Here is a 72,089-nt window from a genome sequence, read left to right as displayed (position 1 = left end):
CAAACCCCTAGGAGTGAAGTCCTGAGGGACTCTGCAGTGTTAAAAAGCTTCCTAGGTAATTCTGAAGCATATTAAAGTCTGGGAATTACCAATATGGAGAGAAAGTTTTCAAAATGTAAATGGGAGCCATGTCTGGATAGCAGGCTTTTAGGTGAATTTAGAATTTTATTCTCCGGTTTGAATTTTTGGAACACACAAGAATAATTTATAAAGCAGTTTTTAAATTTGTAAAGGCAGAATCAGACAAAACACTCATACTTTGATCAAAGTAAAATAAAAGAAAGAATGGATAAATATATGGGTGACATGTATAAGGAACGAGAATAAAACTCTATAGTAGTAATGCCAAATTCCAGAAACTGATGGCATGCAGTGAAAAAGTGATGGCACAAGAGAAACAATTTTTACATAAATAACTGCACTCAGGCTGTGTGAAGACAGGCTATGGACTTTGAATGATATGGCCTAGGAAAGAGAAGATTAAAAAGTGAAAAAGTTATTTAATAATATTTATGAATATTAAACATGCTGCATATTCTTATGACACATTATCTTTTGCCAAATAACTGCTCACTTCTTATTCTACTATTACAGCATACAAATTATCCTGTATTTACAGCATACAACTCCATGTGGGGATAAGGCAGGTGCGTTTCATTTGATTGTGAATATGAAAAAAAAAATACATGAAAAACAAACCCTCAGAATATTAGAGGTTTTAGCTGTTTCTCACATTGTCAGTTAGAAACAAAGTTTTATCTAGAAAACTGGTGACTTGTCTCCTTCCTTCCACTGTGATCGCATAACTGCTTTACTCTAAATTCAGTGGCACCCAGATGTAAAAGGGCATTCAACACAGTGATAGATGCAACTTGGAAACCCTGTCTTCTTGGCAATTTGTGTCACCTTCTTTCTCTCCTTTTTCTCCCACTGCCTCCTTTACAGCTCTCAGCCACAGTTCTCATAGCACATCATTACAATAATTTGTTTGTACAGTTGTCTCCTCTACCAGCTGGCTGTTTCTTGATAGTAAAGACCTTTCCTATTTGTCTTTATATTTCCACTATTATCATAGCACCCAACACATTGTGATTGCTTCCTAATAATGGTAAATGAAAAATATAAGTTCACTTATATGTAGTTTGATTCAGATGACTTTGAGTTTAGGTTCTAGTTCAGACACTGAAGAGCAGTGGAAACTTGGAAAATTTGCAGCTTTATCACCTGCGAAATATTGCATTATTATATTATGTAATATAGTAGTATAACGTGTTATATCATGTTATACTTTATTATATACCTACTTAATAAGATTGCAATAAGGATGAAATGATATATCATTTAGAAATACTTCAAACAGTACCTAAATCTTGATGAATGATCACAGTTACACAATGCTTTTGGAAATTGGATGACATATTGATACGTTTGTTTGTTTTTGTCTCTCCAACTAAAATAAAAGATCCATCAAGATGGAAAATTGTCTCTCTTGCTCACCTCTTTGTCTCCAGTACTTGGAATAGAGTGTGGCACACAAAAGATGCTTAATAAATATTTTTTTGTGTAAATGAATTAATTGAGTTTTGGTTGAAATATATTGAAGAACCTGAGAAACACCTAAATTTTGTCCTACTAATAACGATCCCCCTCCTCTGTAGGAATTTCATACATTAGTTTCCAAAAATAAACCAAACAACCCCTTTATTAAAAGTTTTATTATAGGTGTTAAATTTTAGGTGTTCCTATACAGACCTTTGAGGTGGGACATGCAGCTGGATGGAGCTTGTGGGTAAAACTTGATGCCTTCCTCTCAATCTAATTCTTAAAATTGTACCAAGCTTTGTACAATCACATGAAAGAAGAAATGCAAAACAAATGAAACAATAAGGCCACATCTGCTTAACTTACTCCCTCAGTTGCATTAATGACGAAGGTATAAAAGGCAAAAGCAGTGCTTGATACTTTATCTCAGTAACGTGCTCAAGTGGTACATGTGGCCTAACTGATGTTCTAAATTTTATCTGAGTAATACATTCTCAATTGAGGGAGTAACAAGAAAAGAGGTGGAGCTAAGGAAGTCAGATGCCTCCTGCTAAATGTTATATATAGTGTTTCTATAAATAAAAATGCATTTGTATTTTATCCACATATCCTTTGCAGTTATTAAACACAGTTTGTTACTAAGAAAGAGAGCAACAGTCTATGATGTGTCCTGGGTCTCTATACAAATAAAATATAAAAATAGACTCTTGTGTATTAGAGATAAAAGGACCCTTGAAACTCAGCAATGAGATGAAATAAATCCTCAAAGCTCTTCTAGTCCAGGAGTTGCATGACGTTGCATCTTAACTGTAAATGAAACAGCTTTCCTTAGTAAGCGAGCCCAGGGAAGGAGAGAATCTCTGCTTAGTGCACAATAGACCTGGTTTTCAACTCTGAATCGAAAATACCAGTGTGGTATTGTGATGTGGCCCTGGATGCATCAGGTAACCTCTCTGCTCCTCAGTTTTATCACTGGTGAACTGAGAACTTTGGGCTTAAGTTCTAAAATTATGTGGCTCAGCAAAAATCATCATTGTTTCAGCTCCTTCTGTTTAAAGAAATATAAGTGACTTCAACCATCAAACTGTCAGCCCCCAAAAAGTAGATTTAAAATCTGTGCAATTCATGACTCACTTTAAAAAGAAAATGACATTTCTACCAGAGTTTTAAACCAGGTCAGTCTGATGTCAAAGCTATGCCACTAAATTGTCTGTACTGCAAAGGCAATGCAGAAATAAATGCGTTCCTCAATAGGCATATTTATTCTAGAGCACCAATTTGTTCTTAGGAACCAATTTTCCTTTAAACTTCAAAGCTACTTTTAAATGTTTACTCAACAGTGTTGTTTTCCTAGACCATAGAGATGCACGTTAAAATCTGCAAAGTCCTGGTGTGTTTCCATCTCTCCTCACACCAAAGCATTATTCTCTCAAGGCATGCTTCACCTGCTAAGGAACAAGACTTGCCTTAGCCTGATATGTTTTACTACCTTCCCAGAAGCCTTTCTCCATTTCTGAAAGACCACCCTAGGGCTAGAAACAAATTGGATTCTCCAAACCTTCTTTTCTTTTCTCAATTCTGGTTCTAAATAGGATTGTAGGGGTTATAATACAGGAAATTATTTGGGGCAGTGGTGTTAGTCAGTTCCTCCCCCGGGGTTTCAAGTCCCTTTGGTTAGAGAAAACCTCTAATGAGGACAAGGTAACTAGAACCTATTGAATTTTCACACAATTCTGTGGCACAGATTGTATTTCTAGATTTGGCCAATAACCTGGTTCATTCATTCGGTATTATTTCAGTCGTTTAACTGACTAGTGCCATGAGTTGAAAAAATATTAATACTAATTAGCAAATTGTAGGCACTTAGGATGTGCCAGGTATGGTGAACTATGTGTTTTATAAACAGAATTTCATTTAATGCTCACAACAATTGACTGAAATAAGTAAGATTATTATCACCATTTGCATATGAAGAAACTGAGATTTAAGCAGATTTAGGAATTTATCCAAGTAGAAAAAGTGAAGAAACCACAACTCAATGGCAGGCAATCTGAGTTTATATCAAACTAAACATAATTCTTGTCACCATGAGATGTATATCATCATCAAGGAACCAGATATTACATATTAACTCCCTTGTGTTTGGTTGGTTGTGATTTGATTGCAATAATCAATCATTACATAATTGTGATAAGGGATGAAAAGAGGTATAACAGGTTATTAGATTTTATTGATGATGTCAGAAAATGCCTCCTTGAGGAAGTGAGACCTAAGCAGAGACACGGATGTTTATAAGGATTTAGTCAGCTAAAAGGTGGGAGTGGTGCTGAGTTTCCCAGGCAGAGGGACCCACCTTATAGAAGGTAAAGGAAAGAAGCAGCAAGCATTTGTTGATGGATTTATGACAACCGGGCCATACAAAACCCTTTACAAGGAATATATCTTTCGACCTTTACAGAAACCCTTCCAGGTAGATACCATTATCCTCATTTCGTTTACTCAGAAAGAGAAACTGGGCATAATTAAAGTAACATAGCCTAAGCCTTATATCCAGTAAGGATGGGCAGGTGCCTGGACCTAGACAGTCCAGCTCTAAAATTATATTCTTAAATATATAAATTCAATTTTTAAGTGGGGAGGAACCTTGTGTATAACTGTCATGGCTTGAATAGTATCCCCCAAAAATTCATGTTCACCCAAAACCTTAAAATGTGACCTTATTTGGAAATAGGACCTTTACAGATGTAATTAGAGCCTTGAGATGAAATCATTCTGGATTTACTGTATGCCCTAAAACTAATCACTCATTATGGCCTTATAAGAAGAGAGGGCACAAAAGCACAGAGAATAAAGCAATGTAAAGTTAGAGGCAAAGACTGGAATGACAAATCTCTAAGCTAAAGAACTGCAAGGACTGCCACCAACCACTGGAAGGTAGGAGAGACATGGAATGATTTTCCCTCACAGAAGGAATCAATCCTACTGATACCTTGAGTTTGGACTTTTATCCTTCTAAATTATGAGAGAATAAATTCATGTTATTTTAAGCCACTGAATTTGTGGTAATTTTTATAGCATCTCCAGGGAACTAATGCAACACCCTTTGCTACAGAACAGCCTTGTAACAAAGTTTAGGAGGTTTCATTTATTCAGTCATTTTTACTGTTTATACTATGTGTCAGATATTTTGGCAAGAGTTATGGACAATATAGATTATGCAAATATAGACCCCATCTTCAAAGATGGCAAGGTAGAAAGTGATGGGTGATATTAAAAATTTAAATAAAGAACCATAATTGCCACTCCCATATGTTAAGTATACTTATGTTTCAGACACTGAGAGGTGGCTTACATGCATTATTTAATCTGAAAATGGTATATATAATTCTTTCCACTTAGATAAGTAAAATAAGTCTTAAATAATTTGAATTACCTTCTCCAAAGTTGTGTGTTTCTTCCAATGGCAGCATTAGATTCCAATTTCCAATGGAAGGATAGAGAAGGAAACTTCATTCAAGAAAATGTATCTGATACAGGTTTTGAATGATCAGTAATGATGGACACTGGTAAGTGGAGACAAAGACAACGTCATTATGGGTGAGAATAATAGTGAGCTTAAAGACAGAGGATCGGCCGGGCCCGGTGGCTCAAGCCTGCAATCCCAGCACTTTGGGAGGCCGAGACGGGCGGATCACGAGGACAGGAGATCAAGACCATCCTGGCTAACACGGTGAAACCCCGTCTCTACTAAAAAACTAGCCAGGCGAGGTGGCGGGCGCCTGTAGTCCCAGCTACACAGGAGGCTGAGGCAGGAGAATGGCGTGAACCCGGGAGGCGGAGCTTGCAGTGAGCTGAGATCCGGCCACTGCACTCCAGCCCGGGCAACAGAGCGAGACTCCGTCTCAAAAAAAAAAAAAAAAGACAGAGGATCAGGGAATGGGGTTTCTGTATGTAATAGGGCTCCAGTTTGTTGGAGTGCATAGAACACTAACAGATGAAAGTGAGAAATCAATTTAGAATTGTAGATTCAGACCAGTTGCTGACTAATGAGCAAATGTCAGGAGCTGGGAAATTTTTCCTTACAGAGATTAAAGTCCTGTAAGATATTGCTAAAACAAGTGAACGATCAGGGTTTTCTTCAGGGAGATGAATTCCTCAAGAGTGTGATAATGGACTGGAGACTAGGAGAGATTTTTGATCAGGTATCTATTTAGGGAGACAAATGCCACAAGAGAGGGGGACAAAATCTACTCACTCCTTGGAAAACAACTCTACGATCAAACCTCAATTATTCTTTTATTCAAAAAATACCTGTTGAGCCTTCCCATGCTACCCAAAGAGGGGTCCGTCTGACATTGTCCTGCGTTCCCATAGTAACTTAAATGGACACTGGAGCCCTGTAGATGAAGGATGAGGATATTCTCAAATTCCTTCCAAGAGTTCACTTTGGTGGCACCAATATTGACTTTCAATGTAACTGTACATCTACAAAAGAAAAAGTAATGGTATCTATTATCTGTATATGTATAACTGTAGTGGCTTGAATAGTATCCCCCCCAAAATTCATGTTCACCCAAAACCTTAAAATGTACATCTACAAAAGAAAAAGTAATGGTGTTTATATCATAAATCTTAAAAGGATCTGGAGGAAGCTTCAGTTGGCAACTCATGCCATTGTTGCCATTGAACATCTAGCTGATGTCAGTGTTGTTTCCTCCAGCAATAACGCCCAGCAAGCTGTGCTGATGTCTTCTGCAACCACCGTGCTGCTAGTCACTCTTATTGCTGCTAGCCAGTCCTACTGCTGGGTGCTTCACTCTCAGAAACTTCACCAGCCAGATCCATGCAGCCTCTGGAAATCAAGCCTTCCGGTGGGCCGGGCGCGGTGATTCACGCCTGTAATCCCAACACTTTGGGAGGCCAAGGTGGGCGGATCACGAGGTCAGGAGATCGAGACCATCCTGACTAACACAGTGAAACCCCGTCTCTACTAAAAATACAAAAATTAGCCGGCGGCGGGCACCTGTAGTCCCAGCCACTTGGAAGGCTGAGGCAGGAGAATGGCGTGAACCCTGGAGGCGGAGCTTGCAGTGAGCCGAGATGGCGCCACCGCACTCCAGCCTGGGAGACAGAGCGAGACTCCGTCTCAAAAAAAAAAAAAAAAAAAAAAGTCTTCTGGTGGTTACTGATGTAAGTGCTGACCACCAGACTCCACAGAGTCGCCTTATTTAAACCAGGGGATCATTTCTCTGTGTGACACAGATTGTTCTCTGTAGTAGGTGGATATTGCCATCTCATGCAACAACAAGAGAGTGCTCTTCTTGGGCTGATGTGATCGATTTTGACCCAGGAAGTTCTGTATATGTGCCGCTCCATGTAAGACCAACGTGAGGTCAGGCCTGATCTCTACTTCTACAGAGATCTTGAAAAGATTGAAAAGGGAGAGAGCAGGTTTCTACTGGAAAGACTGTTACCAAGGAAGGGTCATTGTACATTCAGTATGAATGTAGTGCTCTAACTGCTGAGTTTGCTGCTACTCAACTTGAGGTTGGAGACTGATCTAAAGTTGTTCAGTTGTTCCCTGTGCCTATCTAGCAGTCCTCATTTGAAGACTAGGGCACTGAGTCTGAGGCAGGAAAATAGGGTCTGGAGGCAGGGAACATAAGGACGATTCACACTTCAGCTATGACAGGAAATACCCTCTCCATAGGGTGGACACCAAGTAAATGACTTTGTAACTTTCCTTCATTCTTTCCATTTACATAGGGCATACACCAAGTAACCATTAGAATCCTCTAGAGGGTGTTTAAACTCTCCCAAATTTTGTAATGGGGCCCTTGAGCTTGGGCCTGCTCCCACACTGTGGAGAGTGCTTTCATTTTCAATAAATACCTTCATTCCTTCCTTGCTTTGTTTGTGCATTTTGTTCAATTGTTTGTTCAAGATGCCAAGAACCTCTCACTGCTCTGGCCACTGAATGAGGAGGAATGACCATTGAGAGGTGTTAAGCTGTACTTCCATATGCTGTTAAGCAGAAAAACATGAATAAGTTCAACAAAAAATAGACATTCATTTCTTTTTTTCTTTTTTTTTTTTTTTTTTTTTTTGAGACGGAGTCTCACTCTGTCACCCAGGCTGGAGTGTAGTGGCCGGATCTCGGCTCACTGCAAGCTCCGCCTCCCGGGTTCACACCATTCTCCTGCCTCAGCCTCCGGAGTAGCTGGGACTACAGGCGCCTGCCACCTTGCCCAGCTAGCTTTTCGTATTTTTTTTTTTTTTTAGTAGAGACGGGGTTTCACCGTGTTAGCCAGGATGGTCTCGATCTCCTGACCTCGTGATCCACCCGTCTCGGCCTCCCAAAGTGCTGGGATTACAGGCTTGAGCCACCGCGCCCGGCCAACATTCATTTAAAAAAAAAAAAAATTAAGCAATTTGCAGGGAGTCTTCTACATGCTGGAAATAGAATTCTGCATGAGGTAGGCACAGTTCCTGCCATTTAGAAGTTTTCTCTAGTTGACTTAGGAAGGCAGAACAGAAAACAAAGCAAAGAACCAATAGATATTGTGGTAACCACAATAATAGCCTCCCAAAGACGTTCTCTTCAAGATCCCCAGAACTTGTGAATAAGTTACCTGATGTGCCAAAGGGGACTTTGCAGGTGTGATTGTGTTAAGGATCCTGAAGTATGGCAATTATTCTAGATTATCTGGCTGAGCCCAGTGAAATTATAAGGGATCTTCTTGGTGAAAGAGAGAGGCAGTAGAGACAGAGGAGATGTGATAATGAAAGCAGAGGTCTTGCTTGTTAACTTGGGGGTTGGTTGTATCACCAGTCAAGAAATGCAGGCAGCCTCTAGAAGCTAAAAAGGCAAGGATGTATTCCCTCTAGAGTGTCCAGAGAATAAAGCCCTGCTGACAGCATGACATTAGCCCAGTAAGCCCTATGTCAGACTTTTAATCTACAGACTTGCAGCAAATTTGTGTTTTAGTAAGTTACTTAGTTTGTGGCCCTTCCTCACAACAGCAATAGGAAAACAAAACAGATAGTAATTAGAAAAATAAGATACTTTAGATAGTGATAAGTTGTAGAATAAAGAAAAGTTAAAAAAGGATAATATGATAGCAAGCCAGTGAAAAGGCACTAACATAGGGACACACTTGGCCTGTGTTCATGATATATAAGAGCAAGAAAGAAAAGAGTTAAAATGATGAGGGAGAGGTAGCCTTACCTAGAAAGGAAATGCTTCAAAATTCTGCATGTGGTCTTAGTCAGAATAAGGAAATTTAACACTTGTATAAGCTCAAATATGAGAATTTTTTCTGTGTGTTATGTTTTCTTTACCCCTGAAAAAAAGATGTTTGCTTCTATGTTTACACATAGAAGTAAAATAACTATCAATCAAGCGTGGAAAGGAAAAAAAAATCAATTTTCAGATACACAAGTTTTCAGAGTTTACATCTCTTTTTTCAGGGGTAAATATAAACGGACACAGAGTTCCAATTAAATCTGGAAGATTGAGCATATGAGTTTGTGTCCACTTTCTCCTGGGACTCACTAAAATGATAGAAAAGCAGTTTTTGTAAAGCTATAAAAGAGAATGACAGATGAAGCCATAGCATTAAGAAGATGTTAACAGGATTTTAAAAGATGGAAAGCTGACGGATAAGGGGAAGTGACCTAGATAGTGAAGAATGATGAAACCTAAATGCCTTTTGGCAGAAAGCAATTCAAGTCATGCACAAACCATGGAATAGCCTGGGAGTTGGAATTACCAGGATTGTGAGCCCAGGCTATAAACAGGATGGTTTGCTGCAAGTCTACATGAAGAGGACTTATACCTAGCTCAGCCTATGCAGCAAGACAAACGGACCTCGCCAATCATGGTAGAAATGGAAGCTTATCTCTTCAGAGTGAATCACATAGACCCAGGCCTCAAGAACAGCAGGCATTGCTGAGATGTGGGGTTAGATGCCTTACTGAAATCAGGAAGAAAAATCGAAGGTTGCATACTGACTGGTGAGACTCTATCCTCAACTTCCTTTCTACTCAGCTTCTAGAATGCTGTTTGCCAGATGCCTAATCATCTCTAGGAAAGAGACTGAAGGACTCCTATATAGAGAAGCTTATCAGCTTAAGAAAAAGGCTTGAATTTATTGCTATCTGGGGCCCACAAGTAAAGGACTGTCGAAATAATCCCAGTTAACAAGCCTTATATACCCACAGTGCCTTGCTCTTAAATACAAATGAACAGCTAAGGATCACTAGGTATTTAAGGAAAGACCCTAAAAGAAGCTAAAACAAGCTAATCAAAGATGAGAAAATTAACTGGAAGAAATCAGAAAAAAATTAAAATAGTAACAACTAAAATGAACATTTTCAGGGAGAAAATATAGTGCAGCCTTAAAACAAAAATAAGATGTTATTGAAAAAAAGAAAGATTCAAAACTAAACAGCCCTTGCAAATTAAAAATATAATAGCAGAAACTTTAACGTTAATAGGTTGGTAGAAAAAGAAGAAAATGTATGAAAAAATTAAAAATCAAAAGAAATAAACAATTAGAAATAAGATTTTAAAAACTGAAGATCAATCCAGCATGGCTAATATCCAACTGATAAGGTTGTGAGAAAGAATAGAGAAATTAGAGGAAAGGGAATTATTAAGAAGATGATGTAAGAACAGTTTCCATTTTTTTTTTCAAGGGATGAGGTCTTGCTCTGCGGCCCAGTCTGGAGTGCAGTGGTGCAATCATAGCTCACTGCAGCCTTGAACTCCTAGGCTCAAGTTAGCCTTCCATCTCAGCCTCCTGAGTAGCTGGAACTACAGGCACCCACCACTACAACCAGCTAATTTTAAAAAAATGTACACATAGGGTCTCACTATGTTGCCCAGGCTGGTCTTAAACTCCTGGCCTTGAGCAACCTGCAGTCCTCCTGCTTGGCTTCCCGAAGTGCTGGGATTACAGAAATGAGACACCATATCTAGTTCACTTCCAGATTTGAAGGATATGAGAGAGTCAGCCTCTGAGTGACAAGCACAAGACTATTAAAAAAGAACTTTTTCTTAAAATGCCATAAATTTTCGTAACACTAGAGATAGAGTATCATAAAAGTCTCTAGAGAGACTTAGCATTAAAAGTATACATGAGGCTTCAGGAATCAGAATGGTACTAGTCTACCCATTAGCAATACTAGAAGATAACAGGTAATGGGACAAAACTGCCAAAATAGAAAAACATTATTGCCCTTAGATTCACAGAAGCAAAACAACTATCAATCAAGTGTGAAAAGGAAAAAAAAAATCAATTTTCAGATACACAAGTTTTCAGAGTTTACATCCCAGGCCCCTGTTTAAGGAAACTACAGGAGTATATAATCCAGAAAGATATGGGATCCAGAAAGCAAGGAGGTGACATAGAAGAGAGGTAGAGGGGATTTCCCAAGATGATGGTGATGGAGGACCCCAAATCAGCAACTGTGTAGCAGGATAGAGGGCATTTAGTTCAAACTGAAGTAGAAGGGCAGAGAGCTCCAAGGAAAGCATCTAGTGAAAAAAAAGTAGAATTGATATATTATCTGACAAGTCTGATTATGTTAAGGGAATTTTATAGCTCTCCGGGATCATTTTGAGATGGATTAATGACAGGAACACAGAAACATAAGATAACATTAACAAATAGAAATGCAATTATAAACCCCTGGGTGGGGAAATGCTATATAAAAAAGGAAATGTACTAGGCGCAGTGGCTCATGCCTGTAATCCCAGCACTTTGGGATGCCAAGGCAGGCGGATCACCTGAGGTCGGGAGATCGAGACCAGTCGTACCAACATGAAGAAACACCATTTCTACAAAAAAATAAAAAATAAAATAAATAAAAATAACTGGGCGTGGTGGTGTATGCCTATAATCCCAGCTACTCGGGAGGCTGAGGCAGGAGAATCACTTGAGTCTGGGAGGCGGAGGTTGCAATGAGCTGAGATCGGTTCCAGCCTGTTTAACAAGAGAGAAACCCCGTCTCAAAAAACAAACAAACAAACAAACAAACGCCCTATAGTTTCATTGTGAGCAATAAGAAGTGGGCTACTTAAGTTAGAATTTTAACTCTGCTGCTGAGTTGTGTGACCTTGGGACAATTGCTTAACAATTCTAATTATATAAACAGAATTTTAATTTCAATAAAATGAGTTAAAAGATAGAGGGTAGGATGTGAATGTCGGGGGTGGAAAGAGAGATGAAGAGGGAGAGACAGTTGAAAGAGAGAGAATTAAATTTAGTTCCTCATCTTTCATAGGAAGATGTCAACAGACATGTAAAATATTGAAAATCAACAAACAGGCCCGGGCATGGTGGTTCACGCCTGTAATCCCAGCACTTTGGGAGGCGGAAGCGGGCGGATCACGAGGTCAGGAGATCGAGACCATCCTGGCTAACACGGTGAAACCCCGTCTCTTCCAATAATACAAAACAGAAATTGGCCGGGCGTGGTGGCGGGCGCCTGTAGTCCCAACTACTTGGGAGGCTGAGGCAGGAGAATGGCGTGAACCCAGGAGGCAGAGGTTGCAGTGAGCCAAGATCGCGCCACTGCACTCCAGCCTGGGAGACAGAGTGAGACTCCGTCTCAAAAAACAAATGAACAACAGTATAATGATCATAATAGCTAAAACATATAGTGTTAATTCTATGCCAAACACTCCTTTATTCTGTAAGACACACACACACACACACACACACACACACTCTTAATTTTCTCCTCCAAAGTGATGTCTCCTAGTTACAAGAGTTGCCAGTAGATGGAATGAGTGAAATAATTGCTTCTTTTTTAAAAACAAAAAAGCAGTATTTCACCTTTACATCTTGGTACATGTATTATTTTGAGAAAATAAAAGCTAATTGAGACATAAAATATGTAATGGATTCAAGAAACTTTTGTGTTGTCTTACTTGCTATGTTAGAATAGTGCTTTAATTTCTGTGATTGCCAAAATTTCTCTTCACATAATGGATGTAATATGAAGTAATGAGCTATTGAAAATAATTCTCCCCTCTTTCTGTTCCCTCTTCTGATATTATAGCCTCTCAGAAAGCACTGTAAGAAACCTGAGCTCCACTCAAATGGCGGGGCTACTGTTTGACACGCTTTGGGCGTTCTGATTTTGTTTTAAGATCCATTTCAACCTTAGAGACTTTCTCTAAAAGAATAATACAAATGGTAAAAATATAAATGTCAATTTGCTTACAGATTTCAATTCAAGAGGAGTCCATCATATCAGATCCATGAGAGCACCATCTGCCCTGAGGAGGATATTTTTAGATGATGGGCATATTCTACCTTGGGCTAAAGTGTAGGATGAGTTAGGGTTGCTGATTGATACCATTCATCATTGACATTTTTTTCTTTTCTACTCACTAAATAAGTGTGTTAATTTTTTTTTCCTAATGTTTGGTGTTATAACAGAGATGAAATAGGGGAATGTGCTAGGGATAAAGGAAATATGCTTATTATAAATTAAATTAACCCACAGAAGCAATTTCCCAATATTATTTGAGTTGTGATTCTCATATTGATTTAAGCAAAAGACCTGTGTTCTAATTCCAGGACTTGTGTACCATCTGTGTGTATATGGGTAATTTTCCCCACCCGTGAATGAGTTGAAAGCGTCATCATTACATGGGAAAGAAGAGTAATTTTAAAATATTTTATCAACTGACACACAGACTATTGCAATGGTCATCTTCTGAACTGGAGTTCCTGCCTCCATCTCTCTACCCAATTTATCACATAGTTGCCTGATTAAATTTCTAAGAATGTTACTGTCCTTGAGCAAATTATTTATTTGCTTATACATTTTTAAAAAACTTTTCAATTGACCATAAGAAAAGTTTTACATTCTTAGTTAAAATCTAAAAGTTCTATGAGAGCAAGATCTGTGACTTACTTATCTCTGTTTCTCTGGTACTCAACAAAGACCAGGCACATAGTATTTAACTTAGAAATGTTAAATAAAACTTTAATTTAACTAACCCTAAAATTCAAGGCTTCCTTTGGTCTGGGCCTGTCTTTCTAATATTTTGGTCTAGAATTACATGATTCTTTCTTTTTTCCAGTGTTTTAACTTTGTATTTTAAACTTTGATTCTGTTTATCCATCCTTCTTCCATACGTTTATCCATCTATCAAATATCTATAGGATAACATATCAAGATGTTCGCAGTTGCGAGCAGTAGATACCTTAACTCAAACAGGCTAAAATATTAACTGAAGAATGTCATTGGCTCAAAAATTTGAAAAATCAGTCTAGTTAACAGGACTTAGTGTGGTTTCATCAGACCTCTGACTCTGTTTCTCCATAATGAACGAATGAAGGAATTAACACTCAATATCAAAAGATCTGCAATGAGTGAACAAAAACTCTTCATGCCACACAATAAGATCTTCCCACTATACTTCTCACAACAGTATAAAGATGTATTTACCATTATTATAAGCCCACAAGTAGGTACAAAAGAGTAAGCGGTGGCACCTTTTTTTAGTGATGTATCAGCAACAATTTCTTCTTTGTACTAGGAAAAAAGGCCACAAATAATGTTAATATCATGGGAAGCATGTTTACCCACTAACTTTCAAATGATTTAAGTCAATGTTGTAGGTCTGCCTTTTAACTCAAAGAAATATTTTTCATTTTCACCACTAGCGGGCAGCAGCTAGAAAATATGAATAGTGACTACTATTGTATATTTTTTTCACGTCTTCAAAATTATGATTAACTTATGCTTACAGCAGTGAAATATCCTGGATCATGTATATTCTGTTCTATTACAAAACTATGTATTCAGATTTTTTGCTTTGGAAAATTTTAGTCTAAATATTATAGAAGTAGAAACCATCTCACCGTCTGCCTCTAGTAGCTTAAGTAACTTAGAAAATAGTGTGAAATTAAACAGAAACTTCCTAGATGCTAATAGCCACGTGGGAAATTTCAATAATATTAGAAGCCTTCCTTCAAAGAAGATGGTATTTCACAGTCTATGACAACAAAATGTATGGCAGCCAAAGGAAGAGAATCAGTAATCTAGGATGGTAAAAGTAACATAGGATCCCTATGGGACTTAGATGGAGAGACATTTCAATTAGGTATGTTTTGTCATGTCATTAAATTTATTTATTTATCTGTAAAACACCATAAGTCCTGGCGGTCTGCCTTGATCTCCTTCATACTAAAGTGTATATTTCTTTTACTGTCTTTACAGATTTGCATTTATTTTCTATTCTTAGATTTTTATCAAACTTTCCTTATACAATTAAGACTTTTACTTTAAGAATTTTAGAGTTGTTTTAGAGTTGAAGATGTCAATGTTTTCAAAGTCCTTCTGTAATTTATCATGTTACTCTATGTGTATAGTGTGGAATTCATAATTAGAAATACTTTTCTGGCATTAGAGGAGCAGCATTTGTTCTCCATTCACTTTAAAGTCTTAATTTTCCCAAGACACAATGGCCTCTAGTGAATTAAGGCTATTTTCTCCCATGAATGCAGAAAGAAAAGGGGTTGAATAAGATATTTACATTTTTCTCATAGTAAATCATAAATACAGAGTAGATGCACACAAAAAAGGAAGCATTGCATTTATGACTACATACATTGTTTTTGGTAATTAAAACGTATGTTTAAGGTAACAATATAGGCTTATTTAATATTTCCTGCTTCCAGTTTTTTAATCAGACAGTTCACAGAGAAGTCAAAAGATATTTTATACCAGGCCACTAAATATAGCAATGTAAAGTATTGGGCTATGTGCACAGGTGTGGTTTTTAAGACAAACTGAATTATTTCTTCTATTTCCAGTTCCAAGGAAATTATATAATGATAGTTTCTTAGAAATTGTCTCCGAGGCTAACACTGCAAAGTAAAATCAAATAAAGCTGAACTAAAAATTGTCTGCTTAAAAACCCTTGGTAAGAAAAAGTCACAGATGAATTCTAGAGCTTATTTGTATAGCTTTGACCTGAAAGAAGTGTGTAATTATTAGACTGAACATTTACTTAGGAATTCAAAGTCAAATAAAGCCATACTGTAAAAAAAGCTTTTCACAGCAGTTTTGTCTTTAGGAATGTCCACTCTGTACATATAATATAAAAAGCTATAAAAATGTATTGAGTCCATTTGTTTACTATATCCCAGAAAAGGGTCTAGCCTACAGTAGGTACAAATACCTGTTGAGTGAATATTTTTTGAAATAATAAACAGAAGTTGTTGCATTAAAAAATAGCCTCAGAATCAGTCACCTTAAGGTTTGTTTTTCTCTTTTTGAGGTGGGGTCTGGCTATATTTCCCCGACTGACCTCAAACTTCTGGGTTCCAGCAGTCCTCCCGCCTCTGCGTTCCCGGTGACTGGGACTACAGATGCATACCACCAACTTGAGGTATGTACTTGAGGTATGTTTTTTAAATCAATTTGCCTTAAAAATACCCCAGAAATAGTTTTTGGATGACCTTAAATATAATGTCTTTAAGATATATTTGTATTTTTGGTTGTAGGGAGCAAAACATCAAATTTAGGTTACTATTACAAAATATTTATAAAATTATCACAGTTTATTCTATTGTGTATCATTTTTACCTGTGTGATTGTCATAGCATTACTAAATCTTAATACAGTGAAGTTTCCTTTAGTACTAGCTTTTTGGTTAACTGGGGGATTCTCAGACAATCAACTTATTTCTAAATACATTTAGTACTAAGGCAATTGCAAATGTGTTGTCCACAAAGAAGACTTTATAGTTTCAGACAGATTTAATTTAACAAATATCAAAAGAAAGAAAGAAGGAAAGAAAGAAAGAAAGAAAGAAAGAAAGAAAGAAAGAAAGAAAGAAAGAGAGAAAACAGTAGGTGTAATTGCATAATTAAGGACCACAATTTTCTCTAAAATATTAACATATCCTTCCACCAGAGGGCAATATTTGCAAGACATTTAAATAATTACTCAAAAGTATGTCCTCACACAGGGATATAAACAAATAGAAACCTATTACATTGCTGTTGGTTAATACCTTGTGTACATCTTGAAAAATACTATGAATGCAATTATTTAAACAATTGCATATAATACTCAATGTATACATATAGTGAAACAACAAATAAGGTAACTCTTCTTTAAATATGTAAACAGAACTTTCAGAAATAGGCACATTTCTACATATTAGTATTTTTTCCATTTATTATTAATCATTTAACTCAAATATAATAAAAAAAAAACTTAGGATGGGAGAAACAACAAAAGAAAAGAAGTTTTATATCAATGGGTAAAGTCATGAAAAGGCATAAAATTTTACAAGCAGAAAGGATAATAGAAACCACACAATACAAGCCTTCATTTGTGCCAGTAAGAAAACTGGCTCATTAATGTTCAACGATTGATACAAAATTGCAGAGATGATAATCAGTAGAACCAGGACCCAAACTCAGGTAAACTGATTTCACATTTCATACTCCGTGATGTTGATGTTCAAAATGTGATCCTTAGGCAAGCAGTTGTGGAAATTTGTTACAATTGCTGGATATTGGGCTCCACTCTAGACCTATTGAATCAGAATCTGTATTTTAACAAGACCTTAAACTATGAGAAACTACTCTAACCTGTGCTGTTTTCTCATCACCAGTTACGCGACTTCAGGTAATTACTAAATCTCACTTTCCTCCTTGATAACATGGGAATACAACTGTTTTAGTTTAAGGAATAATTATAAAGAATAAATAAGTTTATCATGTAAATAAAAGCTACTCATAAATTGTAATATGGTACGCACATTACATTAATTATATTCAGTGAAAACTTCTCCTTTTATTGTTCACAGTTCTTGACAAGAGGGACAATTCTTCCCCTAGAAGAAAAGTGGTCTAATAATGCAATTTAGGGCTTGTTAAAATTGGATGTAAAATATTTGGGATTTTAGTTAAAAAATCTTGACAGAGAGAGGAAGTCTTTTTCTGACATGCTTAAATTAATGACCTACATATAACTACTAGTGTTTCTTTGCGTTAAGATAAATCTGATGAATTTAGGGCTGCAAAAGCACGTGTTCAGCATTGCAATTTGTGTCCACCCATGAAGAAAATCTGTTGGGTTAGCAAATGGTGTCTGAATATATGTTTTTTACATTGGGTGCAGCTATGGGTTTAAAGCCAGCCTAAATGACATTCTTCAGTCTCAAGTGGTCTAGTAACATTTCTTGTAATTCTCCACACACAACATTTTTCATAGTTTATGGAAATACCATTAAATACATCCCCTCTGGCTGGGGTGTTATCCAAATATCACCACTCCAGCCTGCCAAACTCCACTGGACTGCCGTCATCTTTATAGAACTACATTTATTTTAACTATTAAGACAGACAAGAAAACATTGTCTCCTGAAATATATTCTGGACATTTTCACTCCCAGGCTGGGTTACTTAACTTGTGTAATTTCACTCATAATTATTTGAAATTGTATTTATGTGTCTATCTCCCATGTAGCTTGTGAGATATTTCAGGGAGAATTCCCAGATCTAATATTATTCTTGACACTCAATGAATATTTTTAGAATGAATAAATCAATATTACCAGTTATTCTGATTCAGTTGCTCATCCTATTACCAAGAGAGTGGAAGAGAGAGGAGGATGACATTCATTTCAATCAAGGTGAATATAACTGTTTTACTCTAAAAACAATGCTTTGGTGTTAGATTTATATTGCTTAGTGTTCCTTCATATTTGTATATTGGAGATGTAGCTATCATGTTTACTGATGGTTTAGGTAGATCTCTAGTCATTTGTGGTGCAACTTAACCTGGAGTGCTTAGGAAAATCATTTATATATCATCACCCCAGCTTCACAAATATTTGTTGTAAATTCTAATTTTTTGTATAACTTCCCAGAATTCCAAAATCATTAATATCTCTAAATAAATATAATTTAATGAACTTAGTTACTAAAGATTTGAAAAATACAGATATTTTGAAAACACCTAGATAAGTCAAGTCATGAGTAGCTTGAATCTTTTAATCTTTTTCCTTTTTTTTTTTTTTTTGTAAGGAAGTAGTAGTTTAGTGAGGGATTTTTTTTGTCCCTTTATACTTGATCTTGAGAAATAGATATTATTCTGAGGCATCACATGGTTTTAGAGAAAATTCAAATTCACAGTTTTATTGAAGATATGTATTTTAACACAAATTTATCAAAAAAGATAGAAATGTCTTCATTATCCTTTTCCTTATCATATTTCACAATGGAAAATAATTTGACACTATCAAACTTAATAATGGCAAATGGTTTTAGCTACTTTGACATTTTTTTCCAGCTATCCATTCAGTGAATACATAGCCATTATATCACTTGAACTATTCAGGTAATATTATTATTTGAATCTGAATTTAGATCCATACTTTTGAGATTTTGTCTCAGGATCTTAAGTAAAATTGACTCCCTCTGTTGGCTTATATGACATCCAAGGTTTTGACCTTGAAAATGTGGTTCAAGGCCAATCTGTTTTGTAAGCATTGGCCTGAGTTGTACACAAGAAGTTTGTGATTCATGTGAAAGAGATTAATAATTTATATTAATCTAGCACAGTTTTCTTGCTTTGCTTAATGAGATAAATTCATTGATGCTGTACCTATATACATAAAACCAAAAGTCTTACATGAATGTCTTTCAAAACTTATGCTTTAGGGGAAGGAGATACAAAGAAAAATAAAATATGATTTGAATGTAATATATGTAAATTAGAATAAATCTTTTTGTTAATAAATCTTTAAATTATCAATTACAATTTGTTGGCAAGCACAAGGTATAGCCACATATTTCATCAGTATATTGGTTTTCAGTAGTGCATTGTAAATTAGTTAAATAAAGATACTTAAAATTCCAAGGAATTTATATTAAATTAACTCTCTTTTATTTAATCAACTTCACCGAATTTATAGCTATTCTTTTTTTTCTCCTCCCACCTCTTTTTATTTATTTCTCCCTTGCTCTAGTCTTCCTTCTCTCCCTTTCTTTCTTTCATCTTTTTCCTGTCAGAGGTTAAAGCAAACACATGAACAATATAATTGTATATTTTGTGTGCACATATTTTATATTCAAGGGACCCTAGGTGTCTTGGAACACCACAAGCATAAGTTAAATATATTGAAATCTTTCTTGCCTGCAATACTGGCATCAGCATGCTGGACAAAACGTAGCAAACTAGAAGTAACTTGTCAATTTTTAATAAAGTTGTCTTCCCTAGCAGAGCTAAATGCACCATTCTCCCTGCAAACTCTGGAGATGATGACATCTTCCCACATGGTTTCCATAGCATCCGTTCCTGAAGAGCCCCAGTATGGTCCTTGGTCAGGGCGATCCGCCCAGCTCCCCTAGAAAGTTGGCAACCTAGCTAGCCAAAAGAAGCATCCCCTTTTCCTGAAACTTACTCTGTCCGTGGTGCTGAACCATTGTACTGAGACCCGCCCAGACGGGCGCTGTCAGCCGCTGAAAAAAGATATTCCCTGACGCTGCCCAAATCAGAACGGTGTATCTTTTATTTACTCACGTCCTCAAAGAGCAGCAAGCCTTCTCCATCTTAATTTGACTCTACCGCAGAGCAGAGTTACGCTGGCGTGATGGGAGGAGATCATGGGCAGAGAGGAAAAACTAATAGCAGCATTGCTCACCTGAGACCTGAGATGCTCCCATGAGATTTGAATATGCTCTGTTCCTTACGGCAAAGACACCATTTTAAAAAGTACTATTCTTTTGACTTTGTTGTTACCCAAGGGTTCTGTGACATTCCGGCCCCTCCGTTTAAAAACCAGCAGATTTGAGAGCAGTAAATCTTCAAAACGGGGAATTTACATTGTTTTTCAGCTGACCGACTTCCAGGACAAGGACTCAACCGCATCTACCCAAATACCATGGTACTGCTTGCGCCCTTTGCCACCGGATCCTCCCCTTCCAATGAGACTTTCTGATTGTGTCTACTAACTCTCCTATTAGGAAACCCGTGGGTTGCATGCAGCTATTCTGTTGTATTCTCATTCTCACTCTCCCTCCCTTCTCTCACTCTCACTCTTGCTGGAGGCAAGCCACTACCATTCTGCTGAGAAGGAAAAACCAACAACTACTTTAAGAGATTAAGACAATATGCGCAATCCTCGCCGTTTTTAGCAATCACTATTTAAATCTGGCAAGAACCGACAACAGTCTTTGCAAGAATGGAATCAGTAAAACAAAGGATTTTGGCCCCAGGAAAAGAGGGGCTAAAGAATTTTGCTGGAAAATCCCTCGGCCAGATCTACAGGTAAGACAAAGGAAACCGTTGCTTACCTGGGGCTCAGCATGAAAAAATCTGCAGGGCCGTTTCCGTAAACCCTGGTGGCTCAGAAAGATTGTAATATGATCGGAAAGTCTTTTTGTTGCCCATTGCTTGGAGCAGGGGTGCTCTGGAAACCTGCTTATTAATGCAGGAATGTTGCACTAAATGAACCTGTCTGGTGTGTGTATGTGTGTGTGTGTGTGTGTGTGTGTGTGTGTGTTTGATTTTTGCTTTGGTGACTGCAGAGTTTTATCCTTTATTACACAGGATTTATCTCCTTTACAGTTAAGAAATAACCAGCACCTGCTCAAACAGCGTTTCTTTTGGTGCTCATAGAATGCCCCAAATTAAATTCCTTTCATGCAGACAAATGAATATAAAACACAACCCTCTAAAAAAATTAACCAAGAAATTCCAAAGAGTAATAGTTTATATATTATTAATATATATGTTATATATGTATATATGCTATATATATGTGTGTGTGTATATATATGTTGGGGAGAGAGAAAGAGAGAGGTCTCAGCTTCGAAAGCATAGTAGAGAATCCCCTAGTGGAATATGTCTTCTGCATTGAATGAAGAAGAATCAAAATATATCAATAATTGATAGTTGAAGCAATTCCTTTCTCTAAGACTGAAACAATGTATATGCATTTTTAATTATTTTCATCTCCTAGAGTCTATTTCTTGCATAGGAAATGTCAATGCCTGGAAGAACAGCCATAAATATAACAAGCAACATTACTTTGAAAGTCCTAGAAATGATTTAATTATTGAATCCTCCGATAGTCACTACACTAATTATGCTGTAATTTGCAAAACTTTAAATCATTTCAAGTATGTGATATGGATACAGCTTTTCTTAATAATTAGAGCAAAATCAAGAAGACAGAGCAGACATAAAAGGAAAAAGAATTACAAAGGAGCGCTAATTTTAATATTTTGAAAATTGAAGTCTCTGTAAATGCATGAGAAATGTAAAGAAAATGATCAAACCACTCCCAAATTTTCCAAATCTCTTCAGGTTTGGCGGGCTTCATGTAGGCACGATTATGCACCTATGCGGCAGTAGATACCGCAAGGGCCCTGCACTCCCACAGCTACCATGGAAAGGGATGTTCTTTCCCAGTACAACTGCCATCCGGCGCAGAGTTCAACTTTGTAGATTTGAGCACACGAAGCCAATACAGGAAAAGAAAACACACACACACACACACACACACACACACACACACTGGCTGAATTTTTTTCTCCCAGTAAAAATAAATTGCAATATTTTCTAACATTATGATCAGACTTTAAGAATAAACATTAACCTAGCCACAAATACCTTTATGACCTATTCTCCAGGTGCTTTTTATAGAATTTGGAAGCCTGACATTTTTTTCTGGTGGCCTCAAACTGCTTGACAGCAATATTCCAAGCTATGCATATTTGAAATTAATTGTAAAAATTTCGCTTGCTTCACCCGTGTGTGTGAAAACAACTGGGTGTGCACATAGCATTTAAAACGGCACAGATGAAAAACAATTACATGGTAGACTGGAAAAAATTTCTGCAAATTGTAAACGGAGAGGCTCTTTGTTTAAATATTGAAAGTATAAATCGCAAGGGGCTACGTACGGAGATGTTATCTTATGCATTCCTTTCGTTTGTTTGTTGTTAATAGAAATTTCATAAATATGTTGTAGACTAGAATACTGCCACCTTTTAGTAAAACCATTCCTTTTCTCCGCGTTCCCCTTTTCATTTACCCCTTCTCCCAAGGACCAAAGCCAAAAATGAATTGATGGTTGAAATCTCATGAAACACTATGCAAAAACAAATATTGAAGTGAGATCTTCCCCTTTGATGTGGAATATCTTACAAAAGTTGATATGGGAGCACGTTTGTGTATCTGGGAGTCGCATTTTGCGTCTTGGGAAAGGGATCCTTGACATTTTTCGGTGTTTGTAAGAGAGAGAGTAATGACGCAAGATTGTGAATAATTAATTATTCATGTTCTGGCAGTAGGAAGCTTAGGTGTCGGCCATATGCTGTAGAGTCCTTTGTCTCCAACTCCAGTAATAAGGAAAAAAAAATAGTAAGAAGTGTAACAGCATTGAACTAGAACCCTGGAGCGGGATGAAGGGGAAGGAGAGTGCATGACACTCTCGGCGAGAGCTCTCAGGCCTTCTTCTCATGCACAAGCACTGGCCTAGAGAGGCCTTAGTCCCGGGGGTGCCCCAGGCTCAGCTCCAGGGGTGGGCTGGGGGACAGAATACCAGCATCGCCAACCTGGAAAACCTGAGCTTGCTAGAAACGGAAAAGGCAGCGCGGGTGGAAAAGGCTCTCAAGTTGGGCCCGCCTGCAGCGGAGTAGCCCTCTGGTACTGGGTTGCAGGAGGACACCGCGGTTGTCAGGGTTAAGCTCTGCTGGGCGCGGGTAGGAGTGGGAGGTCCCTATTCAGGTGCAGAGGACGCTCTGGTAACCTCTGCCCTCACAAAATGCAGACCTTGCAGACTCTGCAAGAAAGTTAGGCCCAAGCGGCCTGTGTATCTGAATCAGAGCGCCCAGGGGTGGATCCCGAGACAGGGACTCGCTACCTTAGGCCTAAAGGTGCTAAAGTTGAAGCGATGTCGCCGCCGCGGCCAAGGGCACCTGCAGAATGTGAGAGAGTGTGGGAGGTCTTGCAGCTTGGTGTCACCCCACCACCCTAATCCCCGAGGGTGGGGTGAGGTCGACGGCCCTCCTCCCAACCCCTACGGGTCCTGAAAAATGGGAATGGGTCAGCATCGGGGGTGCCTAAGCCGCCACGTCCTTGACTCGCCCCTGCTCTGCCGCGCAGGGTGCTGGAGAAGAAGCAAGACACCAGGGAGACGATCGAGCTGACGGAGGATGGGAAGCCCCTAGAGGTGCCCGAGAAGAAGGCGCCGCTGTGCGACTGCACATGCTTCGGCCTGCCGCGCCGCTACATTATCGCCATCATGAGCGGCCTGGGCTTCTGCATCTCCTTCGGCATCCGCTGCAACCTGGGCGTGGCCATTGTGGACATGGTCAACAACAGCACCATCCACCGCGGGGGCAAGGTCATCAAGGAGGTGGGCAACGTCTGGCCGCCCTGGCTCCCGCCCTTCGGCCATGCGGCCTCGCAAAACCATATCTCCTGTGTGAGCTCCGTTTTTCCCCACTGAAAGGAAGGTTTGGGTGCTCCCTAAGCTCCTCGCTAACTCTGTCGTTCTAGAATGGACCCCAGTAGTGTTATCAGTTCCCTTTTCGCTCTGCTGTCTGGGCCTTCCCTTCCTCATCTGCAAAGTAGAAAAGAGCGTCTAGCTCACCAGGTTTTGTGAACTGTGACTTAATACAAGACGTTGGTGACTAGCAATGTCCACTAAGTCTAAATAGAAGTGTGTTTGTTTTACTTGGGTGAATAGTGCAGCATATTAATTATAGTTTTCCCAGGACTTCATTCAGTCCCCGCCAAAACATTCTTAATATTCAAAATGAAACAAACTGGAAAACAAAATCAGCTGTGTTCATATCAGCAGGTTCGGCTGAGGGGTCTTTGGGAAGGTTTACCTCTCCCAGGAGGAGCCACAACGTAAGAGGGTCCCAGGGTGACAGGGAGTCGAGCCCAGAGGGGAGGGTCACGTCAAGGTCACAGAACCCCTGGGTCCGGACTTCCTTCTTAGAAACCCCAACTGCCGTAAACCAGACTAAGCAGGAGTTGAGAGCAGAAACTGGGGAAGGCTCTTGGAATCCGGGAGACCTTGCAAAATCCGCTGGGTGTCAAAATATCAAAGGAGAAAAAGGGTCCCCAGTTCTCAGGCGGTAAAAGCGCGCTCCCACCTTTCGGACGTAAATATTGAGACCCAGTTTACTTTGAGGTTCCCCTCGGGAAGTCACCCAGGCTGATTAGAACGGAATTAGACCTCCACCTTCAGAAATACCCCTGCCCCACATTTATTAAAACCCCTGAGCAATGACTCCCTCTCCCTTTACTCCTTCCAATTCACCGACTACTCCAAATTCTTCAGGCCCATATCCATCCCCATTTGTGGGGACACCCTTTCTCTTAGCTACCAGGAGCCCTGCATCTTTCATCCTTCGCTCCCCACCTTCCTTCCCTCCCCACTTTCCTTCCCCAGAATTTCCCTATTTAAGTCTCCAGGGTTAGAAGTCACTACACTACTGCGTCCGCATTGACCGGATTCGTTAAGTGGACCCCTGCCAGGCGTCTCCACATCTGGCTAACAAATCTCTTCATGGGGAGTCCGAGTTTCCAAGACGGGCCCTCTAGATTCCTCCATTCAGATGATTCGATCTGCCTGACAGCAGTTGGGGAGCAAAGCCGGTGCGCGCGGCCTCACTATTAATCATAATACATTTTGTTAATGAGCAAGGTTTTTTCGTTGCAAGAGGCAATTTTGTTAGGAAACGAAAATGAAGCCACTCTTATCCCCGGAATGCATGAAGCGCCCAAGCGTTGGGGGCTTTTTGGCTTGTGAACCTCTGAAAGTGAGCCTTTGGCACTGACGCTACTCTTTCCCTTCACACTTATTTCTCCTACCCCTCCATAGAAAGCCAAATTCAACTGGGACCCGGAAACCGTGGGGATGATCCACGGTTCCTTCTTTTGGGGCTACATCATCACCCAGATTCCGGGAGGCTACATCGCGTCTCGACTGGCAGCCAACAGGTAACGCACCAGGCGGGGCTGGGGCTCAGGGCGTGGTGTTTGTTCCTTCCGAAGGGGCAGCAGAAGCTGGGAGCAGAGACAACAGCCCAGAGGGGTTTGAGGACCCCCAAGCGAAGTCTTCTAGTCCCTTGACAACACCCTGTCAGGGCTGGAGCTGCTGGTGACTCCTTCCAGAATTAGTCGTCTAAACGAATGCAGGCTCTCTGGGACCGGCGCACGCGGCCTCCTTCCCTCTGCTGTGGCTGAACTTGCTTTTGGCGAAATGATCGACGTGCTTTATAGCCTGACCCGAGCTCAGGGCAGACCGAGAGCAGGCAGAGCAGGGACCGTGTGCCTGAGTGCACAAAGGAGTGGGGAACGGCAGATGCTGCGCTGTCTCCTGCACTCCCCACAGTCGCCCAGGCTCCCCGAGGGTCTGACCTCCTGGCAAGGCGCCTCGAACGGCTGGCCCCGTACCCCGCCCAGTTCGTGCTCTGGGTTTGAAGGATTTGTTTCTAGGAGGGGCAGGAACCAGCGATGCGATTCCACCTGTTAATGAGCTGCTTAGGGGCGGGGGTTGGGGGAGCCCTCAGCTGCTTTCAGTGGCCTCCTGCCTTGCTGCGGTGTCCACAACCAAGGTCCTAGCGCCTGTTCCCAGAAGCGCCACCAGCGGCACCTGCAGAGACGCCCCTAAAGCATAAGTCCTAAGGACTGATGGAGTGGGGGTGTTGACGGGCATAGCCTGGCCACCAGAAGGTGAAGGGTAGGTTCCTTTGCTTCACTCTGTGTATATTGATAAACAAAACTAAATGTTCTTCACGTCTGAATTGAACCCACATAGAACATATGCACCAGCACTTTCTGTTCTTTCTGCTTAGATACCACAAAGAAAGACTTTCAGTCACATTTTAACAGCAGAGGACTAGAAGTTGGCACCTCCCTAATAGTGGTCATACGCAACCTGGCCCTTTGTAACCTGGGAACACCTCATCTCTCAGGCCCCATACTGCGGCTTTTATCAATTACAATCCCTTTCACTAGCGGTGTCTTTTCTTCCCAAGGCTTCTCAGAGTCCTCAGGGCCTGGAGAGGAATTCTTGGAAATTTATTTTAGGCTTAAGGATCCCTAGAGTGAGGATGTTGGGGCAGTGCTTTAAAATGTCAAGAGGAGAGTGCCATACATTAGGAATAATGCCTTTCGGGGGCTGTCTTTACTTGACACTCGGATGGCTGACACGAAGACCAAGTAGTAGACAAATAGTCCCTTCAAAAAAATCAATGTAGTGTATATATATACCACATTTTCTTTATCCATTCATCTGCTGATGGACACTTGATGAAACTCATTAACTACGTAGAGAACCCCTTTTTATGGATGTGATAAATCAAAGAAAACATTGATATTAGGCAAAAAAATTAAAGAAATACTCTGTTAAATATTATTGATTATGAACATGTTACATTTTTGGATTTTAGATCCCCAATATATATAGTCTTCACTCCTTTTATTCCCTAGAAAGTATTTCCTAAAATAAAACAAAGTTTTCAGAAAGATACCCTAAACATACATGCATGGAATGTTTTCACTGCAGGAGAAAAAAAAAGCAACAATTCACCAAAAAACAAAAATGATACAAGAACTCAATATGATGTCAAATGAAAGTATAATGGTGGTGACTTGAAGGGTTTTTTTCAGAGTCAGAACATTCACCTTGCCAAATATTAAAATGCTAACATTTTCCTGCCAGGAAAAAACACCAGGGATGCTCCAGCTTTTCCTCTTTGTAACACTAGGAGGTCAGTAAATGGGTTTTTCTGATTTTTTTTTTTTTAAAGCAAACTCATTACTATCTGTGTCATGTTTATCAATGAAAACAGTGATGCTGACTCAGGTTCTAATTTATCTGGTAGATTTTCCTCAAAGGAATTTTTTTTTTTTTTTTTTGAGACAGATTCTCACTCTGTAACCAGACTGAAGTGCAGTGGTAGGATTTGGGCTCACTGCAAACTCCGCCTCCTGGGTCCAAGAGATTCTCCCACCTCAGCCTCCCCAATAGCGGGACTACAGGCATGCACCACCACACTCAGCTAATTTTTGTATAGAAAAAAATTTTGATTTCTAGAATTCCTATTTGGACCCAAATTAATCTTACCTTTAAATGGGTATTCAAGGGAGAGGCCTTAATATTTTCATATATGATATGTTATGTTCTACAATACTGAGAAAATTAAATTAAAAATGTATTGTAAAATATCATGAACCTATAGAAAATTACAGAGATCAACTATCTTATCTTGCCTGAAGATTCTGACATTTTGCTTCATTTTGAAAATATAACGAAACATTGCAAAATGCAGTTGAAGCCTTGTGTGATAATGATTTTTAAACATGTGTAACATTTTCTTTTCAGTTTAAAACAGTATTGCATATTAGTAAGAAAAAATCATAAAAATGATAAAAATTTAATCATCCTAATACCCCTATTATTAACATGGTGAATGTCCAACTAGTACTACAGATGCTACATAGAATTTTTCCTTGGAAGGCTTTTAATAAATACAAAATCAGAAATTTTTACAAGTTGTTTGAAAGATGTATGTTTCCTATTATGATCTCTTTTTCAAAAACAGTAAAGACAAAGCAGCAAAACCAATCTTCCACTTATAAGCATCATGTACCCGTTCAAATAAGCTTCTCCATATTGATCACTTAATAGTAGGATGAGATTTCCCTTGTGTGTGATATTGGGGACAGATTCCTTTCCCTTTAGGTGTAAAAAAGGCTCACTTTGGAAAGTGTTTGCCATCACTGTTGTGGGTGGAACCGAGAAAGATAAACTGAGGTGTGTGGAGACAGCCACTCAAGAGAGAAGGGCTCCTGGTTACACCTCTTGGCAAATGTCTCAATGAAAACCAAAGAGCAATTATTTGGCTTCTTCAATTTGTTGATTAAGCAAAGACAGCCCCACTCTTGGTCACAATGCAGACTCCTGGTTCTTATACTACTCAGATTCGAAGTACATTTACTTTCCTGATCATTGAGAGGAGGAGTTGGAAGAGTCAGGAGGGGAGTAAACCCAATTTACTCCCAAGAGGAGAGCAAGAGGAGGGACAGCTCTTGCATCACTTTTTCCTTTGTCTTCCCTTAAAAAGCTATTGCACATTATGGGCGGGAGAATTCAGTCACCCCAGGAAAGGCCTTAGGGTGGGAGGTCAAAGGAAGATTCCTTACAAAATCTTTAATGTTTTAAGATGGGAACATATTAATATAGTAATAAAAAGATGTGGGGGGCAAATTATTTTTGTCTTTAAATAATACAGGACATGGACTTATAGTAATCCAGATGTTTACAAGTATGAAATTCCTGAAGACTGGTTTTACCCTGCATTTAAATTGCTGTGAAGAACCTGGACAAGTGTTTAATGGCACAAATAGCATAGATATATAATATATGAAATACATAAAATATATATGAAATATATAAATATAATACATATATAAATATATATATGTATTTTTTTGCAAAAGGCATAACCACAGGTCAGATACAGCAAAGGGAGTTTGATGAACATTATATTTTTAATGTATAGCACTGTATTACAAAAAGTGTTTTTGCCTTTATTTAAGTGGTGATGTTTTTCAAACTCTATTTGATATTTTTAATACCCTGCTCCTGTCCTCTTGATTTCTCAACCCTGCTTTAATTTTTTTCATAGCACTTATCACCACCTGTCATATCAATATTTTACTTATTTATCTATTTGTCTAATGGGAGTTTTGTCCATGTTTTCTTTTTCACTCTTGTATTGCTAGCATCTCAGAGAGTACCTGACTCATGATAAATATTCATTAAGTAAATAAAATATCACAACAAGGTGTTTGGGGCTTTAAAAAAAAAGCAGAAAGATTTACGCTTTAAGCCAAACTGTAGGTTCAGGCTCTTGAATGCGTTACTTAGTGACTGAATGATATAAAATGTTATTTAACCCCTTTGCACCTCAGTTTGTATTTCTGTAAAAGAGGGCTAATCAAAGTACCTACCACGTGTGGGTCATAACAGCTAAATATATGTAGTTTTTTTTGAAGTGCCTGGAACTAGGTAATTGCTGGCTGTTATTATTTATTATTAATGAAATCTTAAATTTAGAAAAAATGGAAGGAAAATAAATTTCTGTGACTATTCAGCTTATTTTAGTATAAATTTACCTTAAGTGTTAGTAATGCAATTGGTTTATTTCCAATGTGATAAAAATGCCTTTTTTCATGAGTCATATTTCTACCTTTAAAATTATTTCCCCGTGTACATTATTCAAATTGAAATTATTATTCACCAAAAATTCCATAAATTTTATTTGAAGGCCTTTAAAGAGCTATTTTTAAAAATATTTTTAGTCAAGTGTATAGAGTGCTAGTAATTCAGTGCATCCAATCTTTGAATTCTAGCCAAGCATAAATACACTTAGAGAAATCCATTTTAGCTTGAGGTTAGACTTCTCTATACAAAGTTAGAGTTTATTTTCCCCTACCGTAATCCTTTATTTTTGTCTTTTCAAGTATTTCTTGAATTTCTAACTTGACTTTTTCTAAAGAAAAAATACTTCTTTATTTGAATAAGACACTTAGGATCACACTTGGTTGTAGCATATAGTGAACCCCACAAAAGGAGGAACCCATATTATCGCTGGACAGAGCTCATCTAATCCAACCCTCTCATTTTACAGAGCAGGAAATGAAATAGAGAATGAGGGAGTAGTGATGTATCTGAGTCACAAAGGGATTGTGACTAGAACTCACGTGCCTGATAATACTTGATGGCAAGGTACCTTTACAATGAAATTTAACATCTCTGTCTGATACTATATGCTTCATTGCAAAGTTCACTTTCAGCAGTAGGCTGAGCCATCTGCTCTCTGAATGAGTGATTACAATCTATCATGCCCCAAATCCAGGGAAGAATTTCATGAATTAGAGAGAGAAGCCTTTAGCAGGCCCAAGGGATCCTTAGATTTTATTTTGGCAGGAGAATCATACTGTATTGTGTGTGTGTGTGTGTGTACTGGCTCCCAAGCTATTTGGCTACAACATAGCTGATTCTACCCTTTTCTCTGAAAAAGGCAAACTCCACACTTGATAATGATGAAGACAAATAATCTGATATTCTATAGCAGAAAACATGGTATTTATAACTTTTTCTGCCACTCAGACACATTGGCAGTTTGGGCTCTTACCACTAAAATTGCAGAGATTTGAACATGACTGGGTGTAGATTAGACTTTTGTCTGCAGAAATGAAGCGATTTATCTTTGGGATTTTGACTGATGCAACTCAATTTATATGCTGTATCAAATAGAAAGTAATTTATATGTAAAAGTGAGCAAACCCAAAAGCATGGTTTTAAAATTTACTGGTGTGTATTTGTATTTACAAAAATACATTTTAATATACTTTAGGTAAATATTCTGACTAATTATGAAAAATCTCTTGCTAGAATAATTTTCAAAAAGAGAAGAAGACAGACATTTTAAACATAATATCTTCACGTATTAAGCCCAGAAAGGAGCAATTTTACTGGTGATGTTCTGTCTTTTTTCTTCAGAGAGATGAAACAATAAAGATGTGCATTATTTATTGTTGAAATAAGCATTGGAAATGAATTCCTAAGCACCATCATCAAACACACACACACACACACACACACACACACACACACACACGCTGTTGGTCTATTTATATAATTTTTTCCCTCTCTCCATTGCAACCTGCATTGCAAGGAGGAGTTCCTCAATCCTTCCAGTGAGAAATATTTGTGAATTCCTTATGTGTGAGAAAATAATTCAGACTATGAACATAAATCCTGCTGAAAGGGACCACCATCCTGTTCCGATGGAAATGGTTTATAAACACCCAGTCTTTTAAGGCCAGAGGTGACTTTTTCTATCTCGTGCATCTAGCTGCCAATCAAACATCTAGCCGCCTTCCTATTGTGGGCCCCATAGGTTAGGTATCTGGGGTAAGGCAGGAGAAGCCTGCATTTTTCTGACAAAAGAAAATACCCTTTACCATAAGATGAATAGATGGATTGAGGAGGGAGGGGTCTCCAAGGGCTTGCATGTGCTTTGTCGATATGAGTTTCTCTCTCTCTCTCTTTTCATTCTCCAATCCCCTTACCCCTTACTAGCTCTGGGGTTTCCCGCTGCAGCAGAGTCTTCTGCTACTGCAGTGCAGAGGCAGCTTCTGGAGGGGAGGGACACGATTTGAGGAAGGAGTCATGTGGGCAGCTGGTAGAGTGATGCTCCCACTGCCATATGCTACCACTGGGACTGTCTAATCTCTTGGTCGTGAGTGATGAAGTCATTTTTACAACTTAATGATGTATCAAGGGACTCAGAGGGTTGGCTCATGCCTGTGTATTCCCTTTTTAATATGGGAGTGGGGGCATCAGATGTGACAAAGGGAGGCATCCAAGCCCTGATTTGATTAGATTAAATAGATTAAACAGCCCGAGTCAGTCTACTGCAGACCCTCCAGGAAAGAATTAGTTCCACACCTGAGGTGAGGAACACTAGTTCCCTGTTAAGTGACAATCCACTGCCCAAATGGAAGTGGACTGATTGATTTAGGGAAAATGAACATCATCTGTAGAAGTGACAAGTCACCAGTGCTCCTTTCACCTCTCCTGGGAAAATCATTTTGGGGTGGGCTTGGTACTTGAGGGTGTTTGTGGCTGTGGCTTAGAGAAAATATGACTAGGAATTTCAAAGCTAACTCATTATGGGCCATATTGAATGCTAATCATCAGGCAGTCTGTGATACAGGTTTTCAGCAGCTGCGTTTGCCTTTCCAAACATTTCTATGTCGTGATTACTATTACACCTCTTGATTTTGGCAGTCTCTATAGTGGTATAGAGCTTCCTGCCATTTAAGAACACCAATGTGCATAAAATAATGATATGTGATTATTTCTTACTGTAAAAGAAGAGGAAAGTGTATGTGTGTGTGACAAGTAGAAGAAAAATAGAAATCAGGCTTTAACCTGACAATAATCAGCAAATTTATTTGAGAATGTTATTTGCTGCAGAGGAAATCACAAAAAAAAAAACCCAACAAATTTAAGTGATTTTCAAATGGTTTATTATTTTGAAAACATCCTTAATAAGCAAATGGCCCTTATTTTATGTCACAGAGACTGTAATATTGTTCTTTGAAAAATTAAGAACACCCACCAATTTCTATGTATTTTCTTAAGAAATAATAACATTATTATTTTACACGTAGTTTGCACATTTCTTTCCTTTTTTTTCCCCAGCCCAATTACTGATGGCCTATCTCTGACTTATATTCACAGCAGGAGTGGGTTTTCAATCTAGCACCTTAGATGCCAATTATAAGGAGAAAGACCTTAAGTGAAATGAAATACCAGACTGCTTGAGATTCATCTTATTATTTGGAACTTCAATTTCAGCTATATATATGTGTGACTTCTTTATTTCTTCTGAGAAAGCTATGTTTTACTGTGTTTATTGTTTAAAAAAATGTGTAATTTGCCAGAGTGTTTCATTGATAGTTTGTTTTAATATATAATAATGATATAAATATACTGCCTGATATTATATGAAACTTACTTTTACAATTTAAAAAATCAAAATAAACAAGTATTTAATTTTACAAAATGTATTTATTTCCAGAAAATGCTTTTTCTAGAGTGGAAAGAGAGAAGACATAAATTATATTATAAAGTCATCTTCATAATTGCCTTTGTTTTACATTTTGGGAGGCAGGTGAAATTAGAATTGAATCAAATAATAAGTATATATATGTATATATCACATTTGTAATGTACATTATCTTTATCCCTCACATGACTCTATAAGGCAGGCATTCTTTCTTTTATTATTATTTTAGATTCAAGGGATACATGTATAGGCTTGTCATGTGGATAGATTGTGCAATGGTGAGGTTTAGGCTTCTAGGGTACCCATTACCTAAATAGATAACTATACCTGAGAGAGAATTTTTCAACCCTCACCAGCACCCCCAGTACTTTCACACTCTTCTCTTTTGGAGTCCCCAGTGCCTATTATTTCTATGTTTATGACCATGAAAGCAGGCATACTGAAACTTCTTTTACGCATGAGAAAACTGAATACAGAATCGTTTTCCCAAATACCACTATGAGGTATGAGGCAGAGCTGGGTTATAGACCCCAGGATGTCTGATTTCAAATTATATCATTCTTTACTAAACACATTTCTCCTATTAAGTATCTTTACTGTGTGTTTTCTTCAAAAAGTATTGTATTTTACAGTTTCTTTAAAAATCACTCTATTATTTAGTGCTGGGCTAGGTCAATAGGAAAGAACTCGCCTGGGGAACAATTTTGAGAATTGATTTACTTGTGTGGTTTTCATTGCTAGACAAGTCTTTTGATCAGAGAATAACTTTAAAATCTTTTAATGATGAACATCATTTTCAGGGCAGTAGTGCTGTGAAACCCAATTTTAAGTGTTAAAGTTAAGAGTAATCCTAGGGATAACAAAACTCACATGAACATTAAATGTTTCTTGTTATATAATCTATTTCCTTCTGTCTGTTAATATACAGAAAATATATTTAATGCTTCTGACTTCTAGCATCAGACCAAACAAAAATGATGACTGTGAAACAAGCATAATATAATATATATAACTATATTAAATATTAATGAATGGTGAGGTTCTTTAAGAGGACAACATATCGCCTCTGAAGCATTACTTCTTAATTTAATTTTGAAAGCAGAGCTTCAGAGGCAGTGGTTTCAGAGGCTGATGACGATCTAGTGATGAACAGGCAGTAAAAGGCAATGTGATGGCTGCTAGTTTCAGGGGATTCCAGTGTTCTTTGCAAGATGTAAGAATGAGGCCAGACTGGGCCATGTACTTGAACTCAGCAACTATCTCAAGTGAGGATTTATCTACAGGAGTACTCTAAATTATAGCCCATAGCTGTCAATCTAGAGTTATTCTATGAAAATAACTCAGCTTCCTAGAATTGATAGTATACCCAGAACAGCAGTCTGTCCCCATTAAAAGCTAGAGAACAAATAAATAGTCAATTGCTTGAAATAAATATTCATAGAAGAAAGTTCTGTTATCACCTACATATACCTCAAGAGAGGAAGTTATAATTACCCTCAGTTGAGAGTCTTTGCACAAAAAGAAATGGATGCTCATTCCTAAGAATGTGCCATATGAAAAGCATTGTGCTAGCACCAAGGGGTTTAAAGGAGTGGAGAACTGGACCCAATTCTCCAAGAGAAAAAATAATGGGAGGGCTTGGGGAACGTATAACCTCACGAGTTAAGTCTTACAAAAGTGATCTACAGTAGTTCAGCAATATCTGAGAGAGGAGACTAGTTGAAAAAGAGGTGTGTTTTTGAGGGTCGGGGCATGGGTAAGTATTGAAGGATAAAGTTGGAAGGATTCTAAGACGGTTATTGATTTAAAGAGGACTGTGAATTTTCTTTTCTGGTCATTTCCCATCAGATACTTTAGATGGACTATTGAGGCACAGACTAAGAGGCTGATGCATTTCAATCAATTCTGTATGAATTCAAAATGGGAGATAAAATTCCCATTACATGTCTTCTGCACTTCATGAAAGCTGCTAGAATTTCAGCCTGATATGGAACACCCATGTGTTCATGGGTACAGAATTAACACTATTTAATCAGTGCAAAATCATTCTGGAGAAAATGATATGGAATAATCATTCTCTGAAAAGTCTATTAAACATTAGGAAATTTCTGTATAATAATGGTTAACCTTGACAAGCCATTTATTATGGACCAGACAGTGTCCCCTTCCATAACTGATTTATTTAATCTTCATGATACTTTATTTGAAGTATGGAAACATCTCCATTATACAGATCAAGAAATGAGGCTAAGATAATTTAAGTGATGACAACTTGCCCAAAGTTATACTTAGCAAGAAATTGGAATTCGAATTTTCACAGTGTAACAAACAAACAAAAAAACCCCTCTCATTTTTAACTAATACTATATCATGCTATTTAAATGTCGACAAGAAACAGACTGAGAAATGAGGCTGAAGAATTTAAGTAATGACAACTTGCTCAAAGTCATACTTAGCAAGAAATTGGAGTTCTAATTTGGATTTTCACAGGGTAATAAAAAAAGAAACTCGTCTTCTTAACAAATACTATATCATGCTATTTAAATGTCCCCAAGAAAAATATGGCAGCTGCTCAATTTGGTCAATAAGAATGGTCAAAAGCAGAACAGAGAACTTCATTTTCATTTTTGATCTAACAATCTAATATCAATTTGTGTTTTTTAAAGGACATCTTCCATTTTAGCAGTGTTTCTATTCTACCCTTGCCTCTCCCTTCTATAATAAAGTGTAAGCCCTCTATTTCCACTATGTCTAACTTTGACCAGCTTTGTTTATTCTAGGTCTGGTCTTTACCCCATATTTGCCCCTTTTGTGATGTCCTGGGGGAATACCTGGCATGGTACTGCTAAGCCAGTGATTCCCAAAGCAGGACAAGCAATACTAGAATCACCTGGGATCTGGTTAGAAATGCAAATTCTCAGGCCCCAAACACATCTACTGAGTCAGAAACTCTGACATCTAGCAAACGGCATTTTAACAGGCCCCAGGTTTTTATCATGCATGTGAAAGTCTAGAAACTACTATGCTAAACAACTCTCTCTATATATAATTTTTTTTTGAGACAGAGTTTTGCTCTTGTTGCCCAGGCTGGAGTGCAGTGGCACGATCTCGGCTCACTACAACCTCCGCCTCCTGGGTTCAAGTGATTCTCCTGCCTCAGCCTCCCGAGTAGCTGAGATTACAGGTGCCCACTGCCACGCCCAGCTAATTTTTGTGTTTTTAGTGCAGACAGGGTTTCACCATGTTGGTCACGCTGATCTTGAACTCCTGACCTCAGGCAATTCACCCACCTCGGCCCCCAAAAATGCTGGGATTATAGGCGTTAGCCACCACGCCAAGCAACTTTATATTCTTAAAATTCTTTTACATATTCAGTTCCACTACTTCTTTCATTTCTTTATTGAAACCTACACTTTGTTTAAGAAAGTACAAAACTTTCATAAATGAGCCTCTTCATTTTACTACTTACTTCAAAACATAGGAGAGATGGGGTAGAATTCTGCTTTCACTTCCCACTGCTACTACCATCCATCTTTCAATAACATTTTCATCTTTCAAAGTTTATGTTATTTTGTATATTGCTGTTGGCATTGTTAATGACAGTACTCATTCTGCTGCTATTATAGTAAGCAGATCTTAGTGATTAGATATCCCGGATCTACAACAGATAAGTAAGGTCAACCACAGTTCTCTACTTACTATCTATATGACCTTGGCAAGTTATTTTAACTCACTCAGACATGATCACACTGTCTGTGAAGTAAGGATAGCAGTAAGAGCTTTCTAATATTGTTGTTCAGTAAAAATAAGAATCTAGAAGTGATATCCACACTAGCAATTCAATAACCATTGACAATTACTGTCTCTACCTGACTGGCTCATAGTTATGAATTTATTTTCATGTGTCAAGCATCAGACTAAGTCCTTTAGGTACATAATTCTATTTAGCCTTATAGCAATCTTAAGAGATACAATACATTAGTATTATTATAGTGCAAGTTCTAACATTCTTCAAATGCTTAGAGTGCGCCAGCCATTCTTCTGATTGTTTTACTTCTAATAACTCAGAGGTTCTGTTAATATTCCCATTGTTTAGATGAGAAATGAGGCACAGAAAGTTACATGAAGTGCTCAAGGTCACTCAAGTAATAAGTGTCAGATGAACTGTGAACCCAGGCAGTCTGACTCAAGAATCCATGCTCTGAACCATTACCTAGTGATGTCCTTTTTAAAGACAAGGAAGCAGAAATTTAGGGAAGTTAAACAACTTACCAGTTACATAATTTTTAAGCGACAAAGCTGGGGTCCTAAAAAAATTACTGTAGCGTTCTGTCAGCTTTGTCCGCCCTCTCCTACCATCAGTGACTTTGACCCCTTCCTCCTCGGCATGCCCTCATCTTGCCTGAACTTACATGGATTTTAACCACCGCTTGCTTCCTAGCTTTTGCATCCCTCTCCCTTCAATCCCAGTAAGCTTCACATTTACCTCACTTTAGTGGCATAATTGTCACCCTCTGTGGTCACCCCAAACTCAGTCATCTCCAAGATGTCACAGACTGATGGATTTCACCCTTCACCTTCTTGGACTACCTAAACTTCCTCAAAGTCTCCTCATCCAGCATCCCACTCTAGATGTTCTTCCTTCTCCTAAGCACCTGAGCCACTATGTTCACCCATTTTCAATACTTCCTTAGTTTCTGGTACATAAGCTAACCTCTTCCATTTGTGAAGCTTTGCTGAGCCATTCCTTGTTTCTGGAAAGTCTTTCTTCTTTTTTATATTAATCTTTCAAAGTTTCCCTACCAAAAGTTTGTGACTTGGTCAACTCAGCTGAGATTAATATTTGTCTCTGTTGTTTTCTATCTGTACTTATGTTGTGGCCCTTGGCATACATTGTACCTGGACTACTTGTCTCTCTTTCCCTCTCCTACTACACTGAGGTCCACTATCTTCTTTTTCTAAGTGCCTGCTGACATCATGTGAATGAAAGAGCACAGATTTTCATGTCAGAGAGCCGTGGATTTAAATCTGAGCTCTACTACTTGCTTTTTTACTTGGCCACACTTTGTTTCAATTTCCTTATTCATAAAATGAGAGGAAAGTCTAACAACTCAGAGAGTTGTTGTGAGGATTAAATGAGTCAATATAAATGGAGAAATTACAGTAAGTGACCTGTAAATCTTACCTTCTCCTCCACACAATACTCTCCTCTGAATACAGTCTCACAGAAGTTTGAAGTGTGAGCGCATGAACGAATATTGAATGGGGAGACTGCTTTAATTTTGGCTGTATGGCAAGACAAAGTGTAAAGGCTTTCCATTTAGGGCAAGAATTTTGACAATCAGAATTTTAATTACTTAGATATTAATTAGGATAATAATTATATAAAATTAATAAAAAGATGACGTTTGTAAAGTTTGATGGATTCAAAAGTAGTTACAAGAAAATCAATGGATTTTGAGGTGCAGTAGCCACTGATAATGAAAAAAGGATAGACAAAGAAATTAAGAGGCTGGGCACGGTGGCTCACACCTCTAATCTCAGCACTTTTGGAGGCTGAAGTGGGTGGATTACTTGAGGTCAGGACTTCAAGACCAGCCTTGTCAACATGGCAAAACGCAGTCTCTACTAAAAATACAAAAAATTAGCCAGGTGTTGTGGCATGGGCCTGTAGTCCCAGCTACTTAGGAGGCTGAGGCATAAGAATTCCCTAAACTCAGGAGACAGAAGTTACAGTGAGCAAAGTTAATGCCATTGCACTCCAGCCTGGGTGACAGAGTGAGACTATGTAGAAATTAAGGAACTTAAAATTAAAACCATTTCAATTATGATATGATATTGTGTAATTAGAAATATTATTCAGTGCAAGAATGGAAAGTAAACATTGAAAGTAATCTCTCAGCGTTTTATTTCAGAAATAATAGTGTGATATCAAGTGGCTTTGTGAAGATTATTATTTAAATTTACAGTTAGAATGCTGAAGTATATTACTAACTACCTAATATATGCATAATCAGGTATAAATCCTAGTGGCAAAACTCACTGGGTTTTAAATAAAACAGAACTGTATCTGAAACAGGTTTTCTCTATTTAAAACCAGCTAATAATCTGAACTAGTGATTTAACTTATCTTATGTTTAGTTTTTCCATCTATAACATTGGTATATGAATAATATCCATGTTGCTGGGTCGTTAGGTGCTTGTGGAGTTTATGGCATGTGAAGTGTTAATATGGTATCTAGCAAGTCGAATAAGCACTCATTAAATTTAGCTCTGACTATAGGGTACATTCAATGAATAGTTCATACTTGATTCAGCTTTACTAAGGGGGTGATTTTTCTCACAGGGAACATTTGACAATTACTGGAGACATTTTTGGTTGCCATAACTTAGAGGAAGGGTGTGTGCTACTGGCACCTACTGAATAAATGCCAGAGATGGTGCTAATCATCATGCAGTACACAGGACAGCACTCCACAACAAAGGGTTATCTAGGCCCAAATTTCAATCATAAAGAGGTTAAGAAACTAAGCTAAAAAATGGGTAATATTCATCTCTCACCAGCTTATCACAAGACAATCGTATTTACAAACCCTTCAAAAAGGGAGAGAAAGTGAGGATAGAACGTTACATTCATTGAAAATAAAATTTATGCATCATACCTCTAAAACAATGATAATAAAATAACACACACATACTAGATAAACCTGGATAAAAGATTTCCCTCAAATCTTAGCATGCAAAATTATCTTTGGCTTAAAACAAAAGGACATCTATTTTGGGCAAACAGCACAGTGGAAGAATGGAGCAGAATATTCACTTCATGAGTGACCATTTATCTCAGAGGAGAGAAGCCACTAAGGGAAGGCGGATACAGGTTACACATATTTTTACACAAAATTATTTGACTAGTATATGATCAGTAGAAAAGAAGTTGTTTTAATTCATTGCCGTTTGTGATGTCATTTCTCACTTTTCTGTAGCAGATTAATAATAATCATAGACGGTCCTTTTCAGAAATCCAGGTCTTTAACAGTAACTCTTAAAAGTGCCCAGAAGAAAGATTAGCGCTTCTATGAGGCAACCAACATTGACTGAATTTAAGGCTCATGTTTGACTTGATAAAATTTGCCTAAAATACATAGATTAGCTCATTGGAGTTAGCATGTCCCAAAACATCTTTACATCTTTGCAAGAAAATAGTTATAAAGTAACCCAGCTAAAGGAATACTTTTCTTACTTGGTATAAACATTATAGAAGTGTTTGTTGTTGTTGTTGTTGTTTTTGTTGTTGTTTTTGAGACAGAGTCTCACACTGTGGCCCTGGATGGAGTGCAATGGTGTGATCTTGGCTCATTGCAACCTCTGATTTGTGGGTTCACGCGATTCTCCTGCCTCAGCCTCCAGAGTAGCTGGGATTACAGGCGCACACCACCACACCCAGCTAATTATTTGTATTTTGTGTAGTAGAGATGGGATTTCACTATGTTGGCCAGACTGGTCTCGAGATCCTGACCTGGTGATCCGCTTGCCTCGACCTCCCAAAGTGCTGGGTTTAAAAGCATGAGCCACTGCACCTGACCAGAAGTTTTTTTTTTTTTTTTTTTTTTTTTTTTTAATGAAGGAATGGAATTTTTACTTATAGATGGATACAAGCTTTGGCATGATGTTTCTAGCATTTTTTTCTTGAATGATTGTATGTATGCTGCTCTAGATGTGTCTCAAATAGAAGAAAAAAATGAGAAACCTGAGAAAGGTATACTAAGTGTAATTATTTGCATTATTTCGAGAACATGTGCTAAGGGCAATCAAGAGACTTCTTGGGACATTTAAAATATGAGTTCGTTTATAAAATTTCTATGTATGTACAGCTTCTAGGAAAGCTACAAATAGTTGCATAATGTGAGGAATAACTTTGTTTATGCATTCATTATTTCCAGTAACTCTTGAATTATTACCAGCTGTGTGTCAGGCACTGTGCTGAGTGTCAAGGATACAATGGATGTGAAAAACAAGCTCTTACCCTTAAGCAGTTTACCTTGTAGACTGAAATAGAGTCCAAAACATATACTGATTTATTAAATATTTACAATTTAAATTAAGTCTATAAAGAAAATAATAGTATACTTCTTGGCTCCTTACGAATAGTAAACGTATTGACTCCTTCTTTTATATTTTGGTGCATCAAATGTAGAATTTCTAGATGGCCCATGTGTGTATTTACAATGGCTAGCCAGTCAAATCCAGAACACATATTAGAAAAAACAATCCACCTTAAAATTATTGACACTTTTTTATTACTTTAAATGTTTAATTTCACTTGAGAAATTTATATATGTGTATGTAAGATGCTGAATCATTTAAACAGTGTTCCCATCTTTTCTATTTCAGGGTTTTTGGAGCTGCCATACTTCTTACCTCTACCCTGAATATGCTAATTCCATCAGCAGCCAGAGTGCATTATGGATGTGTCATCTTTGTTAGAATACTGCAGGGACTTGTTGAGGTATGTAACTTCAGGGTGAAGTCGTTTTAAGATTGGCATGTAGTTGAGAACCACCAGTTTATGTTTGTCTTTATCTGTAAATAAATATATTGTATTAGGTTGTATCTAAATAGAGTTAAAATAAAAAATGAAACGCTGAAAATGTTAGGCAATCAGATATTTTGTCCATAAATGATATGAAGCTATGAATGTCACTACTTACCTCCTTCTCTCTAGAATTGAGTGGGATTAAAGAAATATTTTAATGCCTATTTGACTTAAAAAACAGGGACTTTTGTTAATGTGTCATGATAAGAATTTTAGAGTTTGTCCTTTGCTGGTGATAACCACGAATTAATATCTTGGGAGTTTTATGCTAAGTAAGTTCCTGATGACCTTGAATCATGATATGAGTTTTCACTTAAATATTTCATTGGATACATTTTTGGGTCAGCTAATTCTAATGATCAAAACTTGCTCCATCAGTCTGCAGACTATGAAAGAATTCTACTTAAAAACTCAAGTTTGGCTTACCAATTTCCCTTTCTTTTTCCATGGAGTATAATGGAAATAGATAAATAATGTAAACTATTAAGGCACATAAAAGCAAAACAAAATAAAACGAAACAAACAAACAAAAAAAAAAACAAACCCTTTCTCATACTATACAGCCATAAAAGGAAATGAGATCATGTCCTTTGCAGAGACACAGGTGGAGGTGGAAGCCATTAGCGTCAGCAAACTAATGTAGGAACAGAAAACCAAACACTGCATGTTCTCACTTGTAAGTGGGAGCTGAACAATGAGAACACATGGACGCAGGGAAGGGAACGACACAAACTGCAGCCTATCGGGGAAGGGCAGGGTAGGGAGAGCATTAGGGAAAAGAGCTAATGAATGCTGGGCTTAATACCTAGATGATGGGTTGCTAGGTCCAGTAAACCACCATGACACACATTTACCTATGTAACAAACCTGCACATCCTGCACATGTACCCCCGAACTTAAAAAAAATAATAATAAAACCCAAAAACCCCTCTCTCCCTCCAAAAGTATATATATATAAAAAAGGATAGATTCAAAACAATAGGAAAAAACTAACTATTTTAAGGTCTTAAAGGTTAGACACTGCTTTCAGGAAGTGTGAGCTCCAAGGATTTAAACTTCACCTTTCTCTGTATAGATATTTTATATTTGGGAGTTACTGAATTTAATGCCCTACAAAATGATCTCCTGAATTTTTTCAAACTGTTCAGAATTGCAGATAAATTGATTAATATACAGTCTTTTCTTTTACCTTAATCAGAAAAAAAAAAAAATTGAGGTGGAAAGAAGTCTGAAGGCCAGGGAGGATTTGAACAAAATACTAAAAAGACTCTTGTTGCTAAATGGTGATGGTAATGTGTATCTTCCTCCATCACAGGGTGTTACCTACCCAGCATGTCATGGGATATGGAGCAAATGGGCCCCACCTCTAGAGAGGAGTAGACTGGCAACCACTTCTTTCTGTGGTGAGTACTGTGTGCAGATGCAGCTGTGGTGGGTAAAAGTTTAGGAACAACTTGAATAAGAATTGACAATTTGGTAAACTCACCTGTAAAACCATCTGGGTTTTGTGTGCACATCTGTGAGTGGTAAGGTTTTTAACCACCATTTCCATTTCTTTAGTTTTATTGTTTTGCTTAAATCTTCTATTTATTCTTGTGTTTGTATTTTTCTAGGAATTGATCCATTTCATCTAGGATTTCAAATATATTCATGAGTGGTTTTTATAATACTCTTATACTGCAGTACATTTTTCTGAGAACCTCAGAGTTTTCTTTTTATTCTACCTAGACACAAAAATGTAAAAATACAAATTTTAAACACGTTTACAGAGATAAAAACATAATTAGACTACGTATTTATTTTTATGAATAAATATTAAATTTACTTTGAATTCTGCTTGGGGTTAAAATCTAACAGTTTCTCAGAATTTTTATTTGATACAGCTATATGTTTGAATTACAGTGAATAAAATGCCTATAGAAAATAACTATTATAATTTAAATTAATTAAATTAATATGATTTTTAAGTGTTCTCCTAAGCACTGTTGCTATAATTTCCCATTCATTAGAACTTTTATTTTTGGGATCATAACTGACCTTACTACTATTTTGGGAAGTAGAATTAATGAACATGTATTAAAGCTTCAATCCCAGCTTTTAAAGTGTAGCGCTCTTTCTGGTAATCTGAAGCTACTTTTTGTTCATTGTTAACTTTTAAAACATTTTAAGACAATCAGTATAATTTAAGGTCTTTTATGCCCGCAGAATGCATGTTTTACTCTTTCTACCAGAGCAGTAAGGCAAGAAAGCAATTCCATTTCCAAATCAGATATAAGAACTACTGTAAATAATCCTAATAATAGGAAATTAAGGCTGCTGTGATTTTACTGTATTTTTAAGCCGTAAGATTAGCAGTATTATTGCCTATAGAGGTTGAATTTGCCTGTATTTGGGTCTAAATCCCAGGGCACAAATATTGCCATTTCTACCTATATGTCTAAGACCTTTTTTTTTTTTTTTAATAACCCACTATGTAAAATTCAAAGGGATGTAAATCAGGTGGTATTCACTAGAAAAGCTAATGAATGCTACCTATTATTGTGAGAATTGTCAGCATGTTTTAAACTGTTTTATGGGATAGCAAAGAAAACAAATTTGTCATGGTGGAAAAACATGATAACTTACCTTGATGATACCTTCTGGCCATGCATTGAGAACTGAAGCAATATGCCCTCAATCATGGATTCTAATAAAGAGACCTCTGGCAGAAAAAAAAATTAAAATGAAGTCAGAAAAAACTACACAAACCTGAAACTGCATGAATTTGCTACAAGAAGATACATGCTTGAGGTGGCAAGAATAGATTTCAGGTGTCTGGTTAGTATTGGCACACTCTGTCCCAAGTTCAGCACACAGACATGCAGGACACATACCAGTCAGCATGGCTCCATTATTATTTTTAAATATCTGTCGTGTCTTGGGTAGGAGGTAGGTGGTATCCACTTGTGTAATCCCGTGTTTCTGTGTACGTATGTATACATTTATATGTTTGTTGGTGGTGGGAATTTGTCTGGGTGTGAGTCCCATATACCTGAGTGTGCAAGTGTCTTTGTGAATAAACCAAGGGATGTGAGATTTCACTCACTTTTCTCCCATTCTTCCTTACACTTTAGGTTCCTATGCCGGCGCTGTGATTGCAATGCCTTTAGCTGGCATTCTTGTGCAGTACACTGGCTGGTCTTCAGTGTTTTATGTCTATGGTATGTTATATTTCTATGCAATAGCGTTAAATGAAATGTGCATAGGCTAAAAGAAAAGTGGTTGCAGACAATGAGATCAATCACTAAATTCATTTCTATGTTTACTTACTTATTTTCTTCTCTTAAGAATCCTTTCCTTGTATTCTGAGAGGATTAGAAAACACTTCATCTCTGTTATTTTTCTTAGATTGCTATTTCTTGTTTTAAAAAGCAACCACATCGCTGACAGGAACTTTGTCATTTAGTAAATCTATGTCCTTTATTATGAAAAAATATTAAATTATCTCTTGATTAAAAGCTGATGAAGAGGAAAGAGTTAGGCAGCACCCACCTCTCTTTGCTATTGCCTTCTTGGTCATTTTCCTGATTCTGCCTCTTCAAGATTGAATGGGGGAAGATAGCTGAAAGGGGATGGTGGTGCTGATGCGACTATTCAATTCCTTGATGAAATATCAGCAGTTAGCTGCTGTAGCAGCATATCTCAGTCCTCATTTCCCCAGAATTAAAGGGAATTAAGCCTCCATGTTGAAATAAAATATGTAATCCTAAATCTAAAACACTCTTGATATTCACCTTGTAACTATTTCAAAATATCCCTACAGTCTTTCTTTTTAAGAGGCATTTTTTAATAATGGTAAAGGAAAAATAAAGGAAAGCTGGATCTCAACTGATATTGTCAGTGATTAATATCATCTTTGGACATTGCCAAGAGAATCTGAAATATTAATGAAGTCATGTGGTAGAACAGTATCTGGCTGATTCTAAATTTGCCCTGATTCATTCCCATTTTGAAATGTTCTCATCAGAACAAATTATTAGGCTTGTAGAATGTTATTAAATGTCACTTATCATAGGGACACTTTTTGTGGTTCAAAAGCCATGGATGGGTTTTGGATCCATGAATGCCCTAAATTGCAAGCCATATATGTACTTGTGAACTTTTTTTTTCCTTAGGGAGATTTTTTTAAATCAGATTTTAATTTATACCATTCATTAGATTTTCAAAGGAGTGCATAATTCAACAAAGTTTAAAAGCACTTGTTTCATAGGATGTATTGCACAAGTTGATATGGCTATCCATTAAATACTTTGTTTTGTGCCTTAATCTATTACTTAATTGAAGATATGTGACCTTAAAGTAAGAATACAAATTTAAACAAGGCACTCATAGACAACCAATATCATTATTTCAAGTTATATCTCATTTGATATTTATCATTGAATGATACAAAATGTAAACAGATAATCTGAAAATGTCATATCATAGTGCTTGCTTATGCTTACTTGCTGTGTGTAACAATAACTTGGTCTGGAGTCACACATTCAGTTGTCATATTTTAAAGATTAAAGAGGTAAGATCAGTATAGTGATGTTAAGTTAAAAAGGATAATACATATAAAGTAATTAGCAGCATATCTGGCACTTTAGGTGAATTCCATTAGTGGTAATGATAATTCTTATAAAATTACAGTATCTCTCATTTTTTGAGTGCTCATTTTGTGCCATCCACTGTGCTTGTTGATTTATACATTACCTCCTTTGACTTTTCTACAATTCCATAAAAATGAATTATTATCTCATTTTGTAGTGGAAGTTTAGAGAGATTCAGTTACTGATTGGATCATATAGCGAATGAGTGACACAGTCAGGATTTGAATCTGGGAGTTATATTCTGTAAACACTATATTATACTGAATTTTTAAGCACTATCTGAACCTAAATCATGTTTACTTCAATGTTGAGTAATTAGAAGGGACACAGCTCATCAGAAGTTATGTATGGTGTTAAGGAACACTTCTTAGAGATCGGATAGGCCAAAGAAAAAGTGTTGTAGGGATCAGGAGCATTTAGATTGTTACCCAAGGGACAAAGAGAACAGTGTGAAGGAAAAAAATGAAATGGTCAACTGCTGGGAAACTAGAATAAATCACTTGAAATTCTTGCTACTATTAATGCTTACAGATTTATATTGCACAAAAAGGACATGTTTTAATGGTAAGAAGAGGATGAAAAAGGATTTACAGTTTAGGGCCTTGGAATTTATAACTTTCACCTGCCCAAAGAAGGATCAATAGGCAATACTATGTGGTGAAAATAATATGGCATACAGTCACAAAAAGTGTTGTTACCACATTAAGTACAGAGGCCCACTTTTTATGTAATGTAGGCACTCATGCTAAAATAATCTAGATTTTATTTAATAGTCTGTTTGCCAGATCTGGAAGTGCTAACAGGAGAGGGAAATGAGCAATTCTTTTCTCTGAAAATGAAACCACTTTTGTATATTCTAGGCAGGCAATAAAGAAAAGGATTCACCCCCAGAATAATTCTTTGAGGACAGGAATTTTGTTTTGTTCATTATATTTCTCGCACTTAACCAGAGTGCCTAGAATGCTAACTGCTAAGTACTGTCGGATGAATGAATACCTTCCAAACTACACCGTTATAATAATTATTTATGGCTTACTGTATATCAGTGCTATTTCATAGAGACAAGGAGATAAAACCACAGGCCTGACCTTTAAGAAGTTTGAAGCATAATGGCAAAAGAGAAGAAAAGATGGCTAACGTCAGTTGGAGAAACATAAGCTTGAATTCTTCTTTCTAATAGAATGTGTTTGTCATGAGATGATTGCAGTTTTATTCCAGCATATCACTGTTAAATGGAAGTATTTGTGATAGATTTGACTTTCTCCTTCTGAACTGTTGCTTGCAGGAAGCTTTGGAATGGTCTGGTACATGTTTTGGCTTTTGGTGTCTTATGAAAGTCCTGCAAAGCATCCTACTATTACAGATGAAGAACGTAGGTACATAGAAGAAAGCATTGGAGAGAGTGCAAATCTTTTAGGTGCAATGGAAGTAAGAACTTTATTATGGTGTATATTCCTATCTTATTCCCATCTCGCCCCCATTGACCAACCAAACTATCTCACAAGTTCTTCTTCAGCAAAACTAATTTGGTATCAGTCATAACTTATTTTTTTTTGGTCCATCCATATTCTCTGACTTAGGAATAATAGCTGTTTCCTCCATCTGTCATTTTTTTTTCCTTTATCCTTTCTTAAGCATTTAAAAATGTACACTGGGTTATAACTGTAACGGCAAACCTAAACAATATTTTTAAACAGTTCAATATGGTCTATAATTTAAACAAATACAATAAATAGTTGTCCATTTTAAATTTTAAAAATCCAAATCAGTCATGAAAAGGGCAATTTTTGGTTTATTGAATACAGTAGTGCCCCTGGATCCTCAACAGATCTATTCCAAGACCCCCCGGGTTGCTTAAAACTGTGACTAGTACCGAACCCTACATAAAACGTTTTTCCTATACATACATATCTACGATAAAATTTAATGTGTAAATTGGGTAAGTGATTGACCACAGTGACTAATATTAAAATAGAAGAATTATAACAATATACTGTAAGGAAACTTAAGTTAACTGTGCCCCCCGCTTCCCATAAAATCTTATTGTACTGTGCAAGTAGTAACTGAAACTTCAGAAAGTGAAACCACGGTTAAGGGAGGACTGCTATGTTCTAAATGTAGGTTTAATACATGCGTATTTATGTCATCTGTGGTTTAGGAGATACTGAAGCATTAGAACACCAATAATAGATAGCTGATATAAAATAATTATAACAATTTAATTATTTTTTTGATAAAATATCATTATCTTTCAGGATTATTATTATGAATATCAAGCATCATAAAGGCAATGTTGTGAAGCCCTTTTTTCCTGATGATTTGATTCCTTCTGATTTACTTAAAAAGAGAAAACATAGTTCTATTTCAATAATGCAAATGTTGTATTCTATGTAACATTGATATATTGTACATAGTAATTAATACAAAAGCCCCCCGATATTATATTTTAAAAAGAAGGCTGGGCATGGTGGCTCACACCTGCAATCCCAGCACTTTGGGAGGCCGAGGTGGGTGGATTGCCTGAGGTCAGGAGTTCGAGACCAGTCTGGCCCACATGATGAAACCCCGTCTCTACTAAAACTACAAAAATATTACCCAGGCCTGGTGGCGTGAGCCTGTAATCCCAGCCACTCGGAAGGCTAAGGCAGGGGAATTGCTTGAACCAGGGAGGTGGAGGTTGCAGTGAGCTGAAATCACACCACTGCACTCCAGCCTGGGGGACAGAGCGAGACTCAGTCTAAAAAATAAAAAAAACAAAAACAAAAAAAACCCCACAAAAATACACTGTTGAGTAAAAGTAGTGTATTTAGACATATTGAAGCATTTGGTGATCTGATCAATGATAGTTTCCTTATGCTAAGAGCTGGAAGATGTCATACACTAATTGAAGAATCAATGCCCTTTACATATTATGCATTTGTTCTTTTAAAACAAACACCTCTCCCTCCCTATTCTAGGTGTGGTTGATTCTAGCTCAGATTCTCTACTTCATTTGTTAGAGAATGCCTGTCTTTGATGTCTCATCTTAGGTTAAAAAAAAAAAAAGTCTATCACCCATTATTGCTGAGCCAAATTGGCCTTTAATGAATAAGAAAAATCCCATATCATATATAATTCAGAAGTTGAACTTCAATGGTTTAGACAAATCTTTACTGTGTAGTTGTTCCATGAGTTAGCCTGGCATTAGAACTTTCCCCTTTGTGTTTCCTTCTGTAAATAGACTAATAATTTCTTATGGTGGCTACTCAGAAACAAGAGGTGATATGGGAGTGGGTGGAAGATTGGTAGTATGCACTGGTGCCCACTAGTTGCAGTTATTTTGAGCAGAAGGTAATGGAGATTGGTTTCTGGCAAGTTTTGAGTTTAGCCTCAATTTCTAGCCCCAAAATAATGTGATCAGCCTATATCTATATCCTATTAATTCATTATGTTCTTTTATTTACCAGTTCTTGAGAGGTCATATGTCTAGATTAGAAATAAATTTAAAAAATAATCAGAAATTCTGTCTAGGTAAAAACTAATTCCTACAAATGACCCCAGAAAGAACAGCAGGAGAATGAAAAAACAGCACAGATAATCTTCAGCTCCCCGCTTCCTATACCTCACTGCTTTTCTAAACACAATATTTTACTTCTTACTGATGTTTCATATGTTCCTGTAGCTTGAAAGTAAATTTTAAAATGAGATTTTGTGGGAATATAACTTGTATTCTAGTTTGAACTTTTATCTTGTGAACAAATTTAATATACAGCAAAGGAGAAAGAATACTGACAGGAATATCATATACTCACCACATAGGTGCAACAATTACCATCTTGCTTATTTATTTCACTTTTGTTTTGATGAACCATTTCAAAGTAAATAAAACGTCAAACTACTTTATCCATAAAAACTTCATGTGTATCTCTAGAAAAATAATATTCTCCTTCACAATGTCAGTACTACTATCACACCTAACATAATTAAAAACAATTCTGTATCATCATTTAACACCTACATCATATTCAAATTTCTAATGCTGTCTACATTCTAATATCTAACCTGTATTCAAATTTATTTTTAGCTATTTGTTTTGAATCTGAATCTGATTAAGAATCACACATTGCAACTGATGGCAATGTCTTTTAAATCTATTTTTCTCTAAAAATAGATTTAAATATAGCATATGTACAGAAAAAAATCACAAATAGTAAACAATCAGCTTGCTTAATTTGTATAAACCAAACATAAACAGCCAGTTCAATAAATAGAACATCATCAGAATACCATAATCTTCCCTTTAATCCCCCAACAATTTTTTAAGGTATAAGATGAGATATTTTTCTCTTGCTTTTGATGAAGTGCTTTATGATGTAAAGAATAAAGTTCTTAGGAAAGATGATCCTGGTATGAATGAAAGGATCTTTGCCCAGCAGGGAAAAGTTCTTTTACTTCTAATAATATTCTGGAGTCATTTCTTATGCTAACATAATACCATAATGCAGACATTTCTGTCTTCTGACATTTTTATTATCTGTGAAATGAATGTACTCATCTGGAATTATTTTCTTAGAACATATTGATTTCTTTTTAAAAACTGTACTTTTTGAACCTATTTATGATGCTGCCACCAAAATTTTTTATCCAAAGCCACAATATTCATTACATATTATTAGGACAGATTTTTGTTTTTGTTTTTGTTTTTGTTTTTTGTCTTTCATATATCTATGATCACCACATCATAACTTCCTACTGTGTTGCATTTAAAGTGATCTTTAAATGGCTTAATTACAGCCACAACCAATACTAGCAATTATGATGTTTTACATTCAGGAATAATTGTTAAATCCGCGTGAAAGATATTTGCCTCCTCTTTCAGTCATTTAGTTAGGTCAAGGATCCCAAGTTAGCTTTTAACAAAGTTATTTTAGGCCACTGTTTCCACACCAAACAGTATTTTGGTGTTCAAAATAAAGTACTTGAGAAATAATCGGGAAATATGAGAGATATTTTAATGTCTAAAAATATTACTCTTGGGGGAGAATACGTACTTGCTTACATTTTGGCATACACAGAAACTTTAAGTATAATTAGGTTTAATTTTTTAAAGGGGTCATATGCAAAGCTGATCATATTTAGGTTGTTAATTTTGAATGCTTTGAATATTTTAAGTAACTAGTTAAGTGCCAAAGGTACGCTGGGGATAGACAAATGCTTTCACCCAGCTGTTCTGAGTTTTATAGAATCTTGAACTCTAGTGTCACAGAATTTATAGTTAAAGCTACTAGCTATCAAGAGAATTTATGGATTGATTGATAGTAGAATAATTGACTTAGATTGTTTGGTAGTAGAATAATTGACCTCAGGTAGGGTCTAGTCTAGAATACTGTACTCTTAAGTTTTTGTATCTTTCTCTTCATGAATACATTGGATTTTCAATGTTTTAAATGAAATGTTTTGGCTATCACAAGCTCACTGATGTGGCAATAAGTTTTTGCTGAGATACGATCTATCACCATTAAAAAAAATTTTAAAAAGGAAAAAAAACTTTAGAAACTAGGACCTATGCTTTTGGAATCAATTTTCTATAATTATGTAATCCTGTGTATTTCTAAAGCTGGAATAATCTAATAAGTTGCAGTGATTGAGATCATATTTTTTTTTTCTTCCAATGATTACTTATGTAGCTAAGATTAACTGGGTGGTTATAATTAATGCTTCACTACATCTTTCTACCTCTTACTTATGACCTGTCATATTCATCCTGAAAAAGCAAAGCACCTATTATTCCCATTTAAGTTTGAAAATATTTAAAATGGTCATAATGTCTCTCTTTTTGGAATTTCAGAAATTCAAGACTCCATGGAGGAAGTTTTTTACATCCATGCCAGTCTATGCAATAATTGTTGCAAACTTCTGCAGAAGCTGGACTTTTTATTTATTGCTTATTAGTCAGCCAGCATATTTTGAGGAAGTCTTTGGATTTGAAATTAGCAAGGTATGTAAAATGTATTCTTATATAAATTGTGGATTACCTATGTATTTAAGTGAATTTTAAATTCATTTACAAAAATTTTTGTCTTCTAATTTTCAGAGATTATTCATTTATTCATTAAACAACTGCTAGGAAATAGAAGCAAAGTAAAAGGTTTCAGTGTCTACTGTATTCTATTGTCTGCTAGAATTGCTCTCTGGTACTGAGAATACAGGCAAAACAAACCTAGTTTTTGCCTTCATGGAACTTACAGGCCAGTTGGGGCGAGCAGCAGTGTAATCTTTTCCCTGTAAATAAGCATAACTCCCTTTAAGTCTCAGGTCACAGACAATGTAACAAACAAAAAAAGTTTTCCATTCAAATATAATTGTACTTACTAATTTCCAATCTAATTATTCTTCAATGCTCTAGAACTCTCATCCAGTGAAAAGATAGGATTGTAAAAGAAAATCTGAAAACATTTTTATACTTTGTCCATCCAATTTATTAATTTAACAAGTATTTGTTGAACACAATGTGCAGAACTTTATGTGAGATGCAGAAATAAAAACATGGTTTCTGTCCTCAAAATGCTCACAGCTTGGTGGTATAAACATGAAAATAAGTTACCAATTAGAATACAGCATGCAAACTTCCACAGACATTTGTTCATAGCTATGGGAATATAATCATCTTGAGATTTTCTATAAGGGTAAAATGAATATAAAAATACTACTCTATATTTATATAGGAACTCGAAATTTAGAAACTACTCTCATATTCATGAACAACTTTTGCTGGTTGATCTGTTGAACAACAGTTATCATTTCTATTGAAATGATGGGGAAACAGAAACTAGGGAAAGTAATTAAATTGCTTAAAGCCACGCTAGTAATGCATGACAAAATCAAATTTAGACAAAGATTCTTTGACTTTTGTTTAATTATCTTCACTATGCCATTCAAATTCAGGTAAATCATATATCCATTCAAGTATTTAGTGAGTATCTGCTCAATGCCATCTCTGTGTCAAGCCCTTTGCTGAGTCCTGAATACATTGTCTGTGCTGGCAATGGTCTTGCTATCTCTCTTCATGTCATTACATAAGTCCAGCTGGGCTCGCTATTCATATTCTGTCTCTACTTGAAAGACTGAGACCTGGGACTGAAGAAAACCTCAGTTTAGGAGTAGCTATTCTAAGAGCTCTTTTGTAATTCCTGTTTCTAAGGAAACTGTTTCCTCCATCCCGGAGAAGAATGGCTGCTTTAGACAGAGCTCTTCTCTCTAGAGCTGATCAAACATTCCAGGGTAGCCTTTGGGAGCTCTGAGAGGTGTTATACTTCTCAACAAAGGCTGCTGGAGGTGTGAGTCCATTTTCATAATCTAGGACAAATATGACACTGAGAGGCTATGAATAAAGTCAGGTCTTGGGGGAGAGTGACGAAGCCAACTGATGTTAATGAAACTATGTGGTCATTTTGGCCCTCTAGCTCCAATTAATTGAGGATGCTTGAGTAAAAGCAATGGTATTTTGTAAAAACTAATTATAAATCAACCAGCAGATGGGTTGGTTTATTTCATTCATTAGTTATATTTTTAACGAAAATTGTGGATAAATTCACACAGACACATTGGTCTTCATATACTAATTAGATTGGTTTAAAAAATTCTGACTTAGCAGAAAAAAATTGTATAGGACATGCTGGAGAACACAGAGAATTAGATTCGGGTCTAAGCTGACATGGCTTCAAATTCAAGATCTACAACAAAGTATTGGTATATAATCTTGGGCATAGTTTTGAGTAATTATCGGCTTCAATTTTCTTATCTCTAAATAATGGTATTAACTTAATACCATTAAATAATAAGGATATTATTTAAAAGCTGCATCCAAATTTAGGTAAAGTAAGTAAAATATTTACATGGAAGATCATTCTCTTCAACTTTAGTTAAATTGGGTATCCTACAGAAAGAAACATGAGTGCAATGGCTTAATCTTCATTCTAATTATACTGACTTAGTTAAGACAGCACCATATATATAAATAAAATTATAACATAGATTTTATATCAGTTAACTATATAAGTTAATTATATTATTTAACTGATATATATATATAAAATTATATACTGGCATAAGCTAATACAATATATATCAGGTATATATATTTTTATTTTTATTTTCTAAAACACACACACACATATATATATATAATTTAATATATTAAATCAGCCTATGCTTATATGTAACATTTTCAGGCCCTTGAAAATGGCATATCAGCAGGTCAGTGATAGGATTAACCAGCACTTTGAAAGGTCAGATTATAAGGGGCAAGCCAAATGAGAACAGACGTCCACTCCTTTTGAGCTTCCTATTTAAGGAGGAGAAGAATAGTGGTGGCTGGCTGTGCTTTGCTGCTATTTCTGAACAGAATATGGATCAGATAGGAAGACATACGATCTAGACTATGACCCAGAAAAGCTAAAAGAAGGCTGGGACAAAAATCTAATTACTGGAGTTTCTATGAAGAATAAATCAGTTATAAGCTCAAAAACATTTATCCTATCCTTTCAAAACCTTAAAATAATAAGCAAACTTTTATGTGATTGACATAAACGATATTTAGGAAGGTTTTGATCATTTTGATCACATGACAAGTGATTCCTCATAAGTCACCAAAAGCCAAAAGACCACTGAATAACTCACAAACTTTTGAAATCTCTTTGGCCCTTTTGAGGTGAAATACAGAGTATATCCACATATTGTTTAAGAAACTAGGAGAGTCAATACCCTTAAATGTTAAATCAATACGCTAAAATAGTCTAAAACTTGTCTGATTAACCCTGTAGATTGTTAGCACCTTGCATTTTCCATAGTGCTTTGCATACCCTTTGCTGAAAGTGTGAAAAAATAACCATAGCTTTGTTCCTTTCTTATCCAAAGTAGTCAAAATGATTGTTCGAATATATAGTAAATAACAGAGGATTTTCAATTAAAAAACTTTTCAGACTTATTAAACACTGGGTAAAAATGCGAGTCATTTATGTGGACTTAGGCAATGTGGTTACTTCCAAACTTTTAGCCTACCTTTATAAATGCCAAAAACATACCATGTAATTCTACACAAATCCTAACATAGTGTCTTTCAGAATGTTTTTGTTGTTGTTCAAAGGTTTCTTTCTACACATTGACTGCTTGAAATATATTTACTCCATATTAAGAGTAAAAAGCCCTGTAGTTTTCTCAAGATGCTAGTCTCAAAAGCAATAATGTTTTTTTTTTTTTTTTTCCTAATGTCAGTTTACCTGACGTCTTTATTTAGGTACCTGTTGAGTCCCTGCTACATACCAAGTTTCATACTAGACTAAGCACATTAATATATATCGTCTGATTTCATTTGATTTTTCCTTCTCATGGCATTGGTGCCAAGTATAAAGGCTAAGAGCCCAGTCTTTGGACTCAGGTAGAACTGATTCGAAACTTGACTCTCAAAATCACTTAAGTCTTCTGACTCTCAATTTTTTTTTACTTAGTAAGAAGACTATTAATATCATCCATCTGGGATGGAAGAGATCATTATGTAGCCTGAACAGTTAACCTATTGTGGAATCATTTACTATCTCAATTAATCATTACAACTCAAATCCATGATTGTGATATCATACTATATACCAGTGTAAAATAAAATAGAATCTTTGTGTCAAACCTTCGATAATCTAATTGGAAAGACATACTTAAACACACATTATGAATGCCATCTGCCAAAAATTGTTTTTCAAAGTTTACCTAGTAAAAAAACTTCCTTATATGTTCACATTCAAAGTTTATTAAGTCCACATATGTGGTAATACATAATTTAAATGCATTTTATTTATACTTACTGTCCCCATAATGCTTAGAACACAGTGCTTTGTGTGTAAGTAATGGTTAAAAATATGTGTTTAACTGGTCCTGGTGGGTAAAGTTTGAAATTAGGCTATTTAGCATGAAATTAATTGAGAAACTACATGCCACAATACTTGTGATCAAGTATTGATATTTGACGCAGACAATACTTAAAATTGAAGAAATTATCTGCATTATCTGGGATCTTACTCTACAGAAATTATGTCTGTGCTTTTTACTCATAAGATATCTATAAAGTACAAATATGCATTTTTCCCATATGAATTAAACATAAATTTAAAATACAGCCTCTTCAAGATGTGACAAATGTATTTTTCCTCTCTGTCTCTCTCTCGCCACTTTTGCTCTCTTTCACTAAGGATGTATTTGTGCAAACACATTTAACAATATCAGAAGAGTTGAATCATACTCAAAATTTACTGATGCATTACATAGCAAAAAATATATATATATTACTTCTCACAGAAGGTCGAAAGGGATCCAAGTAAATTTGCTTAGCTTTTCTCATGTATTCTGTGGAAAGCATTACTTATTCTAGGAATGAGCAAGTGATCATTTGGAAAGAGTATTTTTCCTTCCTTTTTCCATAAAAATGTAATGACAGATTCAGAAACTAAGGCCATTAAATTACCCATATTATTTACGGTTATGTCTATTTCTCCCCCTTCTTGTTTTTCATCAGGTTGGCATGCTATCTGCTGTGCCACACTTAGTAATGACAATTATTGTGCCTATTGGGGGGCAAATTGCAGATTTTCTAAGAAGCAAGCAGATTCTTTCAACTACGACAGTGAGAAAGATCATGAATTGTGGTGGTAAGTACATAAGTGGCACTAAGGACATGTTTTTAGTTCAATCAGTTTAACCTACATGAGAAAATAACTTTTTCTACACAGATCAAATTACTTAGATGCAGTTGCATTTGTGCCTTCATTGTTCACTTAAAATAACTTCCTCATACTACGTCAAAGTTTTCATAACTCCTAGTTTTAAGTAACTGCTTTATAATGCCATTTGTGGCCGGGCACGGTGGCTCATGCCTATAATCCCAGCACTTTGGGAGGCCGAGGTGGGTGGATAATGAGGTCAGGGTTTGAGACCAACCTGGCCAACATAGTGAAACCCCATCTCGACTAAAGACACAAAAAATCAGCTTGACGTGGGGGTGGGTGCCTGTAATCCAGCTACTTGGGAGGCTGAGGCAGGAGAATTGCTTGAACCTTGGAGGCAGAGGTTGCAGTGAGCCGAGATCGCACCATTGCACTCCAGCCTGGGCAACAAGAGTGAAACTCTGTCTCAAAATAAATAAATAAATAGATAAATAAATAAATAAATAAAGCCATTTGTATTTATTGTAACTAACTTACCTCTTCCCATCATTGAAACTTTATGTTGTTTTGGATGTTTTTCTTTGTTTGTTTCTGTGTCTTTGAGATGGAGTTTCACTCTTATTGCCCAGGCTGGAGTGTGATGGCATGATCTCAGCTCACCACAATCCCCGCCTCCCGGGTTCAAGCGATTCTCCTGCCTCAGTCTCCAGAGTAGCTGGGATTACAGGCACGGGTGACCATGCTCGGCTAATTTTGTATTTTTAGTAGAGACTGGGTTTCTCCATGTTGGTCAGCTGGCCTCGAACTCCTGACCTAAGGTGATCCTCCCGCCTTGGCCTCTCAAAGTTCTGGGATTACAGGCATGAGCCACCACATCTGGCCTGGATGTTTTTATTAAAACACAAGGAAAGCTTCATGAATCTCTAGGATAATAATTATAAATAAAATAAATATAAATAAAATTATAAAATAAAATTATTATTATTGTTATTAGTTTGGAAGATAGACTCTCTGAAGTGGAATTTCTAGGTTAATAAATTGGAACATTTTTAGCAGTTTGGGCTCACTGGTAAAATTTCAAAAATTTCTGAAGAATTTCTATGTGTTTGCTTCTGAAGGTTTTGGCATGGAAGCCACACTACTCCTGGTTGTTGGCTATTCTCATACTAGAGGGGTAGCAATCTCATTCTTGGTACTTGCAGTGGGATTCAGTGGATTTGCTATATCTGGTAAGATATATATTTTTTCTTTGTACTTGGGACATTCTGATTTTGACTGCTGATAAAAAGGCACATACATATATCTTTTTATAGATATCTTAATATATATCTTTTATAGGTTGAAAAATAGTCAAATATTTCCACTAGAAAATGAAAAAAATAAAATATTTAGAAAACATTTAGATTTGTTAATACTCAATGTCCTCCTGGACTGCCTTTTTTTGTTTTTGTTAAGAAAACATTACCTCCTCTCTGGAGTGAACATCACATATTAAGTGTTGGATAAGAATTCATACCTCATTCTATTCTCATTATATCCCCGAGAGAAATTATCACAACGTAATTAAGCACGTGCTCTGAACCCAGTATATTTTAAGGAGTTGTGATGTGTGGTTTTACAGGTACTTACTTTTAAGAAGTTTAGGATCCCCTGAGTCAAAACTTATGTGTGTATTTCAGGTTTCAATGTTAACCACTTGGATATTGCTCCAAGATATGCCAGTATCTTAATGGGCATTTCGAATGGTGTTGGCACATTGTCAGGAATGGTTTGTCCTATCATTGTTGGTGCAATGACAAAGAATAAGGTAAGGTGGCGAAAACAGATGTTTATTCATAGAAGACAGTTTCTCAAAATGATAATCTTTTTGGAAAAGAGTTAAAATATTATCCTTAGTATTCTCTTTCTTGTCCAGTCACCACATCTCTGAGTGGGAAAGATAAATGAGACTCAGAATAAAAAATCTTTTTAAGAATTCCAAGAAAGTCAATTTCCCTAACCAATAAGCAATATGTTTCTCAACCCTTTTTAATAATTCTGATACCCCTGATGTGATAAAAACTCCCTTTTTCTCTGGCTTATTAAAATACTCAAGCAGATGTCTTCTGAGCTTTATTTGTAAACCTCAATTCAGATTCCTCTGCAGTTGTCCAAGGGAGAATATTATCATCAGCTATTTGTACTTGTATGTGTAGGCAGAGCTTCAAAATTCTGGTTTACTAGAAGTAAAGAAACAAAAGAAATGGAATAAAAAGATAAGTAAATCAATGGAAATGAAAAGAGATTATGAATATTTTAAAAATCAGCAGGCCATAGATATATTTGGAATTTTATTTCTAAACTTCTAGATTTAAAACATCAAATAATAAAAGTAATAGCATTACAGAAGTGTTATATAGAGTGTTTGCTTCACATAATCAGTACATGGATTTCCCCAAATATAGTGTTTCATGAAAATTCAGTGGTGGTGTATTCAGAGAAGATGTTAGGCATTTAAATCATGGGGAGTCTGTTCTCACAGTGCTGCTTTTTGTCACTGCAGTCACGTGAAGAGTGGCAGTATGTCTTCCTGATCGCTGCCCTAGTCCACTATGGTGGAGTTATATTTTATGCAATATTTGCCTCAGGAGAGAAACAACCCTGGGCAGACCCTGAGGAAACAAGTGAAGAAAAATGTGGATTTATTCATGAAGATGAACTTGATGAAGAAACAGGGGACATTACTCAAAATTATATAAATTATGGTACCACCAAGTCTTATGGTGCCACAACACAGGCCAATGGAGGTTGGCCCAGTGGTTGGGAAAAGAAAGAGGAATTTGTACAAGGAGAAGTACAAGACTCATATAGCTATAAGGACCGAGTTGATTATTCATAACAAAACTAATTACTGGATTTATTTTTAGTGTTTGTGATTAAATTCATGTGATTACACAAAAAATTTAAAAACACGTGACATAAACATGTAAACATATCAACCAGGCAAGTCTTGCTGTTAAAATGAAAACAAAACAAACCCATGAGGTTACCATCAAGTGCAATCTGTAAAATTGTGAAGTTCCATCATTTCCATTCAAGTCATCCATTCTTGCATTTGTGACTTAAAAGGTTGACTGGTCAAAATTGTAGAAACAAGTAGTTACCCTTTGGATTCATATGAGCTAAAACTCATCACTATTTAATAAAGCACAACATCTCATCCTACAAAAGTTAGGAAGCCAAAGCTACTTGATCATGCAAAACGCACTTATATATTTGTTACACTGTATTGCAGGATAGCATACAGAAGTTGGCTGCATCAGGTAGAGGCGACATTTATTAAGTGAAAATCAGGGAGTTGGGATATGTCTCAAAGAAGTACATTGTGAACTATCAGCTACAAAGTTGTACTGAATAACTATTTGAATTGCATAATGTAAGATATTTTGTTAGTCCTCAAAAGGAGTATCTTGCAGTCTTTTCTATGAAATGCTTGGCCACAAACACTTATTTCTGTGAAAGAGAACATGTAAATTGAGGGGTGTGCTTCATGTTCTTCCATCCATTTACCTAACAGTATGAAACACTTCACATTTCAATAAAATCAAACTTTTCATGTAGCATATCACATAACTTTTTTGCAAAAAATATAAAAAGAAATAAACTTCAATGTATTTTTATTACAACTTTGTACTGGTTGTAACTTGCATTAGAAAAAAAAGAGATATATACACCACAAAGAATCTAATAAGAAATTTACTATGGAAATATAGCCCTTAAAATGCAATATTAAGAACAAAGAAATAGAAAATGGTTTAGATATCCTTCTTCCTTCATGATTAAATACTATATGAAACTTGTGCCACAGAGCTATATATAATATGAAAAGATTAACTTCATAGAGATATTGTAAGTAGGCAATTTTATTATTTAAAGTCCTATTAAGAAATATTTGTCTTAAATATATAGGACAATAAATTATATTAAAATGGTCTCTCTATATATATATCTGTATATCTTATACATGTCCATACACAGAAACATAATAAACAATGTTCACACAAAACCAAAAATAGCATACACCTAATGTTGGGTTAGGGAATTGCAATTTCTACTTTCATAGAGTCATAGAATTTTAGGTGGGGAAGAGGCATTTTGCTTGTCATTTCTTAATATAACTCAACAAGAATTGCAACATTTGTGTACCAAGCAATAAGTGCAATGCATACAATTTCCTGTCTGTATATTACCTTCATTTTGCTTGTAGTAGCCATTTGGGTGGTTGGAATGATTTTTTTTAAAGCTAACATCAGACCTCTTTATAATGTTCTAAAATTATGATAATGCATTTCCCAATTCAACTCAAAATATTATTGGTGTATTTTGTCTATTCTGGATATTTGATCTGTTCATTGTATTGTGCTAGTGACTGGAGGCCCTGCTACTGCAAATATAAAACATGAAGTTTGTTTAAAAAATGCAAATCATTCTTTACCTTAAGAAAAAAAATACCCTTTGCTTTGTGCCTCAAAGTGATGTAATGTGATCACAGCTTTTGTTGTGTTGAATGAAAATATGTGGACTGTCATTTTGTTGCAGCAAAAAAGTGTTAATAAAATGCTCTATTTATCCTTTCTTAAAAAGCCGTGCATTAATCATACATTAATTTGGATTTATTTTGTTTAGTTTTTAGCTTTAATATGAATTTAGCTGGTGGAGGCTCCAATGAAGCCAAATATAGGCTTCAAGAACAACAACAACCTTTTGAACCATTGGGCGTTTAATGAAAGAACATGGCACTCTTTAGATTGTGTGGGATGTGACTCCATAGAGTTTTAAATCAAGAAATAGGTCTCTGAGTCAAACTCCAGATTTCAATGAGTTTTCTCACAACTGCTGCTAAGTTCAAAGAAAAATTTAGGAAAAAACTCAAAACAAATCACATCAGTATTACCACCTAATTTTAATTGCACACATACCCTGTGCTAGGTAACTGTCCTAGTCATTTTCTGGTATAGGATCTCATGTAACTACACAGTGATCATCCAAAGTAGGTACTCTTTTTATTCCCAGCTTGTAAATGAAGAAACAGAAATTTAGAAGCTAAAATGTTATAATGGCATTATATTATAATATTTCAGCCAAACTAATTAGCAGTAAGCAAGCTTTATCAAGGCAGCCAAAAGAATGTCTTTGTGAGTGGAATGGAAATAATTTAGCTCAGATTCCCTAACTCATAGGAATATAGAAGATGATAGGGGTAAATATGTGTAGAATCTATATATAGAATCTATAAAATCTAAGACTCATAGAACTTTACTGCTCAGAGGACTTAGGAGATGATTTAGTTGATACCTGTTGTTGAATGAAGGAGAACACTGAAGGCCAATAAAAGGAACAGACTTGATCAAGGGGACTCAGAGATTGTTAATGGAATTGGAAAGAAATTTTGATGACTAGCTGTGCATTTATTTTTATTTTCTCTGTAAATAAGATTTCTATTTGAGTTAATTAAATGACCATTTATTGCTTCTACCACTACTCCCATGTCCACCACTCATATCTTCCAATCTTCTGCATAAAGAAACAATGGCCAGAGACCCAGCCTAATTCTTAAGCAGGTTCACAGGCCAGGCCATTCTCTGTAGAACTTGATAGCAGGAATAAAAATGACTTGAATTTAACACTATATAATTTCCCCAGTTCTAAAACAAAAAGTTTACATTTCTCATAAGAAAATTGTTCTTACCTGGGAGAAATGGAACATGCCTGTAGTCCCAGTGACTCCTGAGGCTGAGCTAGAAGGATCACTGTAGCCCAGGAATTGGAGGCTGTGGCACACTATGATTGTGTCTATGAATGGTCACTGCACCCCAGCCTGAGCAACAGAGTGACACCCATCTCTAAAAAAATTGTTCTGATGATGTCTCCAAATACTACCACTAGCCACATTCATTTTCTCATCTCTCAACCCCAAAAATTCATTGTCCCCTTCTCCTCTTCCTCTCTGCCTTTTTTTTTTCATTTTCCTCCTCATTATCATATGTATCTTTTTTTGCAGTTTGCAAAATGTTTTCCTATGAATTGCCACATTTTGTCTTCACATCTGCCTTTTAAAATTAAAAGACCAAGTATCATTATTGGTATTTCTATTTTCCAGGTAAGGTGGACAGGTCTAAGAGAGTGTAGTAAACTTCCTAAAGATTCCCCAGGCAAAGATAGAACTAGAATACAGACTATCTGGCCACAGCAAGAGAACATTTTCTTTTTACTTTTAAGTCATTTTATTACCTTTCTGATTATAAATGTAGTGTTTGGAGAATAGGGGAGTTTCATTAGGTGTAGGACAGCATTAAAAACAATAAAAATAAAGTAATCAATAATTATTCTACCCAGGGATAAGCACTGTTAACATTTCGAAAGTCTTTTCTGTGAAAAACACACATAAAACTTACATTCTATTAATTAAATAATATTGCATATTATTTAGTTTCCAAGTTCAAAATTATGCTTGATTTACTACTGCTACCTAATGTTCATTTAACAGTAGAACATGTGTATTTTCCTATTTGAATAATAAAGTTCTATAATCTAATATTCAATTATTTAATAAGAACTATATTTCATCTATCTATCCCATACCTTATTTATGAAACATTTTAGTTATTTCCAATATTTGGCTGCTATAATGATTGGTGTTATGAACATCTTTGTGTTACCATCTTCGCATGCTTTTCCCTTTATAATGTGTGGACCCTTTTGGGAAATGCAAAGTGACATATACACATCTTCAACTTCTATAACCATGATAGATAATCAAGTTACCATTTGTGGGTTATTATTCCTGTATTTTTCTAGAGGAAATACTACTGGCAAATTGTCTTTTCTGGGGTTCACTTACTAATTAATTTGTTCAACTCAATAAATGTATATTAATCACTCATACTATGGGAGATACTGAGGATTCACTGGTGAGAAGATGACCCAGTCCCTCAGGCATTTATTTACATGGTCCCCAGTTGCCCAGCAAGATGTGACACAAATGTGACTGAGAGAAGCTTCTGGACACAGGACCCTAAGTAACAACCCTGAAAAAGGAATTTTCTTAATCTTCCAAACTCCTGAAGATGAAATGTCTTCAAGTTGCTCCCCATGTCAAATTGATTGATTGATTGATCGTAGTTTCAGGTGAGGAATCTTCTCTCAACCTCAGAAAGCCTCATGCTGCAGGGAGTCTAGGTCATGGAAGATACCAGCATCTAGTGTCTCCAGTACCTGAATCTCTGTAGAAGAGATGGTTTAATCTTTTAAGTGTGGTTTCCAGTTCTTCAACTTTCTTTTTGTTGTGTTCCTTTTCTGGGCTTCTCATGAGCTGTAAATTTTCTCTTCCCATTTCTTCCTTCATCTACTCTTAGTTTTAACCACAAATAGAGACTACTAAGATTTAATTCTTTTGGTAGTGACATAATTAGCAGGAATTTTAATTTTTTTCTTTCTATCTTCATTCAAGAACTCAGACCTGAATTTTCATTCAGCTATGTCAAAAACACCTTATTTGTAAAGGTTTGTCTAACACTGTTCAGTCACTTAAAGTGTTCAAGCTTCGCCAAGGTTTTCCCTAAATGCAGCTAGGCATCTAAAAATTGCATTAGCTGGATATATCATCCTGACCACTGCCCATATTCCACATCATTTATTGAATGAAACCCTTAGCTTTCAACGAGAGCAAGCAAAATGCAGAAATCTCTCCAGTCTTGTTAAACCACATTTGAGGACGTGTTTTATTACTTTGCCCAATGTGCATTAGATAAAGATCCTTGCCTTTCTAATAGTTTGAGGAATGCTTTTTGTGATGCATTCATGTGCTGTCAACAATTACACATGAAAGACATCAAGCCTGTCATGCTTCCTTCTTTGTTTCCTCTAGGGAGCTCCAAGATACAGTTTTTGACTCAGTTGTTATTTGTTATATTGTATATATACACATATGTATGCGTGTGTGTATATATATATGTATGTGTGTGTGTGTGTATATATATATACTCTCTTAATCTTTACAAAAACCTTTTGTGATAGGTACTATTGTAAACTTCATTTTATAAATAAAGGAACTTAGGCACAGAGAAGGTAAGGTACTTATCGAAGGTCACAGAGTTAAAATGTAAAATTTGAATGTGAACCCAAGCCATTTGGCTTCATATCCTAAACTCTATCACTACAGTCCATGCCTCTGAATAGTTGTGTGACTTTTAGAAGTTCCTTAATTTATCTGAGCCTTGCTTTTTCTTCCATAATATGGTACTTTAATATCAAATTAGTAGTTAGTTTGTGACTAAATCAAATAGTATGAAATGCTTAACACAGCACCCTGTATATTAATACAGTGTAATAAATGCTTAATGTATGTAAACACGTAAGTGTTTAACAAACGTCATTTCTCTGCACCCTTTCCTTATGATGCTAAGTAAATATAAGGTATTAACTCTTCAAGTGTGATGGTAATGTCAGATCCATCACAATGGACCATTTTGGAAACTATCTTGAGGTATTTTTATTTTTAACACTACTAAGTTACTCAGATTGGTTACCTAAATTACTTTTCTATTTATATTTTATAAATTTTATATGACATAAAACAAGTACAGAACAACAGGCACTATGAAACACTACACTGATTTTTTTTTTTTCTTTTCCTGAAGCCAGAAAGCATGAAAGAAAGTTCAAATTTGGCCTTTTTCCAATTTGAAAGAATATCTGAAGCAAAGAATAAAATATCAATATTTCTTTATTCTGAGAATCCACATGTCTATTTTTATTATATTTTATGCTACTTTTCTGTGTTTCAAAATACAAAACCCAGCAAACCAGATATAGTCTTATTGCTCTCCAGTCTTTTTTTTAATCTCTGTGCTGCCAATTAAGATGTTGCCATAATCTTCAAGAACACTTGACAGTTTTCTGAAGCCATAAATTTTACAGCATTGGCAGAATGTTTTCATTTTATTAAAAAAAAAGGTAAAAAGGGAATTATACACATTTATGAACAGGTTTATGAATCCAAATGAAGTTCTTTTGCACAAAGCCAACAAAAGTGTGCATAAGAATAAATGTCACAGATAAAAGCCATCTTTCCCACAGATCTCATCAGAGTCTATTGGACTGCTTCTTGAGGATTTAAAAAAAAGGGGGGCAATGTGGTGGGGGCACGTGTCTACCTCCACAAATGGAAGGTAGAAATTAGTATGTCACCGTTAGGCTAAAGGCACATTAATGGTCTCAATTCCAGTTGCAATGGGGATAGCAGAAGAAACAGAACTCTTTAGGTTTGAGCCCTGAACCTGCCACTTCCCTTAGGTAAATACAAGGCATGTCATGCCAGATCTCTGAGCCTCAGCTTCCCCATCTGGAAAATAAGGAATTGGTCTGCTTCAATGGTTCATGAAATATCAGCTCCAAAATTTTCTGGCTTTAATCTCTCTGACAAATTACTAAATTCCTCAGGTCAACTTGAAGAAATATAATAAATTGTTCTCAGAATTCAATCAAATATGAGACAGAATGCTTACTTTCTGCCTATATTTCTACTGACTTTATTAGCCACTCATTTTGATAACTAATAAGATAGAAGTTATGGGAGAGAGAGGCTTCTTTCAACCTGATGGGCTTCTTTGTGTGATACTCCCTACTCCCTGACTTATCTAGGGATATCTTGTATATTTTTACAGAATTTTGAATTTTAGAATTTCAGTAAACTCTTTACAACCTAAATCCTTTCCAGTGAGTTGGAATACATGTATTAAAAATCATGAGTCTAAGTTCTAATGACTGGTTGCACTCAACTTTTACTAGTTTAATGGAATATATTATAGCCCACTAGCATGCTGGAAAGAATGAAAATAATATGAAAATCCTTGACTTTTAGACAGGAGTGCAATGGCATGGTCTTGGCTGACTGCAACCTCTACCTCCCTGATTCAAATGATTCTCTCGCCTCAGCCTACTGAGCAGTTGGGACTACTGGCGCATGCCACCACGCAAGGCTAATTTTTGTATTTTTAGTAGAGACTGGGGTTTCACCATGTTGACCAGGCTGGACTCGAACTCCTGACCTTGTGATCCACCCACCTCGGCCTCCCAAAGTGCTGGGATTACAGGCGTGAGATACTGTGCCTGGCCTACTTTATAAATGGAAAGGCTGAAGTCAGAAAGGTGAAGTGACTGTTCAAATCACCCAGCTAGTTAGTGACAGAAGGGTAACTCAAACCTACATTGTGGGATTCACAACAGTGCTTCTGATATAACTGAAAATCACTTTTTTATTCTGTAAGTCCATCGATTTGCCAAACAACAAATATTCATTGAGAATGTATTATGTGACAGGTACCAGGAATATAGTGGAGGGAAAAGACTAAGTGGACCCTGCCTCTATAGAACTCTTAATGCAGTGTGAATTATAGATAATAAAGAGATAACCAGAAAAATCTATTATGATTCTGTTAGATGCTATAAAAGAAAATTTAGGTGTTTTAAGAAGGTTAAACACATGACCCAGTCTATAAGTTGAGAAAAATTTGCTCAGGGATGTGACATATACCATGAGACCTCAGAGATAAATATGAGTTAGCCTGGCATAGCATGACAGGAAGAGAGTTTCAGAAACAAGAAATGGCATGTGGAAAACACCGTAAGGTGAAAAGAGTTTAGTATGTATTTGGTATTTTAGCATTAGCACTATTCAAATGTTAGTGAGTATGCATATAGAGCAAGTGACGTTTATTTAATAGATAGAAATGCTAAACAACTGAACGTAAATGTACAATACTAAAACATTATTTCAAGAGCTACACTCTGCCTGTTCGTTACTTCATTCAACATCTATTGAGCTATGTGCTGGCTTGTTACTGCACTGTGGGGATACAAAAATGGATGAAACATTTATATAACATCTCTTAATTGGGCAGCAAATTCTGCATATCAACAGATAAATCATTTCTTACATGACTATACCACTTAACACAGTGTTTATCATAATTTGCAACTAGGTTTTTTGTTTCTTTTTGGAATTTAACGTATTTCTTCTACTAACCCATAAAACTCATACGGCAGATCTTTTGTTCTAAATGCTGCATACAGGGCCTAACATAGATTAGGAGCTCAACAAAAGCTTTATGGATGAAAGAAAACATGGTTATATTTGATTTGGCCAGAAAATTATAGGGGTAGGAAGAATGATATGATCCTCCTCATTAAATTAATTTTTCTGAAAGAAGAAAAGTCTGAAAAGGGGAAAAGAGAAGACATTGAACTGGAATTTGAAAGTGAAATAGGTGTTTGTCTATCTTATAGGTGGAGGAAAAGCATAGAGGTAGAGACCACATCACTAACAAATTGTGGAGGCTTGTCAACCATACTGTTTGGAGATAAGTGAGAAGATAGTGTGATTGGAAGATCAAGTATGCTTAGGAGCAGAAATGAGGCTGGATAGGACTATTGAGATGGTTGTGCAATGCTTTAGATACCAGACTAACTTGTTCAAATTTTATCTTATAATTGAAGGGATGTTAGGCAGGGACTAAGATGATCAGATCTGTCTAGCACGTCACATGGAAATGGAGAGAGACTGGAGGTGGCTTCTGTATTACAGTGCCAAGGAAGACATGGAGGGGGAAGATGGTGTAGCCCGGGAATTGTGGCATGTTTCCAGATGTCAAGACAAAACTTGACATATTTTTCCTTCCTTATCCACCCACTTACAACTCAAACCCCAGAGCAGAATGTAGATAATCAAAATAGACGGACAAAGACATAATTCATGCTTTCTGCATCTTGCATAATGATTCAAAGGCACAGTGATCCTCTTGTCCCTGACTTCTATAACTCTGGACAAAAAGAACTACACACAACATTTATTATGAGAACACTTATCTCTTTCTCTTTCTACTTTTCTGAAGTCCAGTCTCAAACATTAAGGTTATACACAAGGAGAAGAGAAAGTGTATCAATATTATTTTTGTTTTCTGTCTCATACTTGGAGACATATTTATGCTAGCAGTATCTCCAGTTTAGTCTCTTTCCAAAAACAAAAAACAAAACAGAACAAATAAACAAACAAACAAATCAATGCTCTCAATCCTGGGAACAAAAGACTCATCTTAACAGTAGATTTTACTTAAGCTTCTGACCATATCCCCATCAGCTTTTGTGCTTTTTTTTTTTCTTTTGAGACGGAGTCTGGCTCTGTCGCCCAGGCCGGAGTGCAGTGGCCGGATCTCAGCTCACTGCAAGCTCCGCCTCCCGGGTTTACGCCATTCGCCTGCCTCAGCCTCCCGAGTAGCTGGGACTACAGGCGCCCGCCACCTCGCCCGGCTAGATTTTTGTATTTTTTGAGTAGAGACGGGGTTTCACCGTGTTAGCCAGGATTGTCTCGATCTCCTGACCTTGTGATCCGCCCGTCTCGGCCTCCCAAAGTGCTGGGATTACAGGCAGTTTTTGTGCTTTTAAAAAGATTTTCTTTCTTTCTTTTCTCCTGACAGCATAGTTCTTTATAATGTGCCTAAAAACACATATAAAAACCTGATGTGTCATTGGAAGGCTTTCCAAGTCAAAATCTCATTCTTCATCTGTAATAATGAACATTACTGTTGCCTTTCTTAAGGATTTATTATAAAAACCATAGAAAGGATGGGGTAATACAAACTACCCTCTCACTAGGGGTTCCAAATGCAATATGAGAAGCATTGGACTTGACTTCACATCACAACCTCAGACACTTATGAATAAACTACCTAATATTGCCAAGATCCAGTGCACTTATCTGCAAAACAGGCATAACAATGCATAACTCACTGAATTGTGGTAAAAATTCAACAAGATTATTTGATTTTCAAGCTTTGTAAATCTTTTTAAGGTACCAAACAAATGCAGAATTTTCAAATTTTTCCATCTGGTTGAAGGTGGTAGGTCTCCCAGAGGCTTCTAGTAAGAGAGAAATATTTAATTGTATGTAAACATATTAAGCTAACTGCAACTATGAATATTTTATCATATATGGCAGATTTTTAGAATACTTTCAAACATTTTTCTTTATTTGACCCTTGTTCCAATGATTTGACATATAATGGAGAAGAGTCATTATTCCCCCTTTTCCAGATGAAAAATAAAGATTCAGGGATTTTCTATGATTTGTCCAATTTGGGACAGGAACACAAGACTAGTGCTAATTCAGATACAACACAGTACTCACTCTTGGGATAGATCCAAGTGAAATGAATCCGAGGAGCAGTGGTAATCAGAAAGAGCTGCTTTCCGGAAAAAGTAGGTGTCTTAGGAACAGCCTTTGTGGAGGGCAGGAACAGTCACATGACTGTATGGAAACCCTGTGTAGGGTGGTGAGAAAGGTAGCACTAAGAAGGAAGGGAATGGGTCTAGAGGGTTTGTCTATCATGCTTGTTTCTCTTCACTGACAGCAAGTTATTATTATTTATTATTATTTTATTATTAATATTTTATGTATTATATATTATTTATTATTACTATTTATTATTGCCTTATTATTTTGCTCCCCAGCAAACTCACTGAAGGTAAGAACCACCTCTTAAGTCTCTCATATCTTCCCATGGTTCCCAAAATTGTAACTCCTATCTAATTAATACACAATTGTGCAAAAGAGAATAGTGTCTAATCCAAAATCTGCAAACTCACAACACCTCTATGTTAGTTCCCTAGGGATGTTTTAACAAAATAGCACAGACTAAATGTCCTAGAACAACAGAAATTTACTGTCTTAAAGCTCTGGAGGCCAGAAGTCTGGATTCAAGATGCCAACAGGGTTGTGCTCCTGCTGAAGGCGCTACGGAAGGATCTGCTCCAGGCCTTTCTCCTAGCTTCTGTTAGTCCCTTGGCTTATGGCAGCATGACTCTAATCTTGACATGGTGTTCTGCGTGTGTGTATGTCTGTCTCTTCACATGAACTTCTTTTTATAAAGATACCAATCATATTGAATTAGTTACTACTCTACTTCATTATGACCACATCTTAACTAATTAAGTCAGCAATGACCCTATTACCAGATAAGGTAACATTCTGAGGCAGTAGGAGTAAGGACTTCAATATATGAGGTTTTAGGGACATAATTCAATGCATAGCAACCTCCTCCTGTCCTTAGGATAATCTATCATGGTCTTAGTTTTTAAGATCTTGTTCAATTAGTGACCACAAACAGTTACTCTTTATAATCTCTCCATTTCTCTCTCCTCTACTTTGGGTAATACGATTCTTGACCAATACTGTTATGCTTGCCTTAGTATGGGCATTGGTTTTCTAGCATTGTCTCCAAGATGTGCAGGAATGTGAACATCTGATTTTACCATTAATACCATCTGAAATGCAGAATGTGAAATGTTAGTCAGCAATGGAAAAGCGAACATGAATTCTTGATGGTGAGGAAGATATCATATTGACGCTACACTGCCACTCTTCTGACAAGAAGTCTGTCTGACAAGACACGTTGTCGGTTCCCTAAGGATCAGATGGCAGAGGTCCTATGTCAAAGGGCAATAAATAAAATGAGCACTGGAGACAAGGGCATAAAACAAGTGTACTTGGCTGTGTGACTGGCATCTCAAATGACTCAAGAGTCTGATTTCTTCCACTTGGCAGTTTGTATCATAGTCTACACTTAACATCACTCAGAAAATTCAGGGGAACTATTCAGTGCAATAGCAACGTCAGTCACGCAGAAGGCAGAGCTATTACTTGGGGTAATGTATTTATTTGAGAACCAACAGCTGTATATACCTCAATGTGAGATCTGCAGAGCATATGAAACTGAAAAGTTGCCTGAAAAGCAAAACCAGAATCCCTGTGAGTCATTCTGCTTCTAGGTTCTAATGTGGTTACTTAACAGTCAAACCTGAAGTCTACTCCTGTCTCAATGTCCAGTTTTCCTTGTGGGGAGCTTCCCGTGTGCTCTCATGTCTGTCTGAGTCACTG

The 72,089-nt window shown here is 36.6% G+C and overlaps 1 protein-coding gene across 1 annotated transcript; it reads left to right on the top strand.

Annotated features, from left to right (window-relative positions):
• Window positions 1-19,414: 19,414 nt before the first annotated feature.
• SLC17A6 (solute carrier family 17 member 6) lies at window positions 19,415-61,735 on the top strand. The gene is made up of 12 exons (XM_050755396.1): window positions 19,415-20,859; window positions 23,704-23,956; window positions 25,436-25,554; window positions 41,598-41,712; window positions 43,115-43,202; window positions 44,913-44,999; window positions 47,716-47,858; window positions 52,258-52,407; window positions 56,971-57,103; window positions 58,237-58,347; window positions 58,798-58,925; window positions 59,661-61,735. The coding sequence occupies exons 1-12, from the start codon at window positions 20,774-20,776 to the stop codon at window positions 59,994-59,996; spliced, it is 1,749 nt and encodes a 582-aa protein (XP_050611353.1). The 5' UTR covers window positions 19,415-20,773; the 3' UTR covers window positions 59,997-61,735.
• The last annotated feature ends 10,354 nt before the right edge of the window (window positions 61,736-72,089 follow it).

The sequence above is a fragment of the Macaca thibetana genome, chromosome 14 (genome assembly GCF_024542745.1).
Source record: "Macaca thibetana thibetana isolate TM-01 chromosome 14, ASM2454274v1, whole genome shotgun sequence".
Taxonomy (NCBI): Eukaryota; Metazoa; Chordata; class Mammalia; order Primates; family Cercopithecidae; genus Macaca; species Macaca thibetana.
Note: the sequence above shows the minus strand (reverse complement) of the source record. Positions and strands in the feature narration are given on the sequence as shown.

Coding starts and splice junctions, on each gene's coding strand:
- SLC17A6 (XM_050755396.1), top strand. CDS start 20,774: ATGGAATCAGTAAAACAAAGGATTTTGGCCCCAGGAAAAGAGGGGCTA. Junction 23,957..25,435: donor GGGGCAAGGTCATCAAGGAG/GTGGGCAACGTC, acceptor ACCCCTCCATAG/AAAGCCAAATTCAACTGGGA. Junction 57,104..58,236: donor AAAGATCATGAATTGTGGTG/GTAAGTACATAA, acceptor TTGCTTCTGAAG/GTTTTGGCATGGAAGCCACA.